The 72,089-nt window shown below is 45.2% G+C and overlaps 2 protein-coding genes, 1 non-coding gene and 1 pseudogene across 3 annotated transcripts; 1 reads left to right on the top strand and 3 right to left on the bottom strand.

Moving 5' to 3' along the window:
- The first annotated feature begins 39,634 nt into the window (after positions 1 to 39,634).
- Positions 39,635 to 42,579, top strand: LOC119297906 (annotated as a pseudogene).
- A 1,545-nt stretch (positions 42,580 to 44,124) lies between these two features.
- TRNAR-UCU lies at positions 44,125 to 44,197 on the bottom strand. The gene has a single exon. It is a non-coding gene; the product is annotated as a tRNA-Arg (tRNA).
- A 475-nt stretch (positions 44,198 to 44,672) lies between these two features.
- Positions 44,673 to 46,519, bottom strand: LOC119302902 (BTB/POZ domain-containing protein At3g05675-like). Its single transcript, XM_037579952.1, has one exon. It carries the CDS (start codon positions 46,478 to 46,480, stop codon positions 45,086 to 45,088), a length of 1,395 nt encoding a protein of 464 aa, XP_037435849.1. The 5' UTR covers positions 46,481 to 46,519; the 3' UTR covers positions 44,673 to 45,085.
- Positions 46,520 to 46,690: 171 nt separating this feature from the next.
- Positions 46,691 to 51,633, bottom strand: LOC119302901 (cyclic nucleotide-gated ion channel 17-like). Its single transcript, XM_037579951.1, has 7 exons — positions 51,360 to 51,633; positions 50,152 to 50,662; positions 49,324 to 49,536; positions 48,613 to 48,917; positions 48,393 to 48,504; positions 47,750 to 47,986; positions 46,691 to 47,594 (listed from the first exon to the last, which is right to left on the bottom strand). Exons 1-7 carry the CDS (start codon positions 51,416 to 51,418, stop codon positions 46,911 to 46,913), a joined length of 2,121 nt encoding a protein of 706 aa, XP_037435848.1. The 5' UTR covers positions 51,419 to 51,633; the 3' UTR covers positions 46,691 to 46,910.
- Between the last annotated feature and the right edge of the window lie 20,456 nt (positions 51,634 to 72,089).

Raw genomic sequence — 72,089 nt, 5'->3', positions numbered from 1 at the left:
TATTTACGTAATCTTTATTATCTTGCAAACCTATCAAACAACACCTACAAAGTATTTCTAGTTTCATACTGGTTCTAGGTAAAGCGAACATCAAGCGTGCGTAGAGTTGTATCGGTGGTTGATAGAACTTGAGGGAATATTTGTTCTGCCTTTAGCTCCACATTGGGTTCGACACTCTTACTTATCAAAAACTGTTGCGATCCCCTATACTTGTGGGTTATCAAGACCTTTTTCTGGCGCCGTTGCCGGGGAGTCATAGCGTGGGGTGAATATTCTCGTGTGTGCTTGTTTGCTTTATCACAAAGTAATTTTTTATTTGTTGTTCTTAGTTGTTCTTTATCTTTAGTTATGGATATGGAACATGAAATACCAAAAAAATTTGGTGTACTTTCTGCTCATGGAGATGGGGAACCTCCTAAAACCCTCGATGCTAGTTATGTGAAAGATATTATGTACTACTTTAATAATCCTGAGAAAAGCACATTCAATTATGTAATGGGAGTAACGTTGGATCCACTTGAATACTTTAGGGATTACCGCTTGACTCAAAAAGGGAAACTATTATGGGATCAAATTCATATATTGAAGTGGTATGCTAGGCAACTATGCTAGAGATATGATTATACTTGTTGCTCTAGGATGAAGGCTCCACACCTTCCCTTTTCATGCGAATTTAATGATAATAAAACCTTAGCTTCTTATGCTAATGGTATATATGATTACTATGATGTGGAACAAATAGAAGAATTTGTTGCTTTTATGGGTGTTTATGAAATTGAATCTATGTTTAAAGAGTTTGAAGACTTTGATGATTCGGTTTATAGACCTGAAAATTTAGCTATCCTTAAATATTGTTATAAGAATTATGAATACAATTACGATATTAATGCACTTATTGAGAAAGTCTCCGCTATCCAAGAAGAGACCAATATTTTGCAGGAGTCTATGGAAGAAGAAATTGATGAAACTATGAGCTCATTGGATGAAAAAGATGAGGAGGAGAGCGAAGAACAAAAGGAGGAAGAGCGGATTGATCACCTGTGCCCACCTTCTAATGAGTGTAACTCTTCAACTCATACATTGTTTAATTTCCCTTCATGCTTACCGAAGGATGATTGCTATGATAACTATTATGATCCCGTTGATTCTCTTAAATATCCCTTTTTGATGATGCTTGCTATGCTTGTGGCCAAGATGCCAATATGAATTATGCTTATGGAGATGAACTTGCTATAGTTCCTTACGTTAAACATGAAATTGTTGCTATTGCACCCACGCATGATAGTCCTATTATCTTTTTGAATTCTCCCAAGTACACTATATCGGAGAAGTTTGCCCTTATTAAGGATTATATTGATGGGTTGCCTTTTACCGTTACACATGATGATTTTGATGAATATAATATGCATGTGCTTGCTGCTCCTACTTGCAATTATTATGAGAGAGGAACTATATCTCCAGCTCTCTATGCTTCCCACATGATAAAATTGCAAGAAACAGTTTATACTATGCATTGGCCTTTACTTTGTGTGCATGAATTGTTCTTTTATGACATGCCGGTGCATAGGAAAAGAGTTAGACTTCGTTGTTGCATGATATATGTTACTTTGTTCTCACTACTAAATTACAAATCATTGTTAATTAAAATTGGCTTTGATATACCTTGGAATCCGGGTGGATTCACTACTTGAGCACTATATGCCTAGCTTAATGGCTTTAAGGAAAGCGCTGCCAGGGAGACAACCCGGAAGTTTTAGAGAGTCATTTATTTCTGTTGAGTGCTTTCATATAGTTTAAAAACAACAAAAATAAAGAGGGGAACCCAAAACTTTTTCAAAAGCAAAGCGAAAGTGAGAGAGACAAGCATTGTTGAAGTGGGTGAGCCCCTTGAACGTTGTTCATGCTCACGGCAACTTTGTGAATCTTGATTACAGAAACTTTTCAATAAAAATAATTATCCCCTTGTACAATTCCATTGTATTATAGAAATAATGTGCCAAGGTTTGCCTTTAGGATGTTTACATTTGCTTGATGGTTCGTACAGTGCAGGACAGAAACTTTGGCTATAGTGCGTGATTTTACATTTTTAGCTGGAACGTCAAATGGTTCTGATTATTTTTGCACTGACTTTCTGTACAAATTTTTTATTTTTCCTAATTTTGGTAGAATTGTTCAAGTATCAGAAGTATGGTGAATGTTCAGATTATTACAGACTGTTCTGTTTTAGACAAATTCTATTTTTGATGCATAGTTTGCTTGTTTTGATGAAACTGTCAATTTATATTAGTGGATTAAGCCATGAAAAAGTTATATTACAGTATACACAATGCCAAAACAAAATATGAATTGATTTTCAATGGTACTTAGAGTAGTGATTTGCTTTATTATACTAACGGATCTTATCGAGTTTTCTATTGAAGTTTTGTGTGGATGAAGTGTTCGATGATCGAGAAGGTCTCGATGTGAGAAGAAGGAAGAGAGGCAAGAGCTCAAGCTTGCATATGCCCAAGGCACCCCAAGTAAATATGCAAGGAGACTCAAGCGTCTAAGCTTGGGGATAACCCGGAAGGCATCCCCTCTTTCTTCAACAAGTATCGGTATGTTTTCGGATTCGTTTCGTTCATGCGATATGTGCAATCTTGGACCGTCTTTTGCTTTAGTTTTCACTTTTATTTTATGCACCATGCTGGTATGAGATAGTCCTTGGTTTATTTATAGAATGCTCATTGCACTTCACTTATATCTTTTGAGTATGGCTTTATAGAATGCTTCATGTGCTTCACTTATATCATTTGAAGCTTGGATTGCCTGTTTCTCTTTACATATACAACCGCCTTTTGTAGAATGCTCTTTTGCTTCACTTATATTTGTTAGAGCATGGGCATATCTTTTGTAGAAAGAATTAAACTCTCTTGCTTCACTTATATCTATTTAGAGAGATGACAGGAACTGGTCATTCACATGGTTAGTCATAAAATCCTACATAAGACTTGTAGATCACTAAATATGATATATTTGATTCCTTGCAATAGTTTTGCGATATAAAGATGGTGATATTAGAGTCATGCTAGTGGGTAGTTGTGGATTAGTAGAAATACTTGTGTTGAGGTTTGTAATTCCCATGGCATGCACGTATGGTGAACAGTTATGGGATGAAGTCGGAGCATGATATATTTATTGATTGTCTTCCTTATGAGTGGCGGTCGGGGACGAGCAATGGTCTTTTCCTACCAATCTATCACCCTAGGAGCATGGGCATAGTACTTTGTTTTGATGACTAATATATTTTTGCAATAAGTATGTGAGTTCTTTATGACTAATGTTGAGTCCATGGAGTATACGCCCTGTCACCCTTCCACCATTGCTAGCCTCTCTAGTATCGCGCAACTTTCCCCGGTACCTTAAACCCACCATATACCTTCCTCAAAACAGCCACCATTCCTACCTATCATGGCATTTTCATAGCCATTCTGAGATATATTGCCATGCAACTTCCATCATCATCATATACATGACTTGAGCATTCAATATCATATTGCTTTACATGATCGTAAGATAGCTAGCATGATGTTTTCATGGCTTGTCCGTTTTTTGATGTCATTGCTACGCTAGATCGTTGCACATCCCGGTACACCGCCGGAGGCATTCATATAGAGTCATATATTTGTTCTAGATATCGAGTTGTAATATTGAGTTGTATGTAAATAGAAGTGTGATGATCATCATTATTAGAGCATTGCCCTAGTGAGGAAAGGATGACGAAGACTATGATTCCCACACGAGTCGGGATGAGACTGCGGACTTTAAAAATAAATAAAAGAGGCCAAAGAAGACCAAATAAAAAAAGAGGCCAAAGAAGCCCACCAAAAAAATAAAAAAATAAAAAAATGAGAGAAAAAGAGAGAAGGGGCAATGTTACTATCCTTTTACCACACTTGTGCTTCAAAGTAGCACCATGTTCTTCATATAGAGAGTCTCTTGAGTTATCACTTTCATATACTAGTGGGAATTTTCATTATAGAACTTGGCTTGTATATTCTGATGATGGGCTTCCTCAAATGCCCGAGGTCTTCATGAGCAAGCAAGTTGGATGCACACCCACTTAGTTTCAGTCTGAGCTTTCATACACTTATAGCTCTTAGTGCATCTGTTGCATGGCAATATCTACTCACTCACAGTGATATCTATTGATGGGCATCTCCATAGCCCGTTGATACGCCTAGTTTATGTGAGACTATCTTCTCCTTTTTTTTCTTCTCCACAACCACCACTCTATTCCACCTATAGTGCTATGTACATGGCTCACGCTCATGTATTGCGTGAAAGTTGAAAAGGTTTGAGAACGTCAAAAATATGAAACAATTGCTTGGCTTGTTATCGGGGTTGTGCATAATGTGAATATTTTGTGTGGTGAAGATGGAGCATAGCCAGACTATATGATTTTGTAGGGATAACTTTCTTTGGCCATGTTATTTTGAAAAGACATGATTGCTTTATTAGTAGGCTTGAAGTATTATTGTTTTTATGTCAAATGATAGACTATTGCTTTGAATCACTCGTATCTTAATATTCATGCCATGATTATATATGTGATCAAGATTATGCTAGGTAGCATTCCACATCAAAAAATATCTTTTTTATCATTTACCTACTCGAGGACGAGCAGGAATTAAGCTTGGGGATGCTGATATGTCTCCATCGTATCTATAATTTTTGATTGTTCCATGCCAATATTCTACAACTTTCATATACTTTTGGCAACTTTTTATACTATTTTTGGGACTAATATATTGATCCAGTGCCAGTGTCAGTTCCTGTTTGTTGCATGTTTTTGTTTCTCTGAAAATCCATATCAAACGGAGTCCAAACGGAATAAAAACAGACGGAGATTTTTTTGGAATATATATATAATTTTTGGGAAGAAAAATCCACGCGAGACGATGCTCAAGGGGCCCATGAGGTAGGGGGCGCGCCCAAGGGGGGCAGGCGCGCCCTGACCCTTGTGGCCACCCCGTAAGGTGGTTGATGCCCTTCTTTCGCCGCAAGAAAGCTAATATCCAGATAGAGATCGTGTTAAAATTTCAGCCCAATCGGAGTTACGGATCTCCGGGAATATAAGAAACCGTGAAAGGGAAGAATCTGAGAACGCAGAAACAGAGAGACACAGGGATAGATCCAATCTCGGAGGGGCTCTCGCCCCTACCACACCATGGACGCCATGGACCAGAGGGGAAACCCTTCTCCCATCTAGTGAGGAGGTCAAGGAAGAAGAAGAAGGAGGAGGAGGGGGGCTCTCTCCCCTTCGCTTCCGGTGGCACCGGAGTGCCACCGGGGGCCATCATCATCACCGCAATCTTCACCAACAACTTCACCGCCATCATCACCAACTCTTCCCCCTCTATGCAGCGGTGTAACCCCTCTCTTAACGGCTGTAATCTCTACTTAAACGTGGTGCTCAACACTATATATTATTTCCCAATGATGTATGGCTATCCTATGATGTTTGAGTAGATCCGTTTTGTCCTATGGGCTATTTGATGATCATGATTGGTTTGAGTTGCATGTTTTATTATTGATGCTGTCCTATGGTGCTCTCCGTGTCGCTCAAGCGTGGGGGATCCCCGCTGTAGGGTGTTGCAATATGTTAATGATTCGCTTATAGTGGGTTGCGTGAGTGACTGAAACACAAACCCGGGTAAGGGGGTCGTTGCGTATGGGATAAAGAGGACTTGATGCTTTAATGCTATGGTTGGGTTTTACCATAATGATCTTTAGTAGTTGCGTATGCTTACTAGAGTTCCAATCATAAGTGCATATGATTCAAGTAGAGAAAGTATGTTAGCTTATGCCTCTCCCTCATATAAAATTGCAATAATGATTACCGGTCTAGTTATCGATTAGCTAGGGACAAATAACTTTCTCGTAACAAAAAGCTCTTTACTAAAACTAACTTAGTTGGGTATTTACCTAAACAGCCCCTACTTTTTATTTACGTAATCTTTATTATCTTGTAAACCTATCCAACAACACCTACAAATACTTCTAGTTTCATACTTGTTCTTGGTAAAGCGAACATCGAGAGTGCGTAGAGTTGTATTGGTGGTCGATAGAACTTGAGGGAATATTCGTTCTGCCTTTAGCTCCTCGTTGGATTCGACACTCTTACTTATCGAAAGCTGTTGTGATCCCCTATACTTGTGGGTTATCAAGACCTTTTTCTGGCGCCGTTGCCGGGGAGTCATAGCGTGGGGTGAATATTCTCGTGTGTGCTTGTTTGCTTTATCACAAAGTAATTTTTTATTTGCTGTTTTTAGTTGTTCTTTATCTTTAGTTATGGATATGGAACACGAAATACCAAAAAAAGTAGGTGTACTTTCTGCTCATGGAGATGGGGAACCTCCTAAAACCCTCGATGCTGGTTATGTGAAAGATATTATGTACTACTTTAATAATCCTGAGAAAACCCCATTTCAATTATGTAATGGGAGTAACGTTGGGTCCACTTGAATACTTTAGGGATTACCGCTTGACTCAAAAAGGGAAACTGTTATGGGATCAAATTCATATATTGAAGTGGTATGCTAGGCAACTATGCTTGAGATATGATTATACTTGTTGCTCTAGGATGAAGGCTCCACACCTTCCCTTTTCATGCGAATTTAATGATAATAAAACCTTAGCTTCTTATGCTAATGGTATATATGATTACTATGATGTGGAACAAATAGAAGAATTTGTTGCTTTTATGGGTGCTTATGAAATTGAATCTATGTTTAAAGAGTTTGAAGACTTTGATGATTCGGTTTATAGACCTGAAAGTTTAGCTATTCTTAAATATTGTTATGAGAATTATGAATACAATTACGATATTAATGCACTTATTGAGAAAGTCTCCGCTATCCAAGAAGAGACTAATAGTTTGCAGGAGTCTATGGAAGAAGAAATTGATGAAACTGTGAGCTCATTGGATGAAAAAGATGAGGAGGAGAGCGAAGAACAAAAGGAGGAAGAGCGGATTGATCACCCGTGCCCACCTTCTAATGAGTGTAACTCTTCAACTCATACATTGTTTAATTTACCTTCGTGCTTACCGAAGGATGATTGCTATGATGACTATTATGATCTTGTTGATTCTCTTAAATATCCCTTTTTGATGATGCTTGCTATGCTTGTGGCCAAGATGCCAATATGAATTATGCTTATGGAGATGAACTTGCTATAGTTCCTTATGTTAAACATGAAATTGTTGCTATTGCACCCACGCATGATAGTCCTATTATCTTTTTGAATTCTCCCAAGTACACTATATCGGAGAAGTTTGCCCTTATTAAGGATTATATTGATGGGTTGCCTTTTACCGTTACACATGATGATTTTGATGAATATAATATGCATGTGCTTGCTGCTCCTACTTGCAATTATTATGAGAGAGGAACTATATCTCCAGCTCTCTATGCTTCCCACATGATAAAATTGCAAGAAACAGTTTATACTATGCATTGGCCTTTACTTTGTGTGCATGAATTGTTCTTTTATGACATGCCGGTGCATAGGAAAAGAGTTAGACTTCGTTGTTGCATGATATATGTTACTTTGTTCTCACTACTAAATTACAAATCATTGTTAATTAAAATTGGCTTTGATATACCTTGGAATCCGGGTGGATTCAATACTTGAGCACTATATGCCTAGCTTAATGGCTTTAAGGAAAGCGCTGCCAGGGAGACAACCCGGAAGTTTTAGAGAGTCATTTATTTCTGTTGAGTGCTTTCATATAGTTTAAAAACAACAAAAATAAAGAGGGGAACCCAAAACTTTTTCAAAAGCAAAGAGAAAGTGAGAGAGACAAGCATTGTTGAAGTGGGTGAGCTCCTTGAACGTTGTTCATGCTCACGGCAACTTTGTGAATCTTGATTACAGAAACTTTTCAATAAAAATAATTATCCCCTTGTACAATTCCATTGAATTATAAAAATAATGTGCCAAGGTTTGCCTTTTGGATGTTTACATTTGCTTGATGGTTTGTATGGTGCAGGACAGAAACTTTGGCTGTTGTGCGCGATTTTACATTTTTAGCTGGAACGTCAAATGGTTATGATTATTTTTGCCCCGACTTTCTATACAAATTGTTTATTTTTCCTAATTTTGGTAGAATTTTTCAAGTATCAGAAGTATGGTGAATGTTCAGATTATTACAGACTGTTCTGTTTTAGACAGATTCTATTTTTGATGCATAGGTTGCTTGTTTTGATGAAACTATCAATTTATATTAGTGGATTAAGCCATGAAAAAGTTATATTATAGTAGACACTATGCCAAAACAAAATATGAATTGGTTTTCAACGGTACTTAGAGTAGTGATTTGCTTTATGATACAAACGGATCTTACCGAGTTTTCTGTTGAAGTTTTGTGTGGATGAAGTGTTCGATGATCGAGAAGGTCTCGATGTGAGAAGAAGGAAGAGAGGCAAGAGCTCAAGCTTGGGGATGCCCGAGGCACCCCAAATAAATATTCAAGGATACTCAAGCGTCTAAGCTTGGGGATGCCCCGGAAGGCATCCCCTCTTTCTTCAAAAAGTATCGGTATATTTTCGGATTTGTTTCGTTCATGCAATATGTGCAATCTTGGAGCGTCTTTTGCTTTAGTTTTCACTTTTATTTTATGCACCCTGCTGGTATGAGATAGTCCTTGGTTGATTTATAGAATTCTCATTGCACTTCACTTATATCTTTTGAGTATGGCTTTATAGAATGCTTCATGTGCTTCACTTATATCATTTGAAGCTTGGATTGCATGTTTCTCTTTACATATACAACCTCCATTTGTAGAATGCTCTTTTGCTTCACTTATATTTGTTAGAGCGTGGGCATATCTTTTGTAGAAAGAACTAAACTCTCTTGCTTTACTTATATCTATTTAGAGAGATGGCAGGAACTGGTCATTCACATGGTTAGTCATAAAATCCTACATAAGACTTGTGGATCACTAAATATGATATGTTTGATTCCTTGCAATAGTTTTGCGATATAAAGATGGTGATATTAGAGTCATGCTAGTGGTAGTTGTGGATTAGTAGAAATACTTGTGTTGAGGTTTGTGATTCCCATAGCATGCACGTATTGTGAACCGTTATGTGATGAAGTCGGAGCATGATTTGTTTATTGATTGTCTTCCTTATGAGTGGCGGTCGGGGATGAGTGATGGTCTTTTCCTACCAATCTATCCCCCTAAGAGCATGCACGTAGTAATTTGTTTTGATGACTAATAGATTTTTGAAATAAGTATGTGAGTTCTTTATGACTAATGTTGAGTCCACGGATTATACACACTCTCACCCTTCCATCATTGCTAGCCTCTCTAGTATGGCACAACTTGCGCTGGTACCTTAAACCCACCATATACCTTCCTCAAAATAGCCACCATACCTACCTATCATGGCATTTCCATAGCCATTCCGAGATATATTGCCATGCAACTTCCATCATCATCATATACAAGACTTGAGCATTCATTGTCATATTGCTTTACATGATCGTAAGATAGCTAGCATGATGTTTTCATGGCTTTTCCGTTTTTTGATGTCATTGCTACGCTAGATCGTTGCACATCCCGGTACACCGTCGGAGGCATTCATATATAGTCATATCTTTGTTCTAGATATCGAGTTGTAATATTGAGTTGTAAGTAAATAAAACTGTGATGATCATCATTATTAGAGCATTGCCCTAGTGAGGAAAGGATGATGGAGACTATGATTCCCCCACAAGTCGGATGAGACTACGGACTTTAAAAATAAATAAAAGAGGCCAAAGAACCCCAAATTAAAAAAGAGGCCAAAGAAGCCCACCAAAAAAACAAAAAAATGAGAGAAAAAGAGAGAAGGGGCAATGTTACTATCCTTTTACCACACTTGTGCTTCAAAATGTTCATCATATGGAGAGTCTCTTGAGTTATCACTTTCATATACTAGTGGGAATTTTAATTATAGAACTTGGCTTGTATATTCCGATGATGGGCTTCCTCAAATGCCTGAGGTCTTCATGAGCAAGCAAGTTGGATGCACACCCACTTAGTTTCAGTCTGAGCTTTCATACACTTATAGCTCTTAGTACATCCGTTGCATGGCAATCCCTACTCATTCACATTGATGGGCATCTCCATAGCCCGTTGATACGCCTAGTTGATGTGAGACTATCTTCTCCTTTTTTATCTTCTCCACAACCACCACTCTATGCCACCTATAGTGCTATGTCCATGGCTCACGCTCATGTATTGCGTGAAAGTTGGGAAGGTTTGAGAACGTCAAAAGTATGAAACAATTTCTTGGCTTGTCATCGGGGTTGTGCATGATGTGAATATTTTATGTGGTGAAGATGGAGCATAGCCAGACTATATGATTTTGTAGGGATAACTTTCTTTGGCCATGTTATTTTGAAAAGACATAATTGCTTTATTAGTAGGCTTGAAGTATTATTGTTTTTATGTCAAATGATATACTATTGCTTTGAATCACTCATATCTTAATATTCATGCCATGATTAGATATGTGATCAATATTATGCTAGGTAGCATTCCACATCAAAAATTATCTTTTTTATCATTTACCTACTCGAGGACGAGCAGGAATTAAGCTTGTGGATGCTGATACGTCTCCGTCGTATCTATAATTTTTGATTGTTCCATGCCAATATTCTACCACTTTCATATACTTTTGGCAACTTTTTATACTATTTTTGGGACTAACATATTGATCCAGTGCCCAGTGCCAGTTGCTGTTTGTTGCATGTTTTTTGTTTCGCAGAAAATTCATATCAAACGGAGTCCAAACGGAATAAAAACTGATCGAGATTTTTTTTGGAATATATATGATTTTTGGGAAGAAAAATCCACGCGAGACGATGCTCGAGCGGCGAACGAGGAAGGGGGCGCGCCCCTGACCCTCGTAGCCACCCCGTAAGGCGGTTGATGTCCTTCTTTCGCCGCAACAAAGCTAATATCTGGATAGAGATCGTGTTAAAATTTCAGCCCAATCGGTGTTACGGATCTCCAGGAATATAAGAAAAGGTGAAAGGGAAGAATCTGAGAACGCAGAAACAGAGAGAGACAGAGAGACAGATCTAATCTCGGAGGGGCTCTTGCCCCTCCCACACCATGGAGGCCATGGACCAGAGGGGAAACCCTTCTCCCATCTAGGGAGGAGGTCAAGGAAGAAGAAGAAGAAGAAAGAGGGGGGCTCTCTCCCCTTCGCTTCTGGTGGCACCGGAGTGCCACCGGGGGCCATCATCATCACCGCAATCTTCACCAACAACTTCACCGCCGTCATCACCAACTCTTCCCCCCTCTATGCAGCGGTGTAACCCCTCTCTTACCCGCTGTAATCTCTACTTAAACATGGTGCTCAACGCTATATATTATTTCCCAATGATGTATGGCTATCCTATGATGTTTGAGTAGATCCGTTTTGTCCTATGCGCTATTTGATGATCGTGATTGGTTTGAGTTGCATGTTTTATTATTGATGTTGTCCTATGGTGCTCTCCATGTCGCGCAAGCGTGAGGGATCCCCGCTGTAGGGTGTTGCAATACGTTAATGATTCGCTTATAGTGGGTTGTGTGAGTGACTGAAACAGAAACCCGGGTAAGGGGGTTGTTGCGTATGGGATAAAGAGGACTTGATGCTTTAATGCTATGGTTGGGTTTTACCTTAATGATCTTTAGTAGTTGCGGATGCTTGCTAGAGTTCCAATCATAAGTGCATATGATCCAAGTAGAGAAAGTATTTAGCTTATGCCTCTCCCTCATATAAAATTGCAATAATGATTACCGGTCTAGTTATCGATTGCCTAGGGACAAATAACTTTCTCGTAACAAAAAGCTCTTTACTAAAACTAACTTATTGTGTATTTACCTAAACAGCCCTTACTTTTTATTTACGTAATCTTTATTATCTTGGAAACCTATCCAACAACACCTACAAAGTATTTCTAGTTTCATACTTGTTCTTGGTAAAGCGAACATCAAGCATGCGTAGAGTTGTATCTGTGGTCGATAGAACTTGAGAGAATATTTGTTCTGCCTTTAGCTCCTCGTTGGGTTTGACACCCTTACTTATCGAAAACTATTGTGATCCCCTATACTTGTGGGTTATCAATGAGTTATAATATGCATGAACGTGAAGGTCTTTTCTGCAAAATTGCGTTTCTCTGGTTAATTTGCAAATTCGTTCGGCCGAAAAAATAGTGAACCGGCCAAAACTGGCTGGCCTAGCAGGAATAGGAGCTGGGAGGCAACTCACCATGGGCCAAGGCCCAATCGGTGGAGAACTAGGCCGGGCCTTGGCGAGGCAAGAAGAGGCCCCGTGTGGCGACGTGGTTCTCGTCCATGCTGGCAGTGGAACAGGTCAACGAAGGCACGGCCTGGTCTCGTTCACGAAGCAGGGGATGCAGGTGTCGCTGGTTGCGGCCGGGCTTGGCGACACGGACGGCGGATTCGGCGGGCGACTCGGCAGGGAGGTCGGAGACGGGGGCAGCGCCGGATCTAGACGTGGGGGTTCAGATCAGGGCAGCGGTGGATGGATCCAGCGAACGGAGCGGAGCTCCATGCTTCGGGCGCCATGGACGAGCTCCATGCATCGCTCCTATTATCCCACGGCAAAGAGAGGGCTAGAGAGATTAGAGAGCAAGGAAAAAAGAGAGATGGGAGGAAGAAGGAGAAGGGCGCGAGGCACTGGCCTGGACTCATCCCCGGCGATGGTGGCGGCAGATGACTCCATCCAGTGGGTGGCGGCGAGCGCTCCCGATCCCATCGGGATCGAGCGAGAGGGTGCGGGAGGTGGGAGGAGCGGGGCAGCTCCGGCCTGATTTGGCCCGCGGCGGGCTCGCGATGGGCTCCGGCGGGCCCTGCACAGTGGGAGGCGCGAGGAGCACGCGGGGGTGACGTGGAGGCACCCGATAGGCCGGGGCGACTCCTCAGATGGCGGTGTGGCCAAACAGACAGCGCCAATTGGTGGGACGGCAGCTAGGGAGGAGCTAGCCGCGACAAGTGGTGGCGGGGGAGCGGGCAGGCGCGGAAATTGAGGAGGATTAGTGGCTGGAGGTAGGTGGAGGGGCTAGGCTGCCCAAAATGGAGAGAGGTGTCCATATATAGCAAGAGGGGCTAGGGTTGGGGGTTTGAGGCCGTTTCTAGACCCTTCGATCGCAATCGAATGGTTTCGGTCAGAGGGGGGTTAGGTGGGCTGCAGGTGGGCTGTGCTAGAGAGAGATGGCCTGAGAAGAGAGGAGAGAGAGAGAGGCCCGGCAGCAGTTTCAGAGACCGAATCCGTCTGACGTTTGACCGACTATATTGTCACTATAGTTATTTGTTGGGGCATCAAACGAACTCCGAATGTGATGAAATTTGGCAGGCGACATGCCTACAACATAACAAGACCGCATGACAACTCTCAAACCATTCCGAGAACATTTTCCGGCCACTTATAAAATACTATTTCGGACGTGCCGCGGGCGCGTGCAAGTGTGTTTGGGCTCAGAACGGACAACGGAAAGAACTTGGAGACCGGGACGGATGCAAGTTTTGAAAACATGATGATGCAATGCAGATGATGATATGGCAAGATGCAACACGCAAGCAAATGACAAGGCAACAACAACGAATAACTGGAAGACACCTGGCGCATCGGTCTCGAGGCGTCACAACACTCCGCCACTACAAGAGGATCTCGTCCCGAGATCTAGGATGGCACCGGAGAGAAACGGAAGAGGAAAGTGAAGAGGTAAAACTAAGTTGCTTCTTTGACAAACGAGTGAAACCATGAACCTTGAGAGGTTGAACCATTTGAGAAAACAAAACAACGGAGATGATCAAAATTGGAAACACTCCGTTAGAAAAAAGGAACAAGGAACCTTACTAGAACTTTATAGGTTGAAAGACATAAGAAAAGTGTTACAATGGACAAGAGGTACATGCAAGCACTCCGATTGAAACGAGATGTACAAGGAACGATAAAGATCAATTATGACAACACTCCGGTTGAAACAAGATAGAGAAGGAATAAAAAATGATATAATTTGGGCAGCACTCCGACTGAAAATGGAAGGAATTAACAAGAACTTGACAAGATTGGATGATACTTGACGAAAACAACAACACACTGCCTCCAGAACTATTGAAAGAATGGCACAATGGATAAGAAAGATTTTAGACAGAACTCCGGTTGAGAAGGGAGGCAAAACTTGACAGAATGGGAAGAACTTGAAAAGAGGACACGACACTCCGGTTGGAAATTGATAAGAACACGGTCCTCACAACCCGAGATGATGAGTGAAGAGAGCAACATCACAATGCCTCCGGAAGAAGAAAGAATGGAAAGAAATGAATGGAGGGAAAACAAGATCTTGAGAGAGCACGCTTACAACAAATGCTAGAACAGAGTTGTTGGATTTTCAACAACGAAAGGGTAAGCTTGATGTGGGCTTATGGAAGACATCTCAAAATTATGAGGTGAAATTCTGCCACTAACGGAAACAATAGATTGGACTGATATCAACAAGGAGACTAGAAACTTATTTCACCGAGAGGATAAATGAAGAACTAGGGTCATTTATGAGCACCAATAACAGCAACAATCCTTAGGGAAGGTTTTAGGTGAAATCTGACAAAAGATAACTCCAACGAAGAGATTAATGGCTTTAAAATATCTCACTCTTGATAACTTGTGAAACATGAAACACAACGGAAATTATCAACAATGACATAACACCACCTCAAATGATAAGGTAGAAAGAATTGCACTTCGGAATGCAAGATGAAGAATGCTTGAACTCCTCAAAACAAGACATGTGTTGAACACCATGTTTAATTTTGAGTATAGCTTGGCAGATCTTAACTCCGAGAGAAATCTTGAAGAACAATTGAAGAATGAAAGGAATCCTTGACGAACCACGATGTAGAGCCTCCATGAAGAACTCCGGTAATAAAAGGATGATAAAAAGAAAGAGAAGTAGAAAACACAAGGTGACACCTTGCAATGATTTAGATGGATCTTCGTGATGATGAGAGCTTGGAACTCCGGGAAAAGAAAAGATGAAACAATTGAAACCGAGAATTTTGATGAACCTCCGGAATAAGGAATTGAATTTACTCGAAGAAACAAGAATAAGAATTACATTATGCTTACCCTTCACCAATTAAATTGATGACAAGCAACGGATTTGGCATACTACTTATTCTCATTGAAAAGGATTAAGGAGAGATATAGCGTAATCTTGGTACACTCTTCAATGAACCACCGATAGGATTTAAAAATGAACAAAGAAAAGATAACGAAACACCGGGAAGAATTAGAAAATGAACGAAGATACTTGAGAGAATTTAGATGCAAGTGAACAAAGAGATCTCGAGCTGATTAGAGAATACTTGAGCGATGCACCGGTAAGATATAGGGAACTTCGGAGAATCAAACTGAAAAGACTCCTGAATTGCTTCGGATGGGTGAAAAGAATTCTCACAATCGAAAACAATTATGAGAGGATGGCATAAAGCTAGCACCAAGAATCTTCAATAGAACGGATATGATTGCAGAGAAACTCTTCTTCAGTCTTCAAATGTTGAGAATGATGACGAGAACCACCACTGAGAATTTTTTAGGCACTCCGAAATAAAAATTGGAAAGGTTGAGCCAACGATGAAAAGAATTTGAAAGATCATGGAGAAATACATATGACTGATGATAATTCATTCTTACGACAAACTTTGAAGAGGATTTGAGAATCACTCCAGAAAAGAATTACAAGAGTCAGGTAAGATCCTGGAAAAAGACCTGTGGGTTAGGGCCCACTCAAGAGAAACACCTTGAACGATTTAAAAGGAAGATTGTGCTGGTCGAATTAAATGGCTTGAAAGAGATAACAACCTCGAAACAGGTTGAACGGATCTTAAATGAAAAGACGAGCCTTCTGAGATATCTTCAGCACTCTAGAACAAATGAATAGCGAGAAGTGAATGATTACGAAGTGCACCGGTATGGGAAAAACATTTGAAATGAGGAAAGGATATGATCGACAAGGCTTGAATTGAATCCACCAGAGAAAAAAGAGAACGAATAATGATGAACTTGAAGCTCTGTTAGTATCTTCATGAGAATCGTCGGATAAGAACATTGAAAGAAAAGAATGGAGAGATGTCCCATCAATAAAATGATACTTGATTAAAAAATATGAGTCCTTGAAGAAAAGGAAAGGGTGGGAGGGTGGGAAAACAAAGACAATTTGGGATGGATGAAATGAACAACATTGGGAAACCCGAGAGGTGATCTTGCGGATGTTGAAATGATAGGATCCACTTGAAGAGAAACATGCCGGTTGGAAAAGAATTAACATGACAACCTCGATGATCAAGAAGGATTGGTATTCACATAGAAGTGTGAGAATACCACTTAGGAAAGGTATGGAATCAACACTTGACTTCGAAGCAACTCGAATACCACAACTGAAAACAAAAACAAAGGATTGTCTTGCAAAATAAGCCGGAACAAACATATGATAGAGATTTCATCCGAAGTTTTCGTGGTGGGGCTCACACGGGCTCGATCGTACAGCACCATCATGTACAAGGTAGTGCACATGACATACGAAGCATCCCCGGGTCAGCATAGCCAAGGACTCTTTAAGACACAACGAGACCACTGTAAAACCAACCGTGGATAGGCGGACCACTAGACGTCGAACCCCAATTTCATATCATACTTCTGTCGGAAAGATATCCTAGGAGCTACTTGAATTCCCACTTATAAACTCCCGAGACTTTTTGGTTAAGCAATCAGGTGTTGGGTATACAGGGGAAGCATAATATCTCACCCAAACTAGCAATTCCTACATCCAGCTGTATCCATCCTTCAACACATAACCAAGAAATCTTTGGAAATCGTTTACCTCAACCTTCGAAAAGCATCCGTTATACGAGTTATGGAAATACTCCCAAACTCCCGCCCCAGTACTGGGTGGCGTCCAGGTTATCTCACCAACAACTGCATAAAATAGATTTTCGATGTCGGCGAACTCAGGTATTCCAGAACTGCAATGATAAAATTGTGACGACAACACCTCGGAGCTCAACTCCCCGGGACACTGCCACAACCCCTAAATGTCAGGAGGCACCAAGAACAATGTTCTCGTCACAAAACCATCGTAACGATTCCTAGATACCCGCGTGATTCTAAAAAAATTCGTAAAATTTGAGGAGAGAAGAGTCAAAACTCTACGTCAGGAGGCCTCACCAGAGCGACGAAGGGACTGAGTAGTAAAAAGAATCCTACTCTCCGATATATATAATCCTAAGACTCAAAACATTTTGTTCTAGACTCAACAACGTCAGCGATTCGATCAAGCAGGGGGCTCCTAATTCGGGGATGGCTCTGATTACCAACTTGTAACACCCACGATGCGGCTATATCTCCCACGTGTCGGGGCACGACTTAGAGGCATAGCCGCATGGTAGGTTTGTCGCAACAGTGGTAATCTTCACACAATCCCATGTACTGAATAAGAAAGGGATAAATAGTTGGCTTACAATCGCCACTTCACACAAATACAAGGTAAACATACATCATCCATAATACAATACAAGCAAGGTCCGACTACAGAACCAAAATAAAAGAAGACAACCCCAAATGCTAGATCCCCGATCATCCCAACTGGGCACCACTACTGATCAAACGGAAAAGACGCATAACAACGAACATGATCTTCATCGAGCTCCCACTTGAGCTCAGTTGCGTCACCTGCACTGGTATCATCGGCACCTGCAACTGTTTGGATGTATTTGTGAGCCACGAGGACTCAGCAATCTCACACCCGTGAGATTAAGACTATTTAAGCTTATGGGTAGGAAAGGGGTAATGAGGTGGAGCTGTAGCAAGCACTAGCATATATGGTGGCTAACTTACGCAAAAGAGAGCGAGAAGAGAAGCAAAGCACAGTCGTGAACTAGAAGTGATCAAGAAGTGATCCTGAAACTACTTACGTTCAAGTATAACACAAAACCGTGTTCACTTCCCGGACCCCGCCGAAAAGAGACCATCACGGCAACACACGCAGTTAATGCATTTTAATTAAGTTAAGTATCAAGTTCTCTACAACCGGACATTAACAAATTCCCATCTGCCCATAAACGTGGGCATGGATTTCGAAAGTTCAAACCCTGCAGGGGTGTCCCAACTTAGCCCATCACAAGCTCTCGCGGTCAACGAAGGACATTCCTTCTCCCGGGAAGACCAGATCAGTCTTGGAATCCCGGTTACAAGACATTTCGATAATGGTAAAACAAGACCAGCAAGACCGCCCGATGTGCCGACATCCAGATAGGAGCTGCACATATCTCATTCTCAGGACAACACCGGATGAGCGCTCCGTACAACTAAAACCAGCCCTCAAGTTTCCCCGAGGTGGCACTGCAAAGGACTCTAGTTCGGACCAACACTTAGAGAAGCACTGGCCTGGGGGGTTAAAATAAAGATGACCCTCGGGAGCGCTACTCCCAAGGGAAAAGTAGGTGGTGGTGAGGCAAATGGTAATACCAAGGTTGGGCCTTGCTGGAGGAGTTTTATTCAAAGCGAACTGTCAAGGGGTCCCCATAACACCCAACCGTGTAAGGAACGTAAAATCAAGGAACATAACACCGGTATGACGGAAACTAGGGCGGCAAGAGTGGAACAAAACACCAGGCATAAGGCCGAGTCTTCCACCCTTTACCAAGTATATAGATGCATTAATTAAATAAGATATAATAATGATATCCCAACAATATCCATGTTCCAACATGGAACAAACTTCATCTTCACCTGCAACTAGCAACGCTATAAGAGGGGTTGAGCAAAAGCGGTAACATAGCCAAACAATGGTTTGCTAGGAAAGGTGGGTTAGAGGCTTGACATGGCAATATGGGAGGCATGATATAGCAAGTGGTAGGTATCACAGCATAGCAATAGAGCGAGCAACTAGCAAGCAAAGATAGAAGTGATTTCGGGGGTATGGTCATCTTGCCTGAGATCCCGCAAGGAAGAAGAACGAGTCCATGAAGAAGACAAACAGACATAGTCGAACGGATCCTCACAAACGCGACGTTATCAGAACTAACCCGAAGAAGCGACACTGGAAAGAAGCAAACAACATAGTAAACAACCATCACATCAACATGGCATGATGCACAACCAAGTATGATGCATGTCCGGTTTAAAAAGGCATGGCATGGCAAAATGCACAAACAAAACTACAAATTAAGTGGAGCTCAATATGCAACTCCGTTGCATATTGATGAAACACCACATGACTTATTTAGTTCTCTCTCGTTTATGTACCCAACAATATTAAATGTTGTTAAACATTACAAGAGGTTAAGCATAATAAAACTACCTATCTAGGCAAGTTTAAATGAGGCCGGATCAACAAGCAACAAGTCCGGAAAACCTCATGTGCATATTTTTAGGTTTTGGTACTGTTCGGCCCTAAGCACAATTTTAGAGTTGTTAAACATGCAAGAAAAGTGCACCATGTTAAACTAGGCATTTTTCTACCCCATTTACATATAAAGTTTGTTAGGTTTGAAGCTACGGTTATTTAGTTATGAATTAAAGCATCTTAGCATGGCAATAGGAGAAAATTAATGCAAACAACAGTTTAAACATTTTAAACATAGATGAAAGTTGCATATTATGAAACTAGATAAAATTCTAGTCATATTTCATATATAATTTATTTTAAACCGATGCACGGATGATGAGTTATAATATGCATGAACATGAAGGACTTTTCTGCAAAACTGTGTTTCTCTGGTTAATTTGCAAATTCCTTCGGCCGAAAAAAATAGTGAACGGGCCGAAACTGGCTGGCCTAGCAGGAACAAGAGCTGGAAGGCAACTCACCATGGGCCAAGGCCCAATCCGTGGAGAGCTAGGCCGGGCCTTGGCGAGGCAAGAGGAGGCCCCGTGTGGCGACGTGGTTCTCGTCCACGCTTGCAGTGGAATAGGTCAAAGAAGGCGCCGCCTGGTCTCTTTCACGAAGCAGGGGATGCCGGTGTCGCTGGTTGCGACCGGGCTTGGCGACACGGACGGCGGATCCGGCAGGCGACGCTGTAGGGAGGTCGAAGATGGTGGGCAGCGCCAGATCTAGACGTGGGGGTTCAGATCAAGGCATCGGTGGACGGATCCAGCGAACGGAGCAGAGCTCCATGCTTCGGGCGCCATGGACGAGCTCCATGCATCGCTCCTGTTAACCCACGGCTGAGAGAGGGCTGGAGAGATTATAGAGCAAGGAAAAAAGAGAGATGGGAGGAAGAAGGAGAAGAGCGCGAGGCACTGGCCTGGACTCATCCCCGGCGATGGTGGTGGAAGATGACTCCATCCAATGGGCGGCGGCGAGCGCTCCCGATCCCATCGGGATCGAGCGAGAGGGTGCGGGAGGTGGGAGGAGCGGGGCGGCTCGGGCCTGATTTGGCCCGCGATAGGCTCCGGCGGGCTACACAGTAGGAGGCACGGGGAGGACGCGGGGGGTGATGTGGAGGCACCCGATAGGCCAGGGCGACTCCTTAGATGGCGGCGTGGTCAAACAGACGGCGCCAAGTGGTGGGACGGCAACTGGGGAGGAGCTAGCCGCGACAAGTGGCGGCGGGGGAGCGGGTAGGCATGGAAATTGAGGAGGATTGGTGGCTAGAGGTAGGTGGAGGGGCTAGGCTGCCCAAAATGGAGAGGGGGTGTCCATATATAGCAAGAGGGGCTAGGGTTGGGGGTTTGAGTCCGTTTCTGGACCCTTCGATCGCAATCGAACGGTTTCGGTCAGAGGGGGGTTAGGTGGGCTACAGGCGGGCTGTGCTAGAGAGAGATGGCCTGAGAAGAGAGGAGAGAGAGAGAGGCCCGGCAGCAGTTTCGGAGACCGAATCCGTCTGACATTTGATCGACTATATTGTCGCTATAGTTATCCGTTGGGGCATCAAACAAACTCCGAATGCGATGAAATTTGGCGGGCGGCCTACCTACAACATAACAAGACCGCCATGCCACTCTCAACCCATTCCGAGAACATTTTCCGGCCACTTATAAAATGCTATTCCGGACGTGCCACGGGCGCGTGCAAGTGTGTCTGGGCTCAGAACGGACAACGGAAATAACTTGGAGACCGGGATGGATGCAAGTTTTGAAAACATGATGATGCAATGTGGATGACGACATGGTAAGATTCAACACGCGAGCAAATGACAAGGCAACAACAATGGATAACTGGAAGACACCTGGCGCATCGGTCTCGGGGCGTCACATCAGATATCCAGTTTGAGTCACTATAACCTTCCAATACCCTTGGATACCCAGTGTAGTGAATCCCATAGCTCGCAGTGCCTTTCAAGTAGCGCATAACTCTCTCAAGCGCACGCCAATGATCATCTCTCGGTTTTGACACAAACCGACTCAACTTGCTCACAGCAAAAGAGATGTCAGGCCTCGTGGCACTCGCCAAATACATAAGCGAGCCAATAATCTGAGAATACCTCAATTGATCTTTAGCAATCCGTTGATTCTTTCGAAGCAACACACTAGCATCATATGGAGTTGGAGAAGGCGTGCAGTCGCTATACCCAAAACGACTCAATATCTTTTCCACATAGTGAGACTGAAGCAGTGTGATCCCACCATTCTCATCTCTCAATAGCTTGATGTTTAAGATAATATCAGCTACTCCTAGATCCTTCATATCAAAACAGCGAGATAAGAAATCCTTAACCTCCTTGATTAGATCAAGTTTGGTTCCAGAGATCAGTATGTCATCGACATATAGACAAAGAATAACTCCTTCGCCCCCACCATAGCGATAGTACACACACTTGTCACCATCATTTACTACAAAGCCGGCAATAGTTAATGTTCTTTCAAACTTCTCATGCCACTCCTTAGGAGCTTGTTTAAGGCCATATAAAAACTTTAATAACTTTCACACCTTTCCTTCCTGACCAGGTACTACAAAACCATCTGGCTGATCCATGTAAATTTCCTCCGTCAACTCTCAATTGAGGAAAGTCGTCTTAACGTTCATTTGATGAATGAGAAGACCATGTGAGGCAGCCAGTGATACTAGCACCCGAATAGTGGTCAGTCTAGCCACAAGTGAGTAAGTATCAAAATAGTCTTCACCTTCTTTCTGGGTATAACCCTTAGCCACAAGCCGTGCCCTGTACTTTTCAATTGTACCATCAGGTCTAAGCTTTTTCTTGAACACCCACTTACATCCTACAGGTTTGCACCCATAAGGATGGTCAGTGATCTCCCAGGTTTCGTTAGCTAAGATGGAATCCATCTCACTAGGAACAGCTTCCTTCCAGTAGTCAACACCAGGAGATGCATAGGCTTCTGAAATAGTTCTGGGTGTGTCATCCATGAGGTACACAATGAAATCATCACCAAAGGACTTTGCACTCCTCTGTCTCTTACTCCTTACAGGAGTTTCACTGTTACCCTCAACAAGATTCTCAACGTGTTCCATCGCAATGGTGGGTTCAGGAATTACAACAAATTCCTCACTAGATGGAGTAGGTATCTCCTGATTTGATGAACTCGACATATCCTTCATAGGAAATATGTCCTCAAATAAAGTTGCATCATTCGACTTCATAATCGTACCAACATGCATGTCGGATACCTTAGATTTTATTATCAAAAATCTATAGCCAATGCTATGAAAAGCATAACCCAGAAGAACACAATCCACGGTTTTTGGTCCAAGCTTGCGCTTCTTGGGAATTGGTATATTGACTTTCGCCAAACAACCCCAAGTACGTAGGTAAGAGAGTTTCAACCTTTTCCTTTCCCATTCCTCAAATGGAGTCATGGTCTTATACTTTGTGGGAACTCGGATTAGGACATGACATGCAGTCATTAGCACCTCCCCCACCATTCCTGGAAAGACCCGATGTGTCTAACATGGCGTTATCCAAATCAGTTAGAGTTTGATTCTTTCTTTCGGCCACCCCATTAGACTGAGGTGAGTAGGGAGGCATCCTCTCATGGATTATACCATGTTCCGCACAAAACAAATCAAATTCATTGGAAAAATACTCTCCACCACGATCAGACCTTAGCCGTTTAATTTTTGATCAAGTTGGTTTTCGGCTTCAGCTTTATAGTTTTTGAAGAAAGTTAAAGCCTCATCTTTTGATTTCAGAAGATACACATAACAATATCTAGTGGAGTCGTCAATCAACGTCATGAAGTATCTCTTTCCACCTTTTGTCAACATGCCATTCATCGCACAAAGATCAGAATGTATAAGCTCTACTGGCGCCAAGTCTCTTGCCTCTGCAGTCTTATGGGACTTGCGACGTTGCTTAGCTTGCACACATACTTGGCACATGGAGCTTTTGACAGTAGGGATTTTCAGAATTAAATTCATATTGGCTAGCCGCGTCATGCAACCAAAGTTAATATGACAAAGTCGTGAATGCCAAATATCAGACTCATTACTGTGGCAAACATTATTAATAACTTTAGTGCAAATATCTGACAAAGATAGGCGGAACAAGCCTCCACACTCATAGCCTTTTCCAACAAATTGTCCACACTTAGAAATTACAACTTTATTGGAATGAAAAACCAACTTAAAACCATCTCGACATAAACGGGAACCGCTGACGAGATTCTTATTGATGGACGGCACATGATGAATGTTCTTCAGACGCACGATCTTTCCCGAAGTAAACTTCAGATCAACCGTGCCGACACCTCGAACAATGGCATGTGACTCGTTCCCCATCAGCACGAGAGAAGTCCCTGTGGCCTGGTAAGAAGAAAACATGGTGGCGTTAGCACAAACATGTACATTAGCACCGGTGTCAATTAACCAATCAGGAGATTAAAATACTAAAAGGATGGTAGAAAGAATACCGTATCCAGATTCCTTCATATCAGTATCACCGATGACAACATTAGCGGACTTGCCGCTCTTCTCATGTTCGCACTCCTCAAAGCGGTTAGGACACTTCGGAGCCCAGTGATTAGGATCACCGCAGACATGTCAAAGTCCATTCCCCTTCTTGTGAGAATTCTTCTTAAAGTTGGTAGAATATGACGGCTTGTTCTTTGCATCAAACTTGTCTTTGCCCTGAGTTTTGTTCTTATTATTTTTTAACTTGTTGGGCTGGAAGTACTTCTTCTGTACCATGTGGGCACTAGAAGCTCCCTCAGCAACTCGAGCACGTGTGTCTTTTGCTCTCGCCTTGTTTTCAACATCAAGAGTACCAATGAGATCCGAAACGGAAAACTCATGTCTCTTGTCTTTCAGGGAAGTAGAAAAATTGTTCCACGGAGGTGGAAGCTTGGCAATGATGCCCCTGACAACAAATTTGTCTGGCAACACACACTTAATGTACTCAAGTTCCTAGGCGAGTGATTGTATCTCATGAGCCTGCTGTACAACAGAGCGCTCATCGGTCATCTTGTAGTCATAGCATTGCTCCATGACATACAACTCGCTGCCGACGTTCGAGGCACCAAACTTGGCCTCGAGCACAGGCCACATGTCCTTGGCATCGTCAAACGACATATATGAATCCACAATGAAATCATCAAGAACACTCAAAAGAGCGCCTTTAAAGAGAGTGTCGATCTTCTCAAAAGCTTCCAATTGTGCTGGATTAAGATCGCCCTCGGGCTTGCCCTTAGTGGCGTCATAGTAGCACATGGTCTAAAACCAGTAGACTGCTCTCGTGCGTCACCTTTTATATTGCACCCCCCTTAAAGGCAGACAGCTTCAAATGCGCAGCAAAACCACTCGGTAGTTGGAAGTTCTTGTCGTCGTCTTGTGGTTCCTCCCTCTAGCAGGGTAGAGAAGTACAATCAAGTTACAACAATATCAAAAATCTTACTTTAATCCCGAGCACAAATGCACCCGCGTGAAAAGTAAATTCAGGACAAAGAAGTAAAAAAAAATACTCCAAAAAACTGATTTTTTTTATGGATGAAGATCACCAAGTAAATTTGGCCACGAAAAGACATCCGTGGAGGTGTGTGCCAAAAAACCTAAAATGTCTGCGCCAAAGTATGTCCTTTTGAGTCGTGTCTTTTTTTGTACAGGCCTCCACTGATGCCTTTTCAAGGTGAAATTTTGCAGGATGTTAGAAAAATTGTTGATGTTCATCCACAATAGATTTTGGATTTTTTTATTCTACAATTTTCAGAATTACTGTTCATGCTAGCGTATTTAGGCTCGGGAGCAGATAATCCTTGTCCCAGCAACAATACGTCCCAGTAACTAGTGGGGGCGGTGCAAGTGTGATGAGCTAGCACACCGACGCATGCATGCAGAGAGTCCATGGTACGGAGGCAAACAGCCGTCCGTTGATGTACGGAGTATCTTTCAGTGGTTTGCAGAGAAAGAAAAAATAAAGCATGCGTGCGTACGTGGAAGATGCATGTTGTGAGCTAGCTGAATGACGCATGCATGCAGTTGGCAGAGAGCTCATGGTTGAGTACGGAGGGAAATCTCTTGTGGCGGCTAAACCGTTCATTGATCGAGGGCGGCAGGCGGCGGCAGGCGATATCTGGGCGGCCACATCGTGTTGGACCCTGATATGGCAGTCGAGTGGCTGGCATTGCATGGCGTACGTACGTCCTCTCTTTTCGTTGCGTGTTGCATGCACCTTTCCCTTGGTTGACTTGTTTTCTCGTCTCCTTTTCTACACTACTACTCCCTAGCTAGTTCGAGTTAACTTGTCACGGATTGAGTTAGTTTTTCTTACGTATGATCGTTTTTTTTTTCGGGTACTTACATATGATCGTTGATGCTCGTAAACACGCACATACAATTATCTCTATGAATAAACGCATGCACAATTTATCTCTATGAGTATTTTTAAGATACTAGGCCAACACAACATCTTAAAATTGATAAAGTCATCATAAACATTTCATTGTCCAAAAAATGTATCCTTCGACTAAATGAACATCACCGAAAAGTCTAGAAAAAAAATTAAGAAAAAAAATACAAGCACCGGTGCAAGTCTAAGACTTGAACATTGATAGGCTAGTTTCATCACCGGTAATCTCATCATCTGATGAGCTACACTGAATTCGCCACGTTAATGATGTTAGGGCATCTCCAGCCGTTGGCCTCCCAGGAGGGGCAAAAAATCGCCCTCTGAGGGCGCACCGGCGCTAAACCGCGCACTGGGGGCGTGATGCCTCCCAGTCGCGGCCCCCCACGGGTTTTTAAAATATTTAAATTCGGCGCAAACACAAAGCAAACACGGGCGAGTTCGTTCAAATTTAAAAATATTTTACAAAAAGAAAAAAAGAGAAAAACTACCGCGGGCTACCCCCGCCGTCTCCCTCGCCGCCCGCCCACGCAGTTCTACATGCCGAGGAGGCTGTAGAACCGCGTGTAGTCACCGCCGCCGTCTCGTCGTCGTCGCCCCCGCCTACGCCTCCGCTGTCCCTGTTGCATCCCTCCCCCGGTTGGCACGGCGGGTTGGACGGTCCGGGGGCGTCGTCGTCGTCGCTATCGAGGACGACGACACCGTCCTCGTCCTCGCGCCCACGTTTGCGGGCGGCAATCTCCTCCAGGGCCCGGCGCTGCCGGACCATCTCCTCGCGCAGGTAGTCGTCGCGCGACCACCGCATGGCGTCCTCGTCGGAGAAGCCGCGCTGGGCTATCTGCTCGTACTCCGGGGGGAGGCTGGACTCCACCTTGGGCTCGACGAGGGCGCCGGAGCTGCGGGTACGCGCGCTGACAGGCGTGTCCTGGGGCTCCGGCTTGACGGGGCGGAGGTGGAGGCAGGGAGAGCCGTCGGGCGAGGAGGAGGACACCTCGGTCTCCATGCGCCTCGGCGTCCAGGAGCTTCCCCGGTGGCGTGAGAAGGACGGGGGAGCGGGGTACTCGAGGCGCGGCGTGTTGCCGCCCTTGATGTACTCGAGGACGGACTCCAACATGCGCCCGGGCACGCCCCACCACCGACGCCGGCCGGCGGCGTTGAACCTACCGGAGGGCACGACGCCGTTGGTGGCCTCGAGCTGCTCGTCGTGCCGGTGGTGGAAGTACGGCTCCCAGATTGGGCTGTCAGGGACGTACCGGGGCCCCTCCCTCGCCGCACGCGGCAGGGACAAGCGGATGCGTGCGATCTCCGCGCGCCGCGCCGCGCCGGTGGGTACCGGGGGCACCGGCACGCCGCCGGCGCTGATCCTCCACGCCCCGGGCACTCGCATGTCCGGCGGGACCGGGTACTCGGCCTCGAAAAGGAGGCGAGCCTCGTCCTCATGCACATGACGGCGCCCGAATCCGTTCGCCGCCGCGCCGTCGCCTGGGAAACGCTTGGCCATGCTTTCTCAACTGGTGACGGCGAGAGGAGGAAAGAGGGAGAAATGAGCGCGTCGTCGGTGGATGATCAGGGTGAGTCTCTCCGGCGCGCTTGCAGTCGGCTTTTATAGGCGGAGACGCCGCGTGGTAGGCTTGGCCGACGCGTTACGCGTGGCGTGATTGCGTGGCGGCCGAGGGACGCGTCGCCCAGCCTTCACTGCGTCGCCCGTGAGGCATCAATGGAGGCTGACCGGCGCGGCAGCGCGCGGCAGCTTTGGCATTGATTCGCCGTGGGAAACGAGGCGATGAGGACGACGGAGGGGCGAGAAGAGAGTAGAGTCGCTGACGCGGCGGGCCCGCTGCTCTTCGCGCCAAAAACGATTCGCCCGGCGCCCCCGAGCGACCCCCAGCGCGCCAGGTTCGGGTTGGGTCTGCCGACGCCAATTTCGGTCCGAGCCGGCAAAAACTGGGCTCTTGGGAACGCGACTGGGCCGATTTTTTGACGTCGGCGGACGAAAAAATGTCTGAGGGGCCTTGGAGATGCTCTTAGTTGGTTGTGGAAGAGAATTAAAGAAGTCAAGCCGGCGCCGAAGATGTGTACTGCTCTGTAATAGTGCATGAACCAATTGGTGATCGATCGAGGACTAGTCTAATCTCGCCTGCTAGCTTAGCAAGGACTCCATCATTGAGTACTGTATTAGCTAGTTAGCTAGTTAGGAACATGGAGGGCTAGGGTTGGCCCTCGGGTGCCTGGCTCAAAATTTGGTTGTTCGTACTTCTTACACGTTGCCTGCTGCCGGCCGCTTTTCATGTCTAATCTGCCTTGTCTCATCTATCTGCTTGTCTGCGCACCCAAAGTCACCCAGAGAATATTAGTACCACGGAACAACGTACTTTTCTCATTTCATTTTCCTTTCAGTACATGGTAGGAATACACCATGTGGAAAAGGAAAGCATTGTTTTTTAAGAAATATACTACCTTGATCTTATGTTAATTGTCGCTTAAACGGATGTATCTAGATGAAGATGTAAAAGTAAGCGGAGTCGTGACTTGGGCAGGCCTAGCTGAATGGGAACACATGTTTCTTTCCCTCACGGCCTATCCCCCTTCCCCCTTGGCCCACTGTTTTGAAGAAAAAATGGGCGGGTCGTGGCCCGGTTTTGCTTCAACTAAAGATCGACCACTGAAAGTAAGCCCTGTGAACTCCACAACTCCTATTTGGTGTCCTCACAACATGTTTGGTTCGAGAAAATTAGAGATGAGGAATGGGAGTTGAGGGGTAAGGAGATTAAAAGTTCACTGTTTGATTAGAGGGAATGGAATTAAGAGTTGAGGAAGCCAATTCCCACCAATTTCTTCTCAGGGAGTATCCTGTTAATTCGTGAGCAGAGTTCTATCCCATGCCAATTCCCATCATATGTCAAACAAGGGAATGGGAGTAAAAGTCTACTTCCCATGTCTAATACCTTCATAAACATCTTTGTGCAAACTCCCATTTCCTTGCCCGAGTGTTTACCAAACAGGATGTCAGTGTCGGTTATATACCATTATATAAACTGGCGCACACCCCTCTCCGTTCTAGCTCGGCCCATCTACTTTTTTCTCTTTACTTCAACCTTCAAAGTTTAAACAATGGACGTACCAAAAAAAACCAAAAAAAAAACTCGGGCCGATCCAGAGTTCAAACAATGGACGTGCCAAAAAAAGAATTTTTTTTGTTTTGTTTTTTTTGTTTTGTTTTTTTTCCTAGCGTTTCGTTAGGGTCTTGAACTCATCTGGCGGTGCCGCTGAGCAGAGTCTAGATCTTTCGATCGATCTCCCCTCCTCCACCCTCCATCCCTCCGACGACTCGGGCTGACTTCAGGGGAGCCCGTGCTCCTGCCCCGCCGTGGCTGAAAGAGGCTCTCAATCCTCTGGCGGCGCCGCTGTCCAGAGTCTAGTCCTCCCGCTCGATCTCCCCTCCTCCACCCTCCATTCCTCCGACGACTCAGGCTGACTATGGGGGAGCCCCGTGCTCCTGCCCGGCCTTGGTTGGAAGAGGCTCTCTCGGAGGTTGAAGGTAGAGTTGGCGCTTGTTTTGGCAGTCATGGCTACAGGGAGCAGTAGTAGCACTAAGGGGTATGGGGAAGAGGTTGAGGAATTGCTCAATCGACTCGATCTGCATGAAGACGATGGAGATGACTTCGTCTGGGAAGAGGTGCCGGAATTGCAAGGAGTTCAGGCGAAGTGGCTGGCTATCGCGAAGGTGCACACAAATAAGGGATTTAGCCCTTCGGCCCTATATTCCGACATGAGATCTGCCTGGAATCCAGCGAAGGCTGTTCGCTGGCGCTTGATTGATAGCAATCTGTTCACTGTGCAATTCGGCTGTTTGGGTGACTGGAATACTGCAATGATGAATGGACCTTGGTTATTCAGGAACCAAGCTGTTATGATGATGGAATATGACGGGTTTACAAATCCTGGATCGATAGTCTTGGACAAAGTGGCGGTTTGGGCGAGAATTCTAAGGTTGCCTCACAACTACCTGAATGAGGTCGTGATAAAAGGAATGTGCAGGAAGATAGGGCAAATTCTAGAAGTGCAGACCCAGTTGCCAGCAGGCTATGTGGGTGCTTTTGTCAGGGTTAAAGTGAACTTGGATGTGGAAAAAAAAGCTAGAGTGCTTTGTGTCAATCACAAAAGGAGGAACAAAGGACTGGTATCAGGTCAAGTATGAAAAAATGCCCACTTTTTGCAATCATTGTGGTTTGTTAGGCCACTGGTATGAGGAATGTGGTATAGGGGAACATGACACTTCCAAATTTGAATGGGGAGATTTCATTCTGGCTGATGGTTGGCAAAACCGGGGAGCTGGACGCGGCACCGGCAGAGGTACGGGAAGGGGCCGGACAGGAGCATCTTTTGGTAGGGGTTTTGGGAGAGGCGATGGGACAAAGTCACACTATGACGGCATGACTAGTTGGCGCTGGAACGTAGAAGTTGAGACACAGGAAGTTCCAAGTCAGGTTCAAGACCCGCTGAAGCAAGCTGAACAGAACTCGGGCTTGGATACAACTATGCTGGAGAATGACCCAATAATAAGGAAAAGATTAGCCCTTAATTCAGTGGCTGACCATGCAGAAAGGGTTAATCCGGGCCAATCTTTGGTTGCTGTAGATCATGCATCTAAGGTGACTGGAATGATTGGTCTCTTTGATGGAACCAATGAGAAGGACCTTTTAACAACTCCTCGGAAAAATGCTAATAGGAAAAAGCTAAAAGGGACTGATGGTTTGGCAATAGAGAGTAGTGGATCTTTTGAAAAGGTAGTTGGATCGGCGGCATCCCTCGTGGATGACCGCCGGACGCAATGAATATACTATGTCTAAACTGTCGGGGTTGCGGGCGGCCCGAGACAGTGAATGAAATAAACAACTTGGTGAAGTTGTATCACCCGTGCTTAGTCTTTCTCTCGGAGACTAAGCTGTCTGCTACGAGAGCTCAAGACTTTCGGTTGAGGCTTGGTTTCTCGAACGCCTTTGGTGTTAAAAGTGAGGGACTGAGCGGTGGCTTGGCACTGTTTTGGAATAGTGACTCGGTGGTAAGCTTAAAATCATATAACAACTCTCATATTGATGTTTTGATTCAGAATGAGAACTTGGGAGATAAGGAGTGGAGGTTTACTGGCTTCTATGGGGAGCCGGCTAGAGCTAAGAGGAAAAATAGTTGGGAACTTATGAAATATTTGAGGGAACAGTATGAGAACCCATGGTTATGTGCTGGAGATTTTAATGAAATCCTCGAGGCAACGGAACAATTTGGTGGCCTAATACGTGATGAATGGAGAATGGATGGCTTCAGGAAGCTGTGGATGAGTGTCGTTTTGATGACCTGGGATATATGGGCTTGCCATATACGTGGGATAACAGGCAACAAGATAATGACAACATTAAAGTTAGGCTGGATAGAGGACTTGGTGATGATAAATTTCAGGAACTTTTCGGTAACACAACTGTACAACATGTTCAAACCACAGAATCAGACCATTGTGCTTTGATCATCTCAGTCCAAAAGTCTGATTGGGTAGGACGTGAAAGGCATTTCAAACCGTTCCGTTTTGAAAATGCTTGGACTAGGCATGAAAACTATGACAAGGTGGTGGACACGGCTTGGGTACCACGCATTGGCTCTCTGCTGGACGTGCAAGAATCTCTTTCCCGGTAAAAGGACGTCTACAAAAATGGAGCAGTGACGAGTTTGGGTCAGTCTCAAAGCAGCTCAAGAGCTTAAGGGTGAAGCTGGAGGAAATTAGACTCAATGCGCTGGGCCAGGGGCCATCCAGGCAAGAGAAAAGCTTAATGCGGAGAATATCAGAATTAATAACCCGGGAAGAAATGATGGCCCAACAACGTTCGAGGGTTGGCTGGAAGCTTAAAGGCGATCGGAATACAGAGTATTTCCATGCACGGGCCCGTGAGAGGCAGAGAACAAATCGTATAAAATCTCTGAAACGTGAAAACGGAGGAGTTGCAACTGCTCAAGAGGACCTGGAGAAAGAAGCGGTCGATTTCTATCAAAACCTTTTCACAACTGCAGCTAATACTAGACCGGAGAGAGTTACAGACTCTATCCCTGGCAAGGTCACAGAGGAAATGAACCAACGATTATGTGCGCCAGTAACAGAGGTTGAGATAGAAAATGCATTGTTTATGATGCATCCTAGTAAGTCCCCAGGGCCCGATGGTCTTACTGCAGGTTTCTATATTAGGCACTGGAACTTGCTGAAGGAGTCCGTGTGTGCGGCTGTCAAGTTGTTTTTCGAAACAGGTAATATGCCTGAGGCTATTAATAAGACAGTGCTTGTCTTGATCCTAAAAATCAAAGAACCTCAAGATCTTACTCAGTACAGACCGATCTCCCTGTGCAATGTGTTGTACAAAATTGTATCTAAGGTAATGGCTCTCAGGTTGAGACCAATACTGGATGAAATCATCTCCGAAGAACAAAGTGCTTTTGTACCGAGTCGTCTTATTTCGGATAATTCTCTAACAGGTTATGAGTGTATACACTATTTGAAAAGGAAGAAAGGGAAAGCAGGGGCTTGTGCTATCAAGCTTGATATGGCAAAGGCGTATGATAGGGTAGAGTGGTCCTATCTCCGAGCAGTTCAGTTAAAACTGGGTTTCGCAGATCAGTGGGTTGAAAGGGTGATGGCCTGCGTGGAGACAGTATCCTTCTCTATTTGTGTGAATGGGGTGTTCTCAGACTCTTTCAACCCCTCGAAAGGTATACGCCAAGGCGACCCTATTTCACCTTACTTGTTTCTTCTATATATGTGCAGAAGGTTTAACTTGTTTGCTCAAGTCATATGGATCTGCTCATTTACGGAAAGGAATCAGAGTTGGTATCCATGCCCCTTGGGTCTCTCACTTGCTTTTTGCGGACGACTGTCTAGTCTTTTCTCAGGCAACAAGTGAAGGTGCAACCAGAATCAATGAGATTTTAGAAACATACAAAGAAGGTTCAGGACAATTGGTGAATAAAGATAAGTCGGCTATCTTTTTTAGTGCAAATTGCACAGATGAGATGAAGGCGGCAACTCATGATAGCTCAGGGATTGATGTAGAAGCGTTGATTGAAAAGTATCTTGGGCTGCCCAGAGCTATTGGGCGCTCATCAGAGAGTCATTTTGAGCACATTGTCACGCAGATCAAGAAGCTAGTTAATGGGTGGACTCCAAAACTGATGAGTAGTGCAGCACGAGAAGTTCTAATCAAGTCTATATGCCAAGCAATCCCTACCTATTCAATGGGATGTTTTAGACTTTCCAAAAAGACCTGCAAAAAGATCACAAGTATTGTTGCAAGATTCTGGTGGGGAGGTGATGAAAAGAAAAAGGAAATGCATTGGAAAAAGTGGCAGGACATAGCTATCCCAAAATGTGAGGGGGGGAATGGGCTTCAGAGATTTTGGCCTCTTTAATCAAGCCATGTTGGCTAAACAAGGGTGGCGACTTCTGACCAACCCTGAATCACTTTGTGCAAAGGTGCTTAAAGGCCGATATTATCATGATTCAGATTTCTTGGCAGCTAAAAAAAAGAGGAACTCCTCTCATACTTGGAGGGCAATACTACATGGGAGAGAATGCCTAAATCTAGGGCTGATTAAACGTGTTGGGGATGGTGCGAGTATTAACATCTGGGAGGACCCTTGGATTCCCTCCAATCATGGCTATCGGCCAATTATTCGGTTACCAAGGGCTGCATGCACCAAGGTGGAGGAGCTTATTGATCATGTGAATAATAGTTGGGATCTTGCTGCCTTGGAAGCAAACTTTGTTGCACCTGATGTGCATGCCATTGCTAAAACCCATAGGGAATTGGGGTGAAGATTGTTGGGCCTAGGAGGTGGAGAGGAATGGTAACTTTTCAGTTCGGTCGGCGTATAAAATTCTGAGCACAAGCATGAGACATGCCTACGAACCATCTTCTTCAGGAGCGGCAGGAAATGCCTTATGGAACAAACTATGGAAGATAGCGGTACCACCAAGAGTCAGGAATTTTTGGTGGAGAGATATAAGGGGTTTTGTCCCCTGTAAGTCTGTCCTGCTTACCAGACATATTGAAAAGGCCCCATTCTGCTACCTATGTGGCAAGGAGGAAACTATAACTCATGCCCTGTTCGATTGCACTTGGGCGAGACTCTTTTGGAAGGAGATGAAGACCATGATGCAGATTAAAATCCCAGTGTTACATCCGCATTCGTGGGCTTCAGATTTGATTGAAGGAAAACTGGGATCAAACCAATTTGTATGCATAGTACTATGTGGCTGTTGGGCGGCATGGTCTGAAAGGAATGCTCGTACTCATGGTGAGAAGGGACGATCAGTTCAAGCTTCTATTAGATGGGCTCTTGATAATGCTGTTGATCTTACAACAACATGGGAAACTACCCGACCTGTGGTGACCAGGGAGGAAGATCGCTGGCAAGCACCAGAACAAGGAACTCTGAAAATCAATGTGGATGTGGCTTTTCTTGAGCAGGCAGGGTGTGGAAGTATAGGGCTGGTGGTCCGAGACTCAGAGGGCAACCTAATTAGAGCGCAGGCCTTGTGGTATCGTTTTGCATCAAGTGCCCAGACTATGGAGCTGTACGCTATTCGGGACGGGATTCAACTAGCCAGAGACATGGGTTACTCACAGATATGTATTGAAAGTGATGCTCAGCAGGTGGTTAGGATGTGCAACTCTAAACTTTCAGAGAGAGCAGCGGATGCAGCTGTTTGCCACGAAATCAAAGAGCTTGTGGGAGGATTTATGAGCTGTGGTCTGGTGTTTGTACATAGGGAAGCCAATGAAGCGGCCCATCGGTGTGCAAAGCAAGCCACAGAAGGGAGGAGGAGATGCTTGTGGATAAATTATATGCCTCATTTCTTAGCTAGTTGTATTCAGCTCCCGTGTAATCCCCCCTAATTGAGTTATAAAGCTCTTGATTCGCAAAAAAGAAACAATGGACGTACCTGAGATTCGAACTCTAAACCTCAGGTTCACTACCAACCACGATAACCATTTGGGACCACTCACCTGTTGTGTGTGTTAACTTATTTTCTCTTCTTTGTTGAGCGTCAAATGTAACACTAAAAAGAATACTTTGTTTTTTTCTTTTGGTGTTGTTTTGTCCAGTTTTTCTTTGGTTTTCACTCAGTTTTTTGTCTCCCTTTTTCTTTCCTTTTTCCAGTTTTTTTCCTTTTTTTCAATGCATGAATTTCTTAAAACTTCCTGAACTTGTTTTTCAAATGCATGAAAAATCTCCATTTTGACTTTTTTTGTTTCATGAACTTTTTCAAATGCATGAACATTTTCAGTTTTGTGAGCTTTTTCAAAACATGAATGTTTTTTCTTCAAATCTAAGATTTATTTTGGATTTGTGAACATTTTCAAAATCCGTGAACTTTTTTCAAGTCCCATAAACTTTTTTTGAACTCGTGGACTTCTTCGAATTCATGAAGTTTCTTTAATTTTCTTGTAATTTTAGCGTTGAACTTTTTTAGAGAACTTCGTGAACTTTTTTCCAAATTTCATGAAATTTTTAAAAATGTACAAACCTTTTCAAATCCGTCAATTTTTTCAAACTCACAATTTGTAAAAAAATTGAGAACTTTTTCTCCAATTAGCAAAATATTTTCAATTTCATGAACATTTTCAAGATCCATGAAAACTTTCAAATCCGTGAACTTTTTTGAACTCGCAAACTTTCTTACAAAACGTTTATTCTGCTTTTGTGAATGAGCGAACGAATGAGTCCACGTGAACGAACGAATGAATGAGTCCACGTGAGCGAACGAATGAATGAGTCCATGTGAACGAACATAACATGTGCGAATGAGTGGGCTTTGTGAATGCAACCGACTTGTGCGCGTAGTAGGCGCCAGACCGACTAATCGGCACTGGAGGCGCCTATTAGCAGCTCTCCAATAAACTTGAGGTGTAAGTAACATCAATCTGATATGTCCCTGTCATTGGAATGGATCTTTATTTCCTTTTTTTTGGAATGCTAAAAATCTGATGACTAATTTTCAGTACCTCCAAGCGAACACCCTCACACATGTCAGATTATGTGTGCAAATCCTAAAACGTTTGGCCCAACGCACCCCTCTAAGTGAATTACGAGTTAGGGCACTAAAGCAGTTTGCTTCGGATGGTAATCTTAGCGAAGACATTCGGAATGGCAATTTGTGTGTTTGGAGCTTGGAAATTTCACCTTTGTTGTTTATATAGCCTCGCAATTCCCTTCAGCCAACATGGCAAATCCTGAGAATAGCAATTTTTACCATTCTTCGAGTGGCAATTATACCAAAACACTAAAACCGCATGGGAATTACTCTGCTCCAACATGATAATTTTCTCACAAACTTTTATACAACAGGACAAGAACATGGCAAATCATTATATAACAGCATGTCAAATTTATCTTTTTTCGCAAGCCAATTTTGGAGCATTTGCTGGATTGGCTTTTTTTAAGCAAACCAAAACGTTCATTCGTTCCTACCTGGTTGTGGGAACGATCGTTCGCTCGATTTATTACCCTGAGGAAACGTCAGATGTTTATTAGCGCCCTTTTTCAGTAAGGGAACGGTTCTTTGCTTACGAGACCTCCAACGGTTCGCTCTCTCGACAAAATGCTGGAAATACACAAGTGTCTGCTTTCCTAGGCTGGCACAGCTCGAGCGTTCTTTAGCGAGCACTCTTTGTTGGTGCATGTGTTCATATTTATTTTATTTATATACTTTCGGTGTTGGTACTATTTTAACCAATTTTATCATAAATATGAAAATTTTCCCATAAATTTAAAATTGATCAAGAAATTTATTCAAAAATATTCATGGATTTCAAAAACCTTCGTAAATTCTAAAAATCTTTGCAATCTAGAAAATGTTTGCGACTCTAAAATATATTCACGTGTTTAAAACATGTTCTTGAAGTATACAATTGCTAGTGTATTTTAAAATATTTACATATTTTTAAAAACTATTCTCAAATTTCTAAAAATATCATGAATTGAGAAAAAAATCCAAATACTCAAAAAATATTTTCATTCTTTAATGTGCATATCAAAAATTGTTATCGGAATTAAGAAGATGTTTTATTTATTTATTTGTCAAAGAATTTCTAATTTTAAAAGTTAACCAAAAATTGAGGAATAAAAAATGAATTAGAAAAATGAAAGAGAAAATATGAAGGAAAACGAGAATAAACCAAAAGAAAAGCCAACAAAAATAGTAAAGCAAAACGATACTAAAACGCAGCAAAATCAAGCTCACTTGTAAGCCGCTGTTAATGAGCCGGCCCAGCTAACATGTCATTGTACGGCTTTAGCAGGACGTAGGCCGAGCTCGCCTAAAGGAGTCAGTAACGGAGCGACCTAGTAGCCATATTATTTTGTCACGCTGACATCACATATGTGTTTTTTCTCTTGTTTATCTTTTGAAAAAATAATTTATACATATATTATGTAAAATTTTTAATTTTTTGAAAGTGTTCACCGCATATAAAAAATTTTCATGCAAAAAAAATCACTCAACTTTTAGAAAATGTTTCTACCATTCAAAACAAAATATGTGACAAAAGAAAATCACGTGCTTGATAAAAATCTAAGCGGCATTTTTTTTAAATTATACAATATAAAAATCATGTAATAAATCAAAATATTTAAAAATGTGCATGCGTTTCAAAACTATGTTTATGACATTTAAAAAAAATCCTAAATGTAAAAATTGTCTATATTTAAAAAAATGTTTTGTATCATTCAAAATTTGTTTTCATGTGCAGTTGAAAAATGTTTAACACGTATTAAAAAAAGTAGGCATCAAAACTTATATTTAAAAAAACTTTAATATGTGTAAAGTATGTATCCGATGTATAAGGAAAATGTACAATGTGCATGAAAAAATTAGACATATATTGAAAAAAAAGAAAAAAAACTGAAGAAAATCGGCGTACATGCACCGCCTAAGGCCCCCGGGTGGTGCTGGCTGCGGCGGCAAAGCCTCCACTAGGGCTTGCGTTGGGAGACAACTAGGAGCATCACCGTGGGATTGCATTGTGGTCCTCATACCTTAGCTTGACAATTTCATTGATTTAGGCATCGGTTGTGTGTGGAAGCTCCGGTGACCACTAACGGGGACGGACATAGTGTCCGCCTTGAGCTCCAATGGGTGTGGCTCCCTCGAGCGACGGTGGCGAAGGATGAGGACGTGGTAGACGGTTTGGTAGGTAATCGACGAATGATGGTGGAAGGGGACTAGGGATTTGGGAGAGGGGAACTTTCACGGCATCATGTACAAATGTACTACACAATGTTTTTGCAACAACAACAAAAACACATGCAAGTTCTCAATTTAATCTTGAATACGGTTATCAAGTGTATTTTAAGGACAAGTCCAGTGACCACCAATGAATTTCACTCTGCTATTGGCCTGCTGACACATACGTGGACAGTCAATCAATCAAACAGTACATGATGTTAGCAGAATACGGAGCCAAATGTATGTGGTGACCGTAGGTGTACACTAATATGACTTTCATGACCGTATTTTGGGAGTTCTATGTCCAGTGACCAAAGTGAAATTTGGGAACGAGTTCGTGACCTAATTTTTGTCTCCCTAAGCACCCGTGTGCAAATTAATGTTAGAAAAAAAGAACCATTTTTTCACTCGAACACCCGTTGTATAAGGTTTTAGAGCCCGGCCTAGGAAATATGCGCTGAGTTTAAGCAATGAAACTTATAGCAACTTCTGTATTATCCTAATAAAACAACTTCTGTATGACTTAATATTAACAACTCAGTGAAAACTCTTAAAGAAAGAACTTAGGGTTCCTCCGCCTCCCATCGCCGTCGCCTCATGTTGGCTGGCCCTAGGGCCATGGAGGCGTGGTGGACCCCGGTTCTTGTCGGCGGGAGGGATCTTGCTCTGTGTTTTTGTGAGTTCGTTTAGGGTTTGTGCCATTCTCAGGAAGACGAGGCGGTGGCGGCTCAAGATGAAATAAGTTTCTCTCGGCCTGGCCCCTATTCCGGTGATGCGTCCACCGTCATCGGAGGGTGTCTGGAGGTTAGTCTTCAGCGGATCTCGTGGGAATCAGTCGGTGCTAGTCTTTGGTGGATCCGTTTGGGTCCAGTCTTTTTTTGTCTTCGTTTCTTGTGTGTCTATAAGTTGGATACTTTCGATCTATACTTATCTTCATTGATGACGGGTGTTGTTCTGGTGCACTGGTACTCCTTAGCACGACGACTTTTCGACTATCTGCTACAACACGTTTGGCCCGACTCCTGTGAGGGAGAGGTGATGACGGCGGCACACCTTCGGCTTGCTCCAATCCTTGTAGTCCTCGCTACTTGGTCTACGGATATAGAAGCAATTTTTATTATTTCTGTGTTCTTTGTACTGTATAGATAGATCGGAATTTTTTCTAATAAAAAAAACTGACGTGAAATGTGTTTTCACCGACGTGAAGACGTGTTTCATTGACGACACTGGAAAATGTTTTCATTCCGGCAAAAAGATTGTTCCCATCACGTAGCAGGAAAACGTGGTTGGAAACGAAAATATATGTTCGCGTGAACGAGAACCATCGGATGCTCCAGAGGAAATTAAACTGTTAGCTAGCGCTTTCCTCAAAAAAAAAAAAAACTGTTAGCTAGCGCTAATTCAGCTATTTGCAGTTTGTAGACAGCGGCGGGGTTCTTTGAATCTGCCATGATCAAATCCACTCTGCTGGTTAGCTAGGGTTACGGCCACCGGCGCTTCCAGAGTCTGGAGACGGCGCGCGCATGGCCGGAGACGACGCGTCGACGGGGACGGAGGTGGACGCGGGGGGCTTCGAGTTCGCCTTCGACAACGAGGCCTTCTCCGACAGGGTCCTGCGTATAGAGATCGTCGGCAGCCACGACGCGCCCGCCTCCGGCGCCAGCCGCAAGCGCCGCCGCGAGGACGCCGATGGTGCGTACGGGCACAGTACCATTAGCCACTGGACGTGATTAGGATGTGGATTTCTCCTGGCTTATTTGGGGGTTTCAGCTACATTTCTTTGTTTGTTTAAAAGGGGAAGGAGATGCAATATTGATACATTTTATTTATACAAGTTCCTTTTTAGTTTTAGATTTCTAGGTGGTGTGGGTTACTCTAAAATGCATTCCATTTTCTCTGACGTAATTTTATTCAGAAGAACAGTTAACAAACCAGTACTGGTACATATGTTTGCCCATACGTCCAATTGCAGCATTGGTGTTCAAACTACATCATACCATTATACAAGTTGAGAATAGCAGCTGGACAACTAAACAGATTTGGAATAATATGTATGTGATAAGTTCGTGTATATCGCTGTTGAGGTACATACATACAGGTCATGTGTCTTAACTCTTAACTCTTATGCATATGGCCCGTCTGGCGTGTAATCAGGTCTGATCTTGGTAGCACAATGCTTCAGCCTTAGATTAAAGGAACAAGGTGACCAGTTATTTTACATCTTCCACAAGAAAAATGTGTTGCTTGATGACTAATGTCTGAATCTGCTAATAATTGTGTGTTTTAATGAAAAATCAATAGGTCCAGAACAAAAAGGCAAGAGCAAATTATTATCAAATGTGTCATCGACACGTCGAATGTATACCTGGAAGTTGGAACATGAAGTGATTATTTCATGATTATATGATCCTTCATAGATTTAGTGTGACAGCAAAATTTCTCTAGTAATTCTGCTATGTGCCTTCCACCGTTCTACCCCCTAGTTTTGCATGGCTCTCTGTGTTTATCTGCTTTGTTTTTTTGCAGGCGATGATGGAAAAGATATCGACTCCTCTTGTACTGTAATGGCACTAATGGGTACACCAGTCTTACGAGTCAATACCATACATATTAGTTCGGCGATTCTTGCAGCACAAAGTACTTTTTTTCTCAAGGTAATTCTGATGAACTGAAATGCATTTGTTCTATCATCAGTGAAATTAGCTTTCTGATAAGCTGCGTGCTTCTCAGCTTTTCTCAAATGGCATGAAAGAGTCTGACCAGAGACATGCAACAGTTACAATTGCTGATTCAGGTACAGTGTTCACTCTAGTCTGACAATCTTCATCTTATATTCTTATAACTGATGATTCCAGTTTCCTATTGTTATCATATTATTCATTTATTTATTTATTTAAAAATATGATTACCTCTTGTAGAATTTAAAAGATGATTGCTTATGTTAGAGAGGGGGCTGTAATTTTGATGATAAATTTGTTACTCTCATTTCCCCCACAGACCTTATCTCTGAAGTCGATATTTTTTATTCTTTTATGCATTATTATAGTTTCTCCCAACTAATTACATAACCATCTATGCATACAAAATAGCTATCCCTTTTCTTTTGTACTCCCTCCGTTCCTAAATATAAGTCCTTTTAGAGATTTCAAATGGACTACAACATACGGATATATATAGACATATTTTAGAGCGCAGATTCACTCATTTTGCTCCGTATGTAGTCCCTTGTTGGAATTTCTAAAAAGACTTACATTTGGGAACGGAGGGAGTACTTCTTTATTTAACTGTTACCAGTTTGAGATGTATTGAACCGTTTCATTAGTCCTTATGCCTCCTTGCTTTCATGTTTTACTTGGAACAGAGGAAAAGGCCTTCATTGAGCTTTTACGCTTTATGTATAGTGGAAAGTTGACACCAACAACCGAGCCCACTCTTCTGGTTGATATTTTGATGGCTGCTGATAAATTTGAGGTTGTATCTTGCATGAAGCTCTACGGTCAGCGGCTCATAGACCAGCCTATGACGCCAGAATCGGCAGTGAGGTGCCTAGATATCCCACGTTCCATCTCAATGGCATCTGCCGTCAAAGAGGTAGCCAAGACATTCCTTGCTGAAAGGTACAAGGAATTCCTGTCAACAAAGTAAGTGATCCCTCTCGCTGGGATTCAGGTCATCTTATCAAGGAACCGCCTCGGGATTGAATCTGAAGGATCCATCTATGATTTCCTGCTCAGGTGGGCCTGTTTGCAGTACCCAAATTCAGAACAGAGACACAAGATCTTGAGTTCACGGCTACTTCCACTGGTGCCACGAGCTCTCAGTATGACGGATGCCGTTCTAATTGATCACCCGTCTTGTATAATCAACTTTACCATAAAGCGCGAGAAGTGCTTGGGGCTCTTCCCGTCAGGAGTTCTGCGTTCGCAGCCGTTCCATTGCGCGGGGCGTGGCTTCTGCCTCCTGGCAGACTGCAAGATGATAGAGCAAGTACCATTTTTTGCCATCTTAGTAAAGATGCTAGAAGAAGACAGGGGGGCAGCCAGCGGGGCAATAGATTATATCATCGGGTTTAAGACCAGACCGTCACTCAAGTTCTCCACCAAGCACTGTCGCGCCACCACCAGCAATATTAGGCGAGGTGTTGGATGCATGATTCCTTGGTCGAAGTTCATTGCTGACGACAGCCACTTCATTGACGGCAAAGTCCATCTGCGGGTTCAGGTGAAGATAACGCCGGAGCCATAGTGATGCGCGCATTAGCCATAAGCTTTATGCGCCTTGCTGAAGTCCCTCTTTGTTTGTTTTTGTGGGCGAGGAGAAGCCATTGTTATGTGAAGCATGAAGAAATCTCAACTGGGGTGTTCCGGTATTTTGCTAGCATTTGTTCTCTCTTTGGTAACTGGATTCTACTAGCATGAAATCATCTGGAATTTGTTGCTAGAGGTTTCACCATCTCAAGTACCAGATGCTAAACTTTGAAGTGTGCGCATGTGTTTTGCTATGCAGTGATTCTATGGATTATAGTTCTTGGCGAATATTATGTGATCATCTGTTGATGATGATTATCTCTGGACATTTTAGTACTATTTTCATAGCGGTTGATACGTTTCTCTTTTAACAATATGTGCGCTCGCATAATACGAAATTGGCAACTGTGATCACAAGTCTGTTGCTTTGATAATTAGGAATTTCAGCGTTTTTTACTGGAATTAATTAATGTTTGCTATGCAGTGATTCCATGCTTTGTTTTGAACACTAGCATTTGTTGTTGGAGGTTTGACGGTCTCGCGTGCTCTTACCGGCCTCATAACCATGAGCGCAAAATTATGTTCAGAAGTCCATTCACTAATTGGCCGAATGTATCCAGCACCCTTTATCTGAATGTGGTTGTTGTGACTAGGCTGGCAGTTGCCAGTACACCACAACTGAAAGCCGCCTTCGAGTGCCATGTCTTTTTGGTATGTTTTTCAGTTGCTGTTGCCTGTTCACTTGTTAGTACTTATTTCTGTACATGTCTGGATTTGTTACTTGCAGGCTGATTTTGATGTTGATATACCCAAACACCCTTGAATGAAGAAGATTACTCTAGCATGTTGATCTTAAGTAGTACTCCCTCCGTTACTAAATATAAGTCTTTTTAGACATTTCAAATGGGCTACGACATACGGATGTATGTAGACATATTCTAGAGCATAGATTCACCCATTTTGCTCCGTATGTAGTCGCTTGTTGTAATCCCTAAAAAGACTTATATTTGGGAACGGAGGGAGTACCATCGAGCAGCAGCTTGAGCTTTCAGGTTCAGGGTTTCTGTTGAAAGGTACTCCCTCCGTCCGGAAATACTTGTCACATAAATGGATAAAAATGGATGTATTTAAGAACTAAAATACGTCTAGATACATTCATTTCGCTGACAAGTATTTCCGGACGGAGGGAGTAGTACTACAATAGCATGGATGAAACCTGGAATCTTAACAGCATGGTGATTCACCAGAAACAAACCATTCTTGAAATCAGTCGCAAGAAGAAAGAAAAAGGAGAATCTGCTGCTTAGTAGTACAAAATGGAGCCGGTGATAAGGGCTAGCAAGCAAGAATAATCTAAATAAAATTAGTATGCTGATTAGTACTATTCCTCCGTCCCAAAATTCTTGTCTTAGATTTGTCTAAATAGGATGTATCAGATCATGTTTTAATATTAGGTGCATCTGTATCTAGGCAAATCTAAGACAATAATTTTAGGACGGAGGGAGTATTTCGCATCCAAGTTGAAGGAAAGGGCACCACAAAAACATGCATGTAGCACCGCCAATGCAAGACAATACTACTAATAAATTAAAAATCGAGAGGCACCACAAAAAACATGCATGTAGCACCGCCACCGCAAGACAATAATAACAAATTAAAAATTAATGCTGATTACTCATTTATATGGTACGTTTCAAAAGAAAATAATAATAACAACAACAACAAATACTAAAAGGAGAAGGGAAATGCAAAACAAAAAGGAGAAGCACGCCCAGTGGGACTCGAACCCACAATCGCCTGATTAGAAGTCAGACGCCTTATCCATTAGGCCATGGGCGCTGCTGTGCACAGTAAATAAAACCGATGCTAAAATCAGATACCAGGAGCAACAGTAATCGGGTGGAGAATTGCCGGAAGGCCTCGCGTGGAACATACGTAACAAACCATCCTGCCCAGAGAAACGGAAAAGGCAAGAAACATGGCAGACAACGACACCTTGAGCTATTTCCTTCACAAGTTGACAACAATCAAGCTTAGGCCCAACGAGTTGACAACATGGAATGGAAGACTGGCTCTTGACCCGAAATGCTCAAGCAAGAAGCAAACGGACACCAGGGGCTCCTCGATCAGACATTCTGGGGCCGATGGCTTACATCAAGTTCCATTCCCGGTATCTGAAATCGAAACCGGTAAACATCAAAGTTCAGGTATTTGCCGATGTTCTTCGCTGGCCCGTCCCCGGTGCCAGCTCCATTTTCACGGCACGACACGACCAACCAGCAGCTGTCATTGCGAGCGACAGGTCGCTGGAGTCTGACAAAAAGATCAAGTATCATCAAACTTGTTGGCACCACAGAGTACACACTCACATGAGTGTCCCCGATTCCACAGGGCAAGGCACTGGTTGGATGGTGCTTACTTATTCCATCAGCTATGGTATGTCCGAAAAGTTGCATCTACTATGCTGACTGCAAGTTCATAAGGAGATCTTGCAGCAGTTCCCACGAACCACGCCTACGATTGACAATGTGAGTATGTATATGACCATATATAGCAAAGCAATGGAATTCCATGTCCATTGGTGTTGGTGAAGAAAGGCAGATGCTCAGTGCTGTCCATGATGATCCGAAGAGGCCAACTGCAGACCAGACCATGCAGATGGACATCATGAAGTATGCATTCCTCTCGACGGCAATGGATCTCTCCTGCCGGCCGGCCGGCCGGGGATCAGGACGCCCTATTGGTGCTGTTCAGGAAAGACAGCCTCCTCCGGGCGACCTTGGACCTGTAGCACCAGGCGTCGAACGCCTCCGACAGGTCCGGGAACGCGGCGTGCTTCGACTGAAGCCACTCGGACAGCACCTCGGCCTGGGTGTTCGACGGCAGCGTCGTCACGATCGAGGTGATCGCCGACTCCAGCCCCTGCCACACCTCGCCGTCCAGGCCGATCTTTGCTGCTGCTGCTGATGCTGATGCTGATGCAGCTTCGGCTTCAGTGTCTCCGTCGCCATTATTACCGTCCTCGTCCTCGCCGTCGCCGTCGTCGTTGCCACGATCGGCTTCATCCACCAGATGCCTCGTTGTCCCGGCGAAGCCGATCCAGACGCTCACGGCGTGGCGCCGCTTCTCCGCCGGGAGGACGACGTTGCCGAACGCGACGGCCTCCAGGACCTTCGCGGATATCTCCACGACCTTCAGCCTGGTCTTCAGACATTCAGGCCCCGGGTGGCACTCCGCCGCCGCCGCCTCGACGGCCGCGACGACGGCCGACGATGCTTCCACCCAGTAGGCTGCGAGGAATTTCATCATCTCCAGCTTGCCCAGGACCTGGCAGACCCAGGCGATGTCGGAGACGAAGGAGTGCAGATCCTGCTGAAGCTCGCCGGAGCAAGGGGCCTCCCTCTGCTTCGTCAGTGCGGAGCTGGTGAAATTGCTGAAGCTGTTCAGTAGGCCTGTCACGCAGCCCTTTACCTGAGACTTGACGGCGTCGCTGCTGCCGGCGCCGAAGGCGAGCAGCGGCGCGTCGTCGTCCTCGGTGAGCATGTACTCCAGCTGCTCCTGGGCGGCGGGCTTGAGCTCCCGCGAGGCGGCCGACGGCGCGGCCGTCGCGTGGCGGAAGGCGGAGAGGAAGATGGCGGTGGCGGGGGCCGGATCGGCGGGGCGGAGGCGCGCGAGGACGCGGGCGCGGTGCGCGCCGAGGCGCGGGGCGGCGGCGAGGATCTCCTCCTCGTCGGCCTCGTCCCAGGGGGCGGACTCGAGGTAGTCGGCGCAGGCGGCGGCGGTGCGGGCGCAGGCGAGGTGCGCGGCGGCGTCGAGCAGGGAGAGCGCGCCGCGGACGCCGAAGCGGGAGACGGGCTCGGCGGCGTAGAGGAGGCGGAGCGCGGTGACGTGGGAGCTGAGGTCGGCGTCGCGGCAGTGGACCTCGACGCAGTAGCGGGAGTCGAGGATCTGGCACGTCGGCCAGGCGTCGGAGAGGCGGTCGGCGAAGTAGGCGCTCCCGGCGGCGAGCACGCGGGAGTGGCAGTAGAGCCACTCGTCCCGGCCCGAGTCCGGCGTCCGCAGCCGCACCACCACGTCGCTCGTCGCCCTGTCGCCGATCTTGGGCCGCGCCGCCGCCCTCATGCCTCCTGCTGGATTTGGGGACTGGACTGGTACTGGTGGCCACAGCGAACAACAACTCACTCACTTTGTAACTGAAGAAAAGATATAACTGAAACCACAATCAGAATTCAGAAGTCAGCTATACTGTAATTTGTAGCTGCTAGTAACTGTATAATTCAGTGCTAGTTTTACATGAATTTCACACAAAACTGTCGAATCCCCGCAGAAACAGGGGGAAAATATCAAGCTTCAGATTCATTCAGAACTAAGTTCATATTGTTACAGTGACATACACAAAAGGGATGTGTCATGTGTGCTATACATTAGTAGGATATCTGGATGATCTATGGCACTGGAAACTCCAACATTTCTTCTTATGTACGTACTAGATTTACAACAAAAACAGGTATTCGGAACAATGCGTCGCGCATCGGAGAGCGAGATGATGGCTTCAGTCGAAATGGTCGGCGGAGAAATCAGGCTCGTCGGGCTTCTGCAGCCTGCGGATCATGGTGTCGTCGGCGCGGAACCTCCTGGACGCGGAGCCAAACTTGTGCATCTCGGCGGCGGTCCTCGAGGTGCCCTCCTGCTTAGGCTTATCGGCGGCCGGGTGCTCCTCCGACCACCACGAGTAGGACTCCCACCGGCTCAGGCTCTCCGACAGCTTCCTCCGCTGGTGCTGCCGCCACGCCGCCTGGATGAAGCAGGCGCCCCACGTCCTCCAGTGGTGGGAGTAGAACCGGAACGTGTGCTGGAGCTTCTTGCTGTGGAGCCTCCGGAACTGGTTCGCCACGAACTTGAGGTCCTCGGCACGCAGCGCGAAGGCCTCCACCTCCGTCAGGCTCCGGACGGTCCTTGTGGAGAGCGGGAAGTGGATGTTGGTCTTTGGCAGCAGGGCCCAGGTGAGCAGCTCCTCACCGGCGAATTCACCAGGTCGTAGGAGGATGGAGTTGAAGAAGTTGCTCCGGCCTCCGTTGGTCGTGGAGCTCTCCAGCTTGCCGCGGATTATGAAGAGCATCTCGCTCACAGGATCGCCCTCGCGAGAAATGTATGTGCCCTCCGGGCACAGGAACGACACCAGCCGCTCGCAGATGGCGTCCAGGAGTTGGTCGTCCATCTCAGCGAAGAAAGGGACCTACATTTTACAAAGAAAGATCAGAAACTCGCCAAGGAACAAGAGACAGAATTTGAATTTGAGTGCCCCAGTACAGAATGTTCTATCAAGACCTTTGAGAAACTAAAAAAGTTTTACTTGTTCAGTCATCGGATAGGGGTATAACTCCAACTTACACGTCGAACAAGATCCAAACAAAGATGGCGCTGTACATCCCGACGTATATCAGCAGGCAAAGCTTGCAAGATGGATTCCTCTTCCACTCCACGCGTTGCAAGCCATTTAACTTGAACAAACCGCTGGACGCGTTCTTGAAGGTCGGGTGGGAGCCGGTGATGTCTCATCCACTCCTCCATGTCCCGTTGCCTCAACCTCCACTCTTCAAGCCTTTTGCTAACAGACTGCAAGTATGTCTAAAAGATGAAAATGAAAAGGTAAGTAGCTGTCAAAGTGGAGATGGCTTACTGCACATACAGAGCAGAAGAAGCTTTATGTTATTTTAATCATTTCAAACCATTAAATGCAAGTTCATACATCACACGAGCCTGATGCATCCATTAAGAAGAACAATACAATACAATCCATGATAGCACTACACAGAATAGCATTGATAATATTAACACTTCCGCACAACAACAAATGTAGCATAACAAACTTGTTGAACTGAAGGCTGCTACCAAGTTATCAAATAGTGCAATAAGTTTGCTACGCTTAGCCGATCCACAGGGTAACTAAGTAACGAGTATAATAAATAAAATAAGAATCATCAGCTTTGATGCCTCCATTTCTAGTTTAGAGCAGAGAATTTCGTAATATTACCTGCATTTTACCAATCAGCTGAGCAAAGAGTATGAGACTGATAGCTCCAATTGCAATAGCAAATATGTTCTCTACGATGAATGCACTTGTTTGAAGAGGATTTCCGCTTGAACTGAAAAGATGACAACAAACACCAAATAGACCTGGTTAACCATATTCAAGACACAGAAACTTATGCACAATAACTCCAAAGTAACAGAAGATAATGATGGAACCCTACCTAAGTTGCAACAAGCCCCACCACAGACAATAGAAGTACTTCTCTTGGAATGAAGTTGAGACAGCACCCTTAGTCAATGCACTCGAGAACATTCCGTAATTAAATTTTGGAGGATCAGCAGTGGCATCACAGTTGTTAAATATCTGCGTTTTACTTTGCCACTCAAGATAACTCCTCGAACCAGTATTCTCGCAACTTATAAACCCAATGTTACAAGACGCATTGTTCGACTCAGCAAGGCACTGCTGATTCCAACATGTAATCTGCCGTTCAATGGAGAGAAGATAGTATATTGCCCCGGTAATCTGCAGTGATGCACACAGGTCAGAAGTGACACTGAAGTATTTATTGCACAAAAGTGAGCAAAGAAATGCAAGATGATAGTGATAGTCTTCTGCTTCTAGCTCACATGCATGTCTACCACCAACAGTTTTGTCTATATCTTCAGATTTTAATAAGTAATAATGCATTCCAGGAAAACAAATACACATGAATTATTCTCTTTTGGCCTATTCCAGTTACGAGATGAGGTATGAAAAACCTAATGAACTGATATTTTAGGTTCCATATTTAGCAGAGGCGACTTCTACTTATCTTTCAGTTGTACATAGAATTACAAACTACATGAGCTGCAAATTCCCTAGAACTTTATTCTGAGTAAGTGACTAGGAATTGATTACACGGCTGAGGTAATGGTTGAGGTGACCATACATGACTTGCAAGCATGTAGAGCAGAAGATTGTATGCTGCTCCTCCCCAGGCTGACTTTGCAACTACTCCGGCAGCTTTGATGATTTGATTGCTTAAAGGTACAACGAGATACATTCTTAAGACATACTGAACCAAAATAATAAGAGCATATGTAGTGTTTTGGATGTTATAATCTGAGCGTTTAATCCCAGGCATGATTAACCAAACAGTAACCTGCAAAAAAAACAGAAGATTCACATTATCACTGTAGATTTAACAATCAAGTAATAGATATTCAATATTTGGGATAATTAGTCGTCAAACAATTCAGTTATACAGATAAATTTATTTTGCATAAAGTTTGGCTGAAATAAGTTGGCAATTCTAGATTTCATAAACTCCTAACATTTACAAATTATCTAAGTGGCGATTAACAGATGAAGTACGAAAAGGAAAAAAGACCTATGGGATATAAGTGGCAGTTAACAGAAAATAAATCTTTTGGGTATTTTTTGACTCTTTGCAGAGGAAACCTAGTTGGGTCCACCTTTTAAAAGTTTCGATTTTCTGGTTAAATTCATGTGGTTAATGTAAAAACAAGAGGCACTGTCCAGATGTCTTGGTTTGGAAAGCGAATCAAAGGGAAAGAATCCAATAGGCTCAACTAAAGGCTTGCTGTTCAGTGCTCACCCAACGAACCATACCAATCTTTGCCACAAAGATGATAACGAATCAATTTAAGTACGAAAGAATATGGATATTAACACTGAAGCTGGAAAAGTGGAATATACTTAAGGTAGTTGCCATGAAAAATGCGACAAGTGCCGCAACAAGATTCGAGTTATTTACCTGTGGAAGTGGTATGGCTGCAAGTATGTCTATACAGAGATCTGATCTGACGTATCTTCTTTGAATCTTCTTTAGATCCACAATAAGCTCTCCCTTCCCTAGGACTCTGGACTTTGGGTCTACATATGCAGTATGGAACTTTATCGCAATGTTGAGCACATAAAACAAGTCAGCGAGTGTCCGCAGAACGGTCATAGTATTTCTCAATCGTTGGTCCTCAGCAACACACGAAACACCAGTGCTTTGGTCCATGACTCTGACAAATGGCAGGTAGTAGAAGAAAGGGTCGATGAAGAGCGCGAAGAGACAGGCCACCAGGTACACCCTGTTCCATGTCAGCAGCACGCTGCTTCTGGGGTCGAGGATGCGGCTGTGCCATGGCACGTTGCCCTCATTCATCAATTTGAGCTTCTCGAGGGTCTTTGGGTCTATCCTGTTGGCAGCGAATCTGTCGACCCGTCCGGCTTGAAACGGCATCTTGGATTGATCCTGCCTCTCATCGGGAAAGATCCTGAAGACAGAGTAGAAGAGCAACTTAGAGAAGTGCTAAAAACTGCACAACGTCGACATGGTCTGTGGATACTGAGAGCTCCCACAGGAACAGATGACAATAGGAGTTGTTCTCATCTGCAATCTCCTGGTAACTAGGTAGCATCGCAATGACATAATGTTTCATTTTGGTCCTTAATTCCTCGATGCACGGAAACCGGTAGATAAATGAAGTAAGCTGAGTCAAAAATATAGCCTATTTCACTTTTGGTCCTTAATTTCTGGATGCATACAAATGAGTACTAATAGCAAACAAACATGCATATGCTAGAACATAGGGAAGCAAAATGAGCTCTCACGTTCCTATTCCCAGCTCCAAAACTACCACCACTCCCCAACGTACTGTACGCCTTGTCAAGCCTAAGCAACCAAAACTCGAATTCGGCTGGTTCGATCCCCCGAGGCAGCAACGAAGCAGACGCCGAAGCTAAATCCTGCCAACTCCAACTCACTACAACTTACTCCAACTCAAACCATGGCCAGAATCCTCCTCTCCCCCTAAGTCAACACCTAGTCCAAGTCCAAGCAAAAATAATCTAACGCGGCATCCTCGATCGTCCCAGGAGGGCCGTCCCTCCTCTTCACGGGCAGCGTTCCGGGGAGGCCCCGTGCCGCTAAATCCAGCCGCCCACGAGAGCCGAGAGAACGCGGGCACGCACCTGTTGGTCGTCCGCCGCTGCTGCATCTCCACCCCATCCTGGACCCGGGACCCAAACATGGCGTCCGCCGCCGCCGCTCCTCCGAATCTCGCGCGGCCGGTCAGGGGAGCGGGGCACGGAGAGCGCGGCGAAGCTGCTGGCGCTGCTGCCGGCCGCGGATCGCCACCATGCCACGACGAGCTCGCGCGCGCGGGTCCGGTGATTCGGCGGAGAAAGGCTGTTGCCTTTGCAGTTGTTTCTTTTTTTTCGGGAGAGGAAAGGTTGGACCGAGCGGACAAGACGACGGCTGCCTGTTCGTTCGTGGAAGTGTCTGCCGAAAGCTCGGGGTGCCCACACGGCCAAAAAATCCCTCACACTGGCAGGTGGGGTCCGATATTTTCATTGCAAGGTCAATCCATCCTTCCCCCTTCAGACCGACACAAATGCATGTCGATTTGGACATTGACACGGTCTTAGCTCTGACCTTCTATTGTTATTGAGATACTCCGACGACTCGAATGAAAATGATTATAAATCACAAAACAATGTTCTATTCGGGTCTATCCATATCGATTTCGCGGCGGCGGTGTTGGTCCGGTTCTTCATGGCGATGGAAGAATGTTTGACCGGCAAGGATCCTAAACCGCCTTACGCACACGACTGAATGGAGTGCTCATTCTTGGACGAGGGGTCTACCCAGGTGGATAGTACCATATGGTTCCAAAGTCTACTTTTGTCAGCGCATCTTGGTTCAAGCCCAACGTCTGGCTCAGTCATCATCATGCACCGCCAGCTTGTCGTGATAGTCCTCTCTCTATGCGTGGGGACTCTGATAAACTTCAGTCTAGGTCAAAATAATTATGAGGATGGTCTTGTGAGAGACAAAGATAGGGTTTGAATGGCAAATTGCACATGCAAAATTAAGTTCAGGAATTCAACTACTTAGTGTTTGTTCGGTTATCCTCACCCTTGCCGGGATCTGTTCAAAATCCTGCAAATCCACGTGGTTTTGAGTTAGCCTGAGTTTGGATCCATGGACTCATCGGTGGAGATCGACGGGGGAGGGGGAAGGCTTTGCCTAAGTCGCCTTGCAAGGGAGGGGGAGAAAAGCATGCATAGAAGGAGGGGCTACACACCGTAATTTTCTCCATTATTATTCAAACAACTCTACCAATAGATACATGTGAATTACGATTGTTCAAAGAGCAGCTTTTTGTCCCAAGCGAGGATCATTACTAAATCATAAGACCAAACAACACACATTTAATCATGAAAACACAAGTAAAACTAGCAATGCCAATATTCGTCAACAAGCTTCTCGCGAAACACTTTGTATATTGAAGAGATTTTTGTTTTGTATGATTCAGAAATTTCTCTCACGCGGTCTACCAGATTTCGTCGACGTGAAATGAGGTAAAAGACGGTTGCAGAATATGTGACCCTAATATCATGGTCGACAAGGTGGTCTTCTTCTTGGAGGAATGAACAATTGCTCCTAAGCGTATTCAGGCTTTTCATCCGCCCCCCGACAAGGTCTCCTTGGACTCCTCCTGAGGATGGGTGGGTCAAGGCCAATGCTGACAAGGCAACACTTAAATCGGCGACAGAGGAGGTGATGGTGTTGTCCTTAGGAACCATAGGGCATCTTCATTGCGGGAGCATGACAGTTTTTTCCACCAAAACTAAGCCATAGTTAGCAGACGTCAAGGTGTGTTGCCGAGTGGTGTAGCTAGCCGAAGAGTTGAGCATAGACAATCTAGTGATGGAGACCGACTACCAAGTTGTGGCAGCCAAACTCAATCTAACGCGAGAGACTTTTAGTGTATGGACCTATGATTGAGGAAGTAAGGGGTAGGGGTTGTTGTCCTCTAAAGGAGCCTACAAGGTTCGATGGGTACGACGTTCGGCAAAAGTAGCTCACATTTACGCTAAGGAAGGTTGGGGCAATGTTGTGTAAGACATGGCTGCATGTACCCATTGTTGGGGAACGTAGCATGCAATTTCAAAAAAAATCCTACGATCACGCAAGATATATCTAACTGATGCATAGCAACGAGAGGGGGAGAGTGTGTCCACGTACCCTCATAGACCGAAAGCGGAAGCGTTAGTATAATGTGGTTGATGTAGTCGAACGTCTTCGTGATCTAACCGATCTAGTATCGAACGTACGACACCTCCGAGTTCGGCACACGTTCAGCTCTCAATGACGTCCCTCGAACTCTTGATCCAGTAGAGGGTCGAGGGAGAGTTTCATCAACACGACATCATGGTGACGGTGATGGTGATGTGATCCGCGCAGGGCTTCGCCTAAGCACTATGTGAATATGACCGGAGGAGTAAACTGTGGAGAGAGACGCCGCACACAGCTTGGAACAATTGGTGTGTCTCCAAGGGGTGCCCTACCCACGTATATAAAGGAGGGAGAGGAGGAGGCCGGCCACCAGGGGCGCGCCAAGGGGGGGTCCTACTAGGACTCCACTCCTAGTAGGATTCGCCCCCCCCCCCTTTTCCTTCTCATGGAGGGGGAAAGAGGAAAGGGAGATGGAAGAGGAGAAGGAAAGGGGGGCATGCCCCCTCCCCTAGTCCAATTCGGACTCCCTATGGGAGGGGGTGTTGGAAATATGCCCTAGAGGCAATAATAAAATGGTTATTATTGTATTCTTGTTCATGATAATTGTATATTGTTCATGCTAAATTGTATTAACTGGAAACCGTAATACATGTGTGAATACATAGACCACAACATGTCCCTAGTAAGCCTCTAGTTGACTAGCTCGTTGATCAATAGATGGTTATGGTTTCCTGACCATGGACATTAGATGTCATTGATAACGGGATCACATCATTAGGAGAATGATGTGATGGACAAGACCCAATCCTAAGCATAGCACAAGATCGTGTAGTTCGTTTTGCTAGAGCTTTTCTAGTGTCAAGTATCGTTTCCTTAGACCATGAGATTGTGCAACTCCCGGATACCGTAGGAATGCTTTGGGTGTACCAAGCGTCACAAGTAACCGGGTGGCTATAAAGGCACACTACGGGTATCTCCGAAAGTGTCTGTTGAGTTGGCACAAATCGAGACTGGGATTTGTCACTCCATGTGACGGAGAGGTACCTCTGGGCCCACTCGGTAATGCATCATCATAATGAGCTCAATGTGACTAATGAGTTAGCCACGAGATCATGCGTTACATAACGAGTAAAGGGACTTTGCCGGTAACGAGATTGAACGAGGTATGGGGATACCGACGATCGAATCTCAGGCAAGTAACATACCGATAGACAAAGGGAATTGTATACAGGATTGATTGAATCCCCGACATCGTGGTTCATCCGATGAGATCATCGTGGAACATGTGGGAGCCAATATGGGTATCCAGATCCCGCTATTGGTTATTGGCCGGAGAGATGTCTCGGTCATGTCTGCATGGTTCCCGAACCCATAGGGTCTACACACTTAAGGTTCGGTGACGCTAGAGTTGTTATGGGAAATAGTATGTGGTTACCGAAGGTTGTTCGGAGTCCCGGATGAGATCCCCGACATGACGAGGAGTTCCGGAATGGTCTGGAGGTGAAGATCGATATATTGGACGAAGGGTATTGGAGTCCGGAATTGTTCCGGGGGTACCGGGTGACGACCAGCGTGTCCGAAAGTGGTTTCGGAGGCCCCGACAAGTGTTGGGGGCCTTATGGGCCAAGGGGAAGGGGCACACCAGCCCACTAAGGGCCTGTGCGCCCCTCCCACCCCATCTCACATAACCAGGAGAGGTGGGGGCGCCTCCCCTAGGGGAAGCCTCCCTTCCTGGCTTGGAGGGCAAGTCTCCTAAGGGTAGGGGCGCCCAAAACCCATCTAGGGTTCCCTCCCTGGCCGCCGCCCCTCCCCTAGATGGGATATGAAGGGGCCAGCCCCCTCTCCCCTTCTCCTATAAATAGTGGGGGTGGGAGGGCTGCCAGAACACCAAGACCCTTCCCCTGGCGCAGCCCCTACCCCTCTCCTACACCTCCTCCTCCTCTGCAGCGCTTGGCGAAGCCCTGCCGGAGAACCACAAGCTCCATCACCACCACGCCGTCGTGCTGTCGGAGTTCTCCCTCAACTTCTCTTCTCCCCTTGCTGGATCAAGAAGGAGGAGACATCCTCGGGCTATACGTGTGTTGAACGCGGAGGCGCCGTTATTCGGCGCTTAGATCGGAATCGACCGCGATCTGAATCGCTGCTTGTATGACTCCACCAACCGCATTCTTGCAACACTTCCGCTTAGCGATCTTCAAGGGTATGAAGATGTACTCCCTCTCTCTCATTGCTAGTATCTCCTAGATTGATCTTGGTGACACGTAGGAAATTTTTGAATTATTGCTACGTTCCCCAACAGTGGCATCATGAGCTAGGTCTATGCGTAGATTCTATGCACGAGTAGAACACAAAGCAGTTGTGGGCGATGATTTGTTCAATTTGCTTACCGTTACTAGTCTTATCTTGATCCGGCGACATTGTGGGATGAAGCGGCCCGGACTGACTTTACACGTACGCTTACGTGAGACTGGTTCCACCGACTGACATGCACTTGATGCATAAGGTGGCTGGCGGGTGTCTGTCTCTCCCACTTTAGTCGGATCGGATTCGATGAAAAGGGTCCTTATGAAGGGTAAATAGCAACTGACATATCACCATTGTGGTTTGCGTAGGTAAGAAACGTTCTTGCTAGAAACCCATAGCAGCCATGTAAAATATGCAACAACAATTAGAGGACGTCTAACTTGTTTTTGCAGGGTATGCTATGTGATGTGATATGGCCAAAAGGATGTGACGAATTATATATATATATATATATATATATATATATATATATATATATATATATATGATGTATGAGATTGATCATGTTCTTGTAATAGGAATCACGGCTTGCATGTCGATTAGTATGACAACCGGCAGGAGCCATAGGAGTTGTCTTAATTTATTGTATGATCTGCGTGTCAATGAAAAACGCCATGTAATTACTTTACTTTATTGCTAACCGTTAGCCATAGTAGTAGAAGTAATAGTTGGCGAGACAACTTCATGAAGACACGATGATGGAGATCATGGTGTCATGCCGGTGACGAAGGTGATCATGCCACGCCTCGAAGATGGAGATGAAAAGGCGCAAGATGATATTGGCCATATCATGTCACTTTATGATTTTCATGTGATGTTTGTCATGTTTACATCTTATTTTCTTAGAACGACGGTAGCATAAATAAGATGATCCCTCGCTAAAATTTCAAGAAGTGTTCCCCCTAACTGTGCGCCGTTGCGAAGGTTCGTTGTTTCGAAGCACCACGTGATGATCGGGTGTGATAGATTCTAACGTTCGCATACAACGGGTGTAAGCCATATTTACACATGTGAAACACTTAGGTTGACTTGACGAGCCTAGCATGTACAGACATGGCCTCGGAACACAAGAGACCAAAAGGTCGAACATGAGTCGTATAGTAGATATGATCAACATGAAGATGTTCACCGATGATGACTAGTCCGTCTCATGTGATGATCGGACACGGCCTAGTTGACTCGGATCATGTATCACTTAGATGACTAGAGGGATGTCTATCTAAGTGGGAGTTCATTAAATAATCAGATGAACTTAATTATCATGAACATAGTCAAAAGGTCTTTGCAAATTATGTCGTAGCTTACACTTTAGCTCTACTGTTTAAGATATGTTCCTAGAGAAAATTTAGTTGAAAGTTGATAGTAGAAATTATGCGGACTGGGTCTGTCAACTGAGGATTATCCTCATTGCTGCGCAGAAGGCTTATGTCCTTAATGCACCGCTCGGTGTGCTGAACCTCAAGCGTCATTTGTAGATGTTGGGAAACATCTGACATACACGTTTTGATGACTACGTGATAGTTCAGTGCGTAATGCTAACGGTTTAGAATTGTGGCACCAAAGATGCTTTTGAAACGTCGCAGAACATATGAGATGTTCCAAAGACTGAAATTGGGATTTCAGACTAGTGGCCACATCAAGAGGTATGAGACCTCTGACAAGTTTCTTAAGCCTGCAAACTAAGGGAGAAAAGCTCAATCATTGAGCATGTGCTCAGATCGTCTGAGTACTACAATCTCTTGAATCGAGTGGGAGTTAATCTTCCAGATGAGATAGTGATGGTTCTCCATAGTCACTGCCACCAAGCTATTAGAGCTTCGCGACTAACTATAACATATCAGGGATAGACATGATGATCCTTGAGCAACTCGCGATGTTTGACACCGCGAAAGTAGAAATCAAGTAGGAGCATCAATTGTTGATGGTTAAACCACTAGTTTCAAGAAGGGCAAGGGAAAGAAGGGATACTTCATGAAACGGCAAATCAGTTGCTGCTCTAGTGAAGAAACCAAAGGTTGAACCCAAACCCGAGACTAAGTGCTTCTGTAATGAGGGGAACGGTCACTGAAGCAGAACTACCCTAGATACTTGGTAGATGAGGAGGCTGGCAAGGTCGACAGAAGTATTTTGAGTATACGTTATATTATTGTGTACTTTACTAGTACTCCTAGTAGCACCAGGGTAATAACTACCGGTTCGGTTGCTAAGTGTTAGTAACTCGAAACAAAAGGCTGCGGAGACTAGCTAAAGGTGAGATGACGATATGTGTTGGAAGTGTTTCCAAGGTTGATGTGATCAAACATCGCACGCTCCCTCTACCATCGGGATTGGTGTTAAACCTAAATAATTGTTATTTGGTGTTTGCGTTGAGCATAGACATGATTGGATTATGTTTATCGCAATACGATTATTCATTTAAGGAGAATAATGGTTACTCTGTTTATTTGAATAATACCTTCAATGGTCTTGCACCTAAAATGAATGGTTTATTGAATCTCGATCGTAATGATACACATGTTCATGCCAAAAGATATAAGATAGTAATGATAGTACCACATACTTGTGGCACTGCCATTTGAGTCATGTTAGTATAAAACGCATGAAGAAGCTCCATGTTGATGGATCTTTGGACTCACTCGTTTTTGAAAAGATTGAGACATGTGAACCATGTCTATTGGTAGATATGCATGAAGAAACTCCATACAGATGGATCGTTTGGACTCGCTTGATTTTGAATCACTTGAGACATGCAAATCATACCACATGGGCAAGATGACTGAAATGCCTCGTTTTCAGTAAGATGGAACAAGAAAGCAACTTGTTGGAAGTAATACATTTTGATGTGTGCAGTCCAATGAGTGTTGAGGCACGCAGTGGATATCTTTATGTTCTTACTTCACAGATGATTTGAGTTGATGCTGAGTATATTTACTTGATGAAACACAAGTCTGAATTATTGAAAGGTTCAAGTAATTTCAGAGTGAAGTTGAAGATCATCGTGACAAGAGGATAAAATGTCTATGATATGATCATAGAGATGAATATCCGAGTTACGTGTTTGGTACACAACTAAGACATTGTGGAAATTGTTTCACAACTAATGCCGCCTGGAACACCATAGTGTGATGGTGTGTCCGAACATGATAGCTGCACCCTATTAGATGTGGTGCAAACCATGATGTCTCTTATCGAATTACCACTATCGTTTATGGGTTAGGCATTAGAGACAACTGCATTCACTTTAAATAGGGCACCACGTAATTCCGTTGAGATGACACTGTATGAACTATGGTTTAGAGAAACCTAAGCTGTCATTTCTTAAAAGTTTGGGGCTGCGACGCTTATGTGAAAAGGTTTTAGCCTGATAAGCTCGAACCCAAAGTGGATAAATGCATATTCATAGGACACCCAAAACAGTTGGGTATACCTCCTATTTCGGATCCGGAAGCAATAGTGATTGTTTCTAGAAACGGGTCCTTTCTCCAGGAAAAGTTTCTCTCGAAAGAATTGAGTGGGAGGATGGTGGAGACTTGATGAGGTTATTGAACCGTCACTTCAACTAGTGTGTAGCAGGGCATAGGAAGTTGTTCATGTGGCACCTACACCAATTGAAGTGGAAGCTTATGATAGTGATCATGAAACTTTGGATCAAGTCACTACCAAACCTCGTAGGTCGACAAGGATGCGTACTACTTCAGAGTGGTACGTAATCCTGTCTTGGAAGTCATGTTGCTAGACAACAATGAACCTACGAGCTATGGAGAAATGATGGTGGGCCCGGATTCTGACAAATGGCTCGAGGCCATAAAATCCGAGAGGATCCATGTGTGAAAACAAAGTATAGAATTTGGAAGAACTACTTGATGGTCGTAAGGCTATTGGGTACATATGGATTTTTAAAGGAAGACGGACAATGATGGTAAGTATCACCATTAAGAAAGCTCGACTTGTCGTTAAGATTTTTTCTGACAAGTTCAAGGAGTTGACTGCGGTGAGACTTTCTCACTCGTAGCGATGCTAAGAGTCTGTTGGAATTGTATTAGCAGTTACTGCATTATTTATGAAATCTTGCAGATAGGATGTCAAAACATTGTTTCCTCGACGATTTTCTTCAGGAAAGGTTGTATGTGATACAACCAGAAGGTTTTTGTCAATCCTAAAAGATGCTAACAAGTATGCAAAGCTCCAGCACTCCTTCTAAGGACTGGAGTAAGCATCTCGGAGTTGGAATATACGCTTTGATGAGATGATCAAAGATTTTGGGTTTATACAAAGTTTATGAGAAACTTGTATTTCCAAAGAAGTGAGTGGGAGCACTATAGAATTTTTGTTGAGTATATGTTGTTAACATATTGTTGATCAGAAATGATGTAGAATTTCTGGAAAGCATACAGGGTTATTTGAAAAGTGTTTTTCAATGGAAAACCTGGATTAAGCTACTTGAACATTGAGCATCAAGATCTATAAGGATAGATCAAAAATGCTTAATAGTACTTTCAAATGAATACATACCGGGACAAGATTTTGAAGGAGTTCAAAATAGATCAGCAAAGAAGGAGTTCTTGGTTGTGTTACAAGGTGTGAGTATTGAGTAAGACTCAAGACCTGACCATGGCTGAAGAGAGAGAAAGGACGAAGGTCGTCCCCTATGCTTTAGACGTAGGCTCTACAGTATGCTATGCTGTGTACCGCACCTGAAGTGTGCCTTGCCATGAGTCAGTCAAGGGGTACAAGAGTGATCCAGGAATGGATCACATGACAGCGGTCGAACTTATCCTTAGTAACTAGTGGACTAAGGAATTTTCTAGACTATGGAGGTGGTAAAAGAGTTCGTCGTAAAGGGTTACGTCAATGCAAACTTTGACACTAATCCGGATGACTCTGTGTAGTAAACCGGATTCGTATAGTAGATCAGTTATTTGGAATAGCTCCAAGCAGCGCATGGTAGCTGCATCTACAAGATGACATAGAGATTTGTAAAGAACACATGGATCTGAAAGGTTCAGACCCATTGACTAATAACCTCTCTCACAAGCAAGATATGAACAAACCCCATGGGTGTTGGATTCATTACAATCACATAGTGATGTGAACTAGATTATTGACTCCAGTGCAAGTGGGAAACTGTTGGAAATATGCCCTAGAGGCAATAATAAAATGGTTATTATTGTATTTCCTTGTTCATGATAATTGTCTATTGTTCATGCTATAATTGTATTAACTAGAAACCGTAATACATGTGTGAATACATAGACCACAACATGTCCCTAGTAAGCCTCTAGTTGACTAGCTCAGTGATCAATAGATGGTTATGGTTTCCTGACCATGGACATTAGATGTCATTGATAATGGGATCACATCATTAGGAGAATGATGTGATGGACAAGACCCAATCCTAAGCATAGCACAAGATCGTGTAGTTTGTTTTGCTAGAGCTTTTCTAATGTCAAGTATCGTTTCCTTAGACCATGAGATTGTGCAACTCCCGGATACCGTAGGAATGCTTGGATGTACCAAACGTCACAACGTGACTGGGTGGCTATAAAGGCACACTACGGGTATCTCTGAAAGTGTCTGTTGAGTTGGCACGAATCGAGACTGGGATTTGTCACTCCGTGTGACGGAGAGGTATCTCTGGGCCCACTCGGTAATGCATCATCATAATGAGCTCAATGTGACTAATGAGTTAGCCACAGGATCATGCATTACGGAACGAGTAAAGAGACTTGCCGGTAACGAGATTAACGAGGTATGGGGATACCGAGGATCGAATCTCGGGCAAGTAACATACCGATAGACAAAGGGAATTGTATACGGGATTGATTGAATCCCCGACATCGTGGTTCATCCGATGAGATCATCGTGGAACATGTGGGAGCCAATATGGGTATCCAGATCCCACTATTTGTTATTGGCCGGAGAGATGTCTCAGTCATGTCTGCATGGTTCCCGAACCCGTAGGGCCTACACACTTAAGGTTCGGTGATGCTAGAGTTGTTATGGGAAATAGTATGTGGTTACCGAAGGTTGTTTGGAGTCCCGGATGAGATCCCGGACATGACGAGGAGTTCCGGAATGGTCCGGAGGTGAAGATCGATATATTGGACGAAGGGTATTGGAGTCCAGAATTGTTCCGGGGGTACCGGGTGACGACCAGCGTGTCCGAAAGTGGTTTCGGAGGCCCCGACAAGTGTTGGGGGGCCTTATGGGCCAAGGGGAAGGGGCACACCAGCCCACTAAGGGGTTGTGCACCCCTCCCAACCCATCTCATGTAACCAGGAGAGGTGGGGGCGCCTCCCCTAGGCCAGCCTCCCCTCCTGGCTTGGAGGGCAAGTCTCCTAAGGGCGGGGGCGCCCAAAACCCATCTAGGGTTCCCTCCCTGGCCGCCGCCCCTCCCCTAGATGGGATATGAAGGGGCCGCCCCCCTCTCCCCTTCTCCTATAAATAGTGGGGGTGGGAGGGCTGCCAGAACACCAAGACCCCCCCCCCCTGGCGCAGCCCCTACCCCTCTCCTACACCTCCTCCTCCTCTGCAGCGCTTGGCGAAGCCCTGCCGAAGAACCACGAGCTCCATCACCACCACGCCGTCGTGTTGTCGGAGTTCTCCCTCAACTTCTCCTCTCCCCTTGCTGGATCAAGAAGGAGGAGACGTCCTCGGGATATACGTGTGTTGAATGCGGAGGCGCCGTTGTTCGGCGCTTAGATCGGAATCGACCGTGATCTGAATCGCTGCGTGTATGACTCCACCAACCGCGTTCTTGCAACGCTTCCACTTATCGATCTTCAAGGGTATGAAGATGCACTCCCTCTCGCTCTCTCTCGTTGCTAGTATCTCCTAGATTGATCTTGGTGACACATAGGAAATTTTTGAATTATTGCTACATTCCCCAACAGGGGGGCGCGGCCATCCCTTGTGGGCTGCCTCCCTGCCAGTGTCAAAACGGGCTGATCTCGGGTAGGGGTCCCGAACTATGCGTATGGGGATCGAAGGTAATAGGAGACAGTGGAGACACGATGTTTACCCAGGTTCGGGACCTCTTAATGGAGGTAAAACCCTACGTCCTGCTTGATTGTATTTGATGAGTATAGGGGTTACAAGAGTTGATCTACCTCGAGATCGTAATGGCTAAACCCTAGATGTCGAGCCTATATGATTCTTGATTGCCTCTACGGACTAAAACCCTCCGGTTTATATAGACACTGGAGGGGCCTAGTGTTGTACATAGTCGGTTTATAGAGAAAGGAAATTACACATCCGGACGCTAGGCTTGCCATCCACGCAAAGGAGAGTCCATCCGGACATGGGGGAAGGTCTTCCACCTTGTATCTTCATGGCCCATTAGTCCGGCCCATATCAAATAGCCCGGACACCCGAGGACCCCTTAATCCAGGACTCCCTTAGTAGCCCCTGAACTTGCCTTCAATGACGATGTAATATTCGGCCCATGTCTTCGGCTTTGCAAGGCGGGTTCTTGATTACAATCCGGACCAACGACAATCTGGTGATAACCTCAATGTCTTTTACAATCCCACCCCCAACGATGCTTCGATTTTCGCACGCTAGATGAATACGAATGGTTTATGCTTTTTTGCAAATAAACCCCTCACTACGCTGGGACGACACCTATATAAAGAGATATGGATCTCCAAAGGCCATCTCACACTGCGCAGAAGGAAAACCGGCCAACTTTAGCCACAAAACAAAGCCTTCCATCGTGGACAGCACCCTAGGTTCCTCTTCGTGTCCCCATGGCCCTCAAGAGGGCGATTGGTAGAGTTGCTCTGTACCTCATCTTCAACTGAGCCAGCTCCAGACGCAGGGCTACCTCCCCCTCGCAGATCTAGTTTCCGTTCGAGCGAGGTTATACTCAATCGGCAATGACGCAATGGTTGAGAACTTCCCTACCTCCAATAAGGAGGAGAGGGTGTGCTTCGTCCCATTTCTGTTACGGGGCCTGGGATTTCCAATCCATCCCTTCCTCCGGGGGTTATTGGAATTTTACGGCATCCAACTGCACAACCTCACCCCAGGTTCGATTCTGCACATCTCAGACTTTGTTGCCCTCTGCGAGTTATTCCTAGGCATCAAGGCTCATTTCGGTTTATGGAGGAAATTCTTCTGCCTCGTTCCCCGCCACAAAGGGGGATCCATATTAGAAGTGGGTGCCGCCGAAGTATGGCGTATTGCCAGATCCGGATACCATGTCGGAACTCCTAAAGAAGCATCCCACAGTGGTCTTCGGAGTGGTTCTATATGGACGATGTTCCGCTGCCGGATCCAGTCAGGCGCGGTCTCCCCAAATTTTCCAGCGCTCCCCTAACAAAGTGCCTCAACTGGCGTCCCCAAAGTCCCAAAGAAGAGGACAGTGCAAAGATACAGAGGTTGGTCAGCGAGATCGGGCTGCTGGCCCACTCTGAACTCTCAATAGTTCAAGTCATGGCGATCGCAATAAAGAGGTGTGTGCAACCTCTTCAATCCAGAGTAACTCCTTTATGGTGTTACAACAGAGAAGACGATGCATCCCGTTACAGAGGGCACGATCCAGATACCCCAGCCGAACTGGCCTCAATTTTGGTTGATTTGTACAAGGGCGAAAAAGAAGATATTCTCTGGTTAAACTATCGGGAGGCCTACTCCATGTACACCCCTATTGAATGGGAAAGATCTCGATTCTCCTGCGCTTACTTTACTACATTGCAGATACTAATCGAATGTACCTTCTTTGTTTCCACCAACTAGTCATGGAGGAGGAGGACCGAGGACGTCCACCGTCTTGCTCCCCATCCAGAAGATCAGAATCGTGAAAAAGATCCTGGCTTTTGCAAGGATCCGGATATATATAGAGAATTTGACGATGGGGTATTCTATCAAGCGAGCCTTGACGGTTCAGAAGTGGCCATTATCACCGACTACCCTCGTCTTTACCCATTCTGCATCGTGAGTACCCAAAGGTTTCCTAAGAAGAGATCCTCATTTGTATCCTTTCTTGTTGTAATGATCTGGATTTTAACAGGATCGGCGCTCCAGGGACCGCATCTCCTCGAGGGCGGCCCCTTCGCAAGGCCGTTGTTCAAAACAAAAAGGGACCGGGAGTACTGCGGAGACCTCACCATCTTCCAAGAGGTATATATACTTAATGCATGGCTAGGCATGAGTCGGGATTGTTAAGAATATCCCTTTTTTATTTTTAGGAGTACGCGACAAACGGTGGGAAAACGCCCAATTAGCCAAATGTCCACTAATCTAGTGTCGGACTCGTCATCCATGATGCAAGCCAATGCCGTGCCCATTCCGCCTCCTAAAGAGGATTCAGATGACGTGTCCGTCACGAATTCCGAAGTGGAGAGCATGATGAATCACCATCGTTTGAAGGAAGCTATGCGTGCTCCGATCTTGTCCGAACAAGAATTTACCGCACTGAGTTCGACATATGCGTATATCCGAGCCGCTCGAGATGGCTTTGCCAGAGTTATTCAGATGTTCTCAAAGAAAATACAGGTAAAATTTGATGCAATTTTGCATGGTTGTATGACAGTAGCCCCCGAGACTTGAAACGGTGAAGCAAACCGATTTAAGGATCGATAATTTGTGCAGGTCCTGCAAGAAAAGAACACTATGCCGACTCAGGAGCTGAACACAAACCAGACGCAACTGGGTGCGTTACCGCCGAACTAGCAGTTTTGAAAGAGACCACAAAGGGCGCGTCGAGGGAGGGGGGGGACTTGAGGAGGAAAAGGACAAATAGTCCGAAGAGATAGAGAGCTTGAAGGCTTAGTTATCAGCCGCTCAGAAGGAAAATGAAAAGCTGAAGGGCGGCATGTTCGGTATGTCCTCCCCTCATGTTTAGAACCACCATAGATACTTCACATTTAATCCATAATTTGGAATACCATAAATTTATTGCGGCAGGTCTGTTAACTGGTCGACCAGAGGAGGAAATGTCCGGGTTTCAAGGCGACATGCTAAAGGAGTTATCTGCCGTGCATGCTCGGGCCTGAAAGGCCATGAGGAGTATGGTGAAGGCGTTATGGCCATCTGATACTCCTCGAGAAAGTATGGAAGCCCTAGCAAACCTGTTCAAAGGTGCTTGGCACCGGCTCGAGCTATGGAATACGTCTGCCTGCCGTAAGGCACATGAGAAGCCTGGGCCATGGTAAAGACACGCTTCTCGAAACTGGATCTGAATCATATGCCCCGAGTAGGAACATAGGGACTAGATGGGAAAGAAATCCCGTTAAATTTAGTCTATGATCAAGTAATGCTTGTTGCGAAATATTCGCATGAGGACTGTAGATTAGACAGCCTTATAGACGACATAGAGAAGGAGTAGGTTTTAAGTGTAATGTATCGATGCACACTTATGATAAACCTATGGTTTCGATCCGAACATGTGAAATAATTTTGTCATCGTAGACTTTTGGCTTTGACCTCCAAACTAGTAATGGTGAAGTGTTTCTGGATACATAGTACAAGAGGAAGTATCCTTTCGGAAACCAGGCAACCCAGTCATAGTGCTCAAACAAACAAAAAGTTTGAGTTCGGGATGTATGTTATATTATGTATGTAAGAAACATCTTCCAAGGAAAATAGTTCCATTAAAGGTTCCTTTCCGTGGGTCAGCATATTACACGTGTCGGGGCATGGGGTTCGTAGTACGGAAAAAACATCTCGAAATGTTTTAAAGATGATTGCAGTATATCGACAATCTGCCGACCAATTATTCCCTTAAGAACGCTAGCTTTCGACTTCATCCGTCTGAGGTACATGTCCGGATGACCCGGTTGTAACAATCACAGAGGTGCTCCCTTTATGCCCTAGCCGAACAATCAGGAACGTAGGGCATAAGCACAGGAGCGAGGCACCCAGCTTGGCAAAGAACTTAAGTCATAGAGGTGCATATAATGGCAAGAAAGGATGCATATCCGCAAGTGACACATGTATTGTGAGCTCTAGGCTTGATATAATAAGCTTCTATTTACAGAAGCCCCCAGTCATGGCGGGGTGTATACATTTAAAGATGTGTACCCCTCAAGTGTTCGGTCTATCCAAACACACCATGGGAAACATATAAAATAAAAAAATGTGAAAAGATAGACAAAAGAACGAATAGGAAGCATGGCCGCACTTATGCATAGAATCTTCGGAGCTGAGCGGCGTTCCAAGGGTTCGGTTCTAAGCAATTATCCGATGCATTGCAAAGGCGGTAGGATCCTCCCGTCAGAACTTCATCTATAATGAAGGGACCTTCCCATTTTGGTTTGAGCTTGTCATTTTTCTTCTCCGGGAGGCGTAAAACAAGCTCACCAACGTTATAAGTGTGACGCCCCTGATTTGAGCGTACACTAATCATACACATAAACGTATACGATCAAGATCAGGGACTCATGGGAAGATATCACAACACAACTCTATAAATAAAATAAGTCATACAAGCATCATATTACAAGCCAGGGGCCTCGAGGGCTCGAATACAAGAGCTCGATCATAGACGAGTCAGCGGAAGCAACAATATCTGAGTACAGACATAAGAACAACAAGTTTGCCTCAAGAAGGCTAGCACAAACTGGGATACAGATCGAAAGAGGCGCATGCCTCCTGCCCGGGATCCTCCTAAACTACTCCTAGTCATCGTCAACGGCCTGCACGTAGTAGTAGGCACCTCCCGAGTAGTAGCGGTCGCCATCAACGGTGGCGTCTTGCTCCTGCACTCCAACATCTGGTCGCAGAAATAGGATATAGAAAGGGGAAAAGGGGGAGCAAAGAAACCGTGAGCACTCATCCAAAGTACTCGCAAGCAAGGAGCTACACTACATATGCATTGGTATCAATGAAAGGGGGGTAGTATATGTGGACCGAACTGCAGAATGCCGGAATAAGAGGGGGATAGCTAGTCCTGTCAAAGACTACGCTTCTGGCCGCCTCCATCTTGCAGCATGTAGAAGAGAGTAGATGGTAAGCTCACCAAGTATCGTCGCATAGCATAATCCTACCCGGTGATCCTCCCCTCGTCACCCTGTGAGAGAGCGATCACCGGTTGTATCTGGCACTTGGAAGGGTGTGTTTTATTAAGTATCCAGTTCTAGTTATCATAAGGTCAAGCTACAACTCCGGGTCGTCCTTTTACCGAGGGACACGGCTATTCGGATAGATAAACTTCCCTGCAGGGGTGCACCACATTTCCCAACACGCTCGATCCCCTTTGTCCGGACACACTTTTCTGGGTCATGCCCGACCTTGGAAGATCAACACGTTGCAGCCCTACCTAGGCACAACAGAGAGGTCAGCACGCCGGTCTAAATCCTATGACGCAGGGGTCTGGGCCCATCGCCCATTGCACACCTGCACGTTGCGTACGCGGCCGGCGAGCAGACCTAGCCTCCCTTATACAAGAGCAGGCGTTCTAGTCCAACCCGGCGTGCGCCGCTCAGTCGCTGACGTCACGAAGGCTTCGGCTGATACCACGACGTCAAGTGCCCATAACTGTTCCCGCGTAATTGGTTAGTGCGTATAGGCCAGTGGCCAGACTCAGATCAAACACCCAGATCTCGTTAAGCGTGTTATTTTGAAATAACCGTGGATGCCGACCAGGGCCAGGCCCACCTCTCTCCTAGGTGGTCTCAACCTACCATGTCGCTCCACCACAAAGGTTCATTCAGAGGGCCGTCGGGACAAACGTCCTTTCGAACCCAATCCGTGAATCACTCGCGGGTACTCTACGAGCCGACCTGACTTTAGTCACCACATGTATCATATAATATGTATATAAGTATACACCCGTGATCACCTCTCGAGTGATCACGGCCCGATAGTATAGCATGGCAGACGAACAAGAATGTAGGGCCACTGATGATAAACTAGCATCCTATACTAAGCATTTAGGATTGCAGGTAAGGTATCAATAACTGTAGCAACAATGACAGGCTATGCATCAGGATAGGATTAACGGAAAGCAGTAACATGCTACACTACTCTAATGCAAGCAGTAGAGAGAAGAATAGGCGATATCTGGTGATCAAGGGGGGGCTTGCCTGGTTGCTCTGGCAAGGAGGGGTCATCAACAACGTAGTCGACCAGGGCACCACCAGCAGCGTCAGTCTCGTAGTCTACCCGAGAGAAGAGGGGGAAGAAACAATGAATACAATGCAACAGATGCATAACAATGCATGACATGACAAGTAGCGGTGCTAGGGGTGCCCTAACGCGGTATGAGGTGATACCGGTGAAGGGGGAATCATCCGGGAAAATATCCTCGGTGGTTTCGTGTTTTCGGACAGATGAATCGGAGGGGGAAAGTTGCGTGTTCGCTATGTTAGGGATGCGTGGTGGACGAACGGGCTGCGTACCCGGATTCGTCTCATCGTTTTGAGCAACTTTCATGTACAAAGTTTTTCCATCCGAGCTACAGTTTATTTTATATTGATTTTAACAGATTTAAATTAATTTTAGCATTTATTTATTTAACTTAATTTAACATTATTCAGAATAGTGCTTACTGATGTCATCATGACGTCAGCAGTCAACACGGTGTTGACCTGGTCAACCTGATAGGTGGGTCCCACCTGTCAGGGACTGTTTAGCTAATTAGCACTAGTTAATTAGGTTAATTAGTTATTAGGTTAATTAATCATAAATAATTAATTTTAGACAAAATTAATTAAGTTAATTAAGTTAATTAATTAATATTTATTTATAATAATTTATTTAATTAATTATTATTTTTAAACGTTCTGGGGCATGGGGCCCAACTGTCATAGGCCCTATGGGCCTTAACAGACACGGGCACGCGGTTGCGGGCGTGGTGCCCATCGGGGCGGACCCGAGGCGACGGGGCGGGCGCAGGTGTGCGCCGGAGCGCCGGCGCCGGGCGTGTGGTCGGCGACGTGGCTCGCCGGCTGGCCATGGCAGGTGGAGGCGACGCAGGGACTGCGGCGCGCGTGCGCTAGGGCGGCGATGGCGGCGAGGCGAAGGCGAGGCAGATGCGGGGAGCGGGGGCGCGGCCCGGAGCGAAGGCGGCCGGAGACGGGCGGGGCCGGAGCAGTGCAACGGGGCTGGCGTGCAACGAGGGAGGCTCGGGCATGGGCGATGCACGGGTGCAGCGAGTGCGCGTGCGACGAGGGAGGCTCGGGGCATGGGCGATGCGCGGGTGCGGCGGGTGCGCGCGCTATGGCAGCAGGCGCGAGCGGGAGAGGAGGGCCGCGGTGGCGCATGCCAGTGTGGCAGTGGTGGCAGAGTCGGCGAGGCCACGGCCCGTGCGCGGCCAGCGGTAGGAGCGAGCAGCGACGGAAGGAGGAGGGCGGGGGTGTGCGGTCTCGGACGGGGTCGGCGCGGTCGCCACGGGCGTTGGGCGCGAGCGAGGCGCCGGTGCGGGTGGCAAAGCACGGTGGCAAGCGTGCGGCGCGTCACGCGCACGGCGAGACCATGAGGGGGAAGGGGTCCACGGGTGCGGACCGGCATCAGGGAGGCGGAGGGAGCCGGGGCAGCGGCTGGACGACGTGTGGGCACGGTCATGGACGCACGCGCGGCGAAGGGGCGAGTGCTACCTCTTGAGCACTGCGTTGGTTTTTTCTTGAATAGGAAAGGGTGATGCAGCAAAGTAGCGTAAGTATTTCCCTCAGTTTTTGAGAACCAAGGTATCAATCCAGTAGGAGGCCATGCACGAGTCCCTCGCACCTACACAAACAAATAAAATCCTCACAACCAACGCAATGAAGGGGTTGTCAATCCCTTCACGGTCACTTACGAAAGTGAGATCTGATAGATATGATAAGATAATATTTTTGGTATTTTTATGATGAAGATGCAAAGTAAATAAAGCGAAATAAAAACGGCACCAGAAATGGCTTGTCAACGGGAGATTAATATGATGGAAAATATACCCTGGGCCATAGGTTTCACTAGTGGCTTCTCTCGAGAGCATAAGTATTACGGTGGGTAAACAAATTACTGTTGAGCAATTGACATAATTGAGCATAGTTATGAGAATATCTAGGTATGATCATGTATATAGGCATCACGTCCGAGACAAGTAGACCGACTCCTGCCTGCATCTACTACTATTACTCCACACATCGACCGCTATCTAGCATGCGTCTAGAGTATTAAGTTCAAAGGAACAGAGTAACACTTTAAGTAAGATGACATGATGTAGAGGGATAAACTCATGCAATATGATATAAACCCCATCTTGTTATCCTCGATGGCAACAATACAATACGTGCCTTGCTGCTCCTACTGTCACTGGGAAAGGACACCGCAAGATTGAACCCAAAGCTAAGCACTTCTCCCATTGCAAGAAAGATCAATGTAGTAGGCCAAACCAAACTGATAATTTGAACAGACTTGCAAAGATAACCAATCATACATAAAAGAATTCGGAGAAGATTCAAATATTGTTCATAGATAAACTTGATCATAAACCCACAATTCATCGGTCTCAACAAACACACCTCAAAAGAAGATTACATCGAATAGATTTCCACGAGAATCGTGGAGAACTTTGTATTGAGATCAAAAGAGAGAGAAGAAGCCATCTAGCTAATAACTATGGACCTGAAGGTCTGTGGTAAACTACTCACACATCATCGGAGAGGCTATGGTGTTGATGTAGAAGCCCTCCGTGATCGATGCCCCCTCCGGCGGAGCTCCAGAAAAGGCCCCAAGATGGGATCTCATGGGTACAGAACATTGTGGCGGTGGAATTAGGTTTTTGGCTCCGTATCTGGTAGTTTGGGGGTACGTAGGTATATATAGGAGGAAGAAGTACGTCGGTGGAGCAACATGGGCCCCACGAGGGTGGAGGGCGCGCCTGGGGGGGGGGGTAAAGGCGCGCCCCCTACCACGTGCCTTCCTGGTAGCTTTCTTGACGTAGGGTCCAAGTCCTCTGGATCACGTTCGTTCCAAAAATCACTTTCCCGAAGGTTTCATTCCGTTTGGACTCCGTTTGATATTCTTTTTCTGCGAAACTCTAAAATAGGCAAAAAACAACAATTCTGGGCTGGGCCTCCGGTTAATAGGTTAGTCCCAAAAATAATATAAAAGTGTATATAATGCCCAATAGTGTCCAAAACAGAATATAATATAGCAGGGTACAATAAAAAAATTATAGATACGTTGGAGACGTATCAGCGAGCGGCAGGGCGAGGGAGAGCGGAGGAGGGGGGAAGCTCACAGGGGCCGTAGGGTTCGAGGCAGCGGGGCTCGGGGAGGAGTCGTGGACGAGGTCGATGACGGAGAGGAAGCGGCGCGGGCTTTGGGCGGCGGTGGTGGCGCACGGCGACGTCGAGCGGGCGCGGCTTCGGGCGACATAGAGGTCCGGCGACGATGACGGCGCACAGCGGCGGGGAGGCGACGGCGGGCAACGGCAAGCGGCATCAGGC

Source organism: Triticum dicoccoides, chromosome 5A (assembly GCF_002162155.2).
Source record: "Triticum dicoccoides isolate Atlit2015 ecotype Zavitan chromosome 5A, WEW_v2.0, whole genome shotgun sequence".
In the NCBI taxonomy this organism is placed as follows: domain Eukaryota; kingdom Viridiplantae; phylum Streptophyta; class Magnoliopsida; order Poales; family Poaceae; genus Triticum; species Triticum dicoccoides.
The sequence above is the reverse complement of the archived record's forward strand: the minus strand, read 5'-3'. Positions and strand labels throughout refer to the sequence as shown.

Bases quoted from the DNA above. Each gene is read 5' to 3' on its own strand.
- LOC119302902 (XM_037579952.1), bottom strand. From the start codon at position 46,480: ATGAGGGCGGCGGCGCGGCCCAAGATCGGCGACAGGGCGACGAGCGAC.
- LOC119302901 (XM_037579951.1), bottom strand. From the start codon at position 51,418: ATGTTTGGGTCCCGGGTCCAGGATGGGGTGGAGATGCAGCAGCGGCGG. The intron at 49,537-50,151 runs GTAAATAACTCG...TTTTTTTTGCAG, and splicing joins CAGCCATACCACTTCCACAG to GTTACTGTTTGGTTAATCAT. The intron at 47,987-48,392 runs GTAATATTACGA...TTCATCTTTTAG, and splicing joins AGCTGATTGGTAAAATGCAG to ACATACTTGCAGTCTGTTAG.